This window comes from Filicampus tigris, chromosome 9 (assembly GCF_054856515.1).
Source record: "Filicampus tigris isolate MCC_2025a chromosome 9, RoL_Ftig_1.0, whole genome shotgun sequence".
NCBI lineage: Eukaryota > Metazoa > Chordata > Actinopteri > Syngnathiformes > Syngnathidae > Filicampus > Filicampus tigris.
The window spans coordinates 4,277,694-4,349,782 of NC_141225.1; the positions used below are offsets into that span (position 1 = coordinate 4,277,694).

General features: G+C 40.5%; 2 protein-coding genes across 4 annotated transcripts; both read left to right on the forward strand.

Moving 5' to 3' along the window:
* Positions 1–21,052: 21,052 nt before the first annotated feature.
* snrpe (small nuclear ribonucleoprotein polypeptide E) lies at positions 21,053–29,494 on the forward strand. The gene is made up of 5 exons (XM_086042034.1): positions 21,053–21,261; positions 21,606–21,632; positions 21,711–21,773; positions 23,717–23,795; positions 29,097–29,494. Exons 1-5 carry the CDS (start codon positions 21,208–21,210, stop codon positions 29,150–29,152), a joined length of 279 nt encoding a protein of 92 aa, XP_085898160.1. The 5' UTR covers positions 21,053–21,207; the 3' UTR covers positions 29,153–29,494.
* A 424-nt stretch (positions 29,495–29,918) lies between these two features.
* On the forward strand, positions 29,919–50,329 carry LOC147141688 (cell division control protein 42 homolog). 3 transcript variants are annotated; one of them, XM_086042031.1, is made up of 6 exons: positions 29,919–30,083; positions 35,948–36,073; positions 38,013–38,085; positions 40,060–40,169; positions 40,947–41,144; positions 48,567–50,329. In XM_086042031.1, exons 2-6 carry the CDS (start codon positions 35,969–35,971, stop codon positions 48,654–48,656), a joined length of 576 nt encoding a protein of 191 aa, XP_085898157.1. In that variant the 5' UTR covers positions 29,919–30,083; positions 35,948–35,968; the 3' UTR covers positions 48,657–50,329. The 3 variants fall into 3 exon arrangements, with proteins under 3 accessions (XP_085898157.1, XP_085898158.1, XP_085898159.1); XM_086042032.1 differs by lacking the exon at positions 48,567–50,329 and adding an exon at positions 45,672–47,976; XM_086042033.1 differs by lacking the exon at positions 29,919–30,083 and adding an exon at positions 30,458–30,603.
* The last annotated feature ends 21,760 nt before the right edge of the window (positions 50,330–72,089 follow it).

Here is a 72,089-nt window from a genome sequence, read left to right on the forward strand (position 1 = left end):
TCTATTTCTGCTCGTGCAAAATCATACCATTGCTGATATGACTAAACTGATCATCCCAAAGTCATCAATCATTACTGTTTCTTTTTCTGTTCTGTTTACCGACTTTGTTGCGCACTACCGGATCTCCGTGCCTTATTGTGCCAGAATAGATTTTCTGTAGAATAGGTGAGTCTATGCTACTGGTACATGGTTTGAAAGGGGACAGACACAAAGAGAAACACAAAGAGGTCAAATAGCTTTACAGAAATGATAACAACAAGAATCCCTGACAATACAGTAGGTAGTTTTGTAAGGGTCAGAAAGAAAGAAACTGAAGAAGAAATCATGGTGTGAGTTTGGTTTTTGATTTTAATTTCATGTTTTTCCTTGCGTTCCTTTGTCTGTCTGTCTCATTAAGTTATGTGCTTGTCATCCTAGTCCCTAGTGTTAGCCAATCAACCCTCCTACCCTGTGTGTCTTGTCCAGGTGTTCCTCATTGTCTCGTCAACTTGTCTGTATTACCTTCCCCGCTTTCTTTCAGTCCTTGTTGGTTCGTTGTCATTTCTCATTGTTAGTTGACAAGCCAAGTCCTAGTCATAGTGTTTGTTTAGTTTCATTTGATCCTTGTTGTTTTGGTGTTATCCCAGTGCCCTGTTTGCCTTTTTTGTTTTCTTTTAATGAAATACTTTATGTTGCACTTCATTTTTGCCTTCTGCCACCCTGCTTTTGGGTCCTCCTCCACGCCAAACCTGACAGAATGAAATGACCAAGAATGGACGCAGCAGTAGAGGCTTCTCACTGTGTTTAGTTTTTTTTCTGGGGAGAGGCTCAGCCGGAAAAGTGTGTCGGTAACGGACATGAGGGAAGCACTTCAGAACCTGAAAAAGAACTTCAACTTCCTGGCTACAAAAGTTTCCCACTTGTGTCTTCCAGCCGCTCTCTGGTCCTGTTCCTGTTCCGCGACCCGAGCCTGACCGAACGTGCCACCCGAACCTGTTTCTGATCCAGCGGTGCAAGCCCTGCGGCCGCCACCCGAGCCCGTTCCTGTTGCGCAAGCCCTGCAGCCGCCACCCGAGCCTGTTGCTGTTCCGCCGGCGCAATCCTGTGCCCGCCAGCCGGACCTATTCCTGTGGCTGCTGCCCAGTCATATTCCTGTTCCGCCGGCGTGAGCCCGAGCCTGTTCCCGTTCTGCCATCGTCAGGCCTGTGGCCGCCATTGTCCCTCCTACCTCTTGTCCAGGGGTTCCTCCTTGTCTCGCAACTTGTCTGTATTTAGTTACACTGTTGTGGACCTGGCCGTATTTTGCAATATTATGCATGTACTGTAGTTTGGTTAGTGTGTGGGAGTGAGGGCTCTTGTTAATAGGATCTGCGGGGACTCAGGTGGCCAGCGATTGGCTAAGGTGGTGGAAGGAGCTGCCCTTTCTGATTGGCCACAACCTAACGGCCGCTCGTTTAAAGATGCTCCGTGGAATGACACAAGTGGCAGTATTTCTGACAGCAGTAGCCCGGTCCTCTCAACCCCCGAGTGACAATTTGATAAAGACTTTGCGATCCCATAGATTTGGTGCTATAATAGGTAGTGGGGTTTTTTGGTATTAATTAGTTTTTGGTATTAATTACTGTAGTTTAGGGTATATCCTTAGTTTGCGTGTCAGATTTTGACCAAATTTTGTGACCTTTTTGTTGTAATACCTTGTAAATGAAGGTTTCTTGTAAATACCTTTTTTTTTTGCCTTTGGCTAATTTTTGTTATAAATATTGTACATTTATTGCCGATCGGAAATCTTTTTTTCTGTATACCACCTTGGGCGACAGAGGGTGATTCTCCATTTATGCACCCTAGACCAGTGGCGTAGCTGGACTGTATTCCACATGGGTTTTGAGGTCAAAGGGGCCCGAAATTGCACACGCGAATAGAGGACGGAAAAAGTAAGGAATATGTAAGCCAGGTAGACCATGACAGTGATTACAATTGCAATAGCGCAAGGCATGTGCTTCGAAAATCATTAGGCTACTTTAATAATATATAATAATAGGCCTAATAATAACTACTATAAATGGCACATCAAACTTGTTTTTAGGCTAAGCTGCACTGAAACAACTTAACATGCGTAAAAACTCCCCAAATTTTGCACGCAGATGAGGAATGGGTGAAATTGTGATAACATAAAAAAAAAATTGTGCTCTAATGCCCCCGAAGAAAAACACAACTGACTATAACTCCCAGTAGGAATGTCATAGACACATGAAACAAATACGTAAATATAGGTCTAGATAAGACCTACATTTCATACGTTGACAATTCCCAGCCAAATTCAACAGGAAGTTTGCAATTTCCCCTTCAAAGTAAAACTTTAGTCAATAAAGTTGCATGTTTTCAAACACAGAGAGTGAACCCTTCTGATTAAAAGTTGGTGAAAGAAAAATCTTAAAAGTACCGGTTTCGATTTTATGAAGCAGACAGTGCTTGTTTACCTGCTGTGGCCGTGCTGTTTCTTAAGGCCCTGATACACCAAACCGACGTCGGAGGTCGTGAAACGTCGTGGAGCCTTTAAGCGCCGTCTGATTGATGTGGTGACCACCGTCGTAGTGTCGTAACCCGTCTCTAAGCGTCTGGGGGGGCGTTTACGCATGTTGAATCGGCGTCGCCAGTCGTGACATTTGGTCACTCTGATTGGCTGCTAGCTAGCAAATCAGCGCTCAGAGCACCAACGGGATGAGACAAATGCGGATAAACAGTGAGCACGACTTCGCTGCCTTAATCTTCTTCCAGGTACAAGAGCGAGGGTTGACAATTAAAGTATTTCACAATACCGTGTCAAGAACCCGAGGGTTTGCTTCGCGTGGGAGTTCATTGCGGGCGAAGAATATAGCTGAATGCATTATTTACGTTTTTATAATCCCCAGCCTGGCCAATAGGTTTCCAGTTGGCTTCTCTAACCATGAGGAATAGTGACTACCGCCGCCGATGGTATGGAAGGGTATTACATCTTATGCATGCGCAGAATGTACTTTAATGGTCAGCGTCACTGTCTGTTGTTGCGGTGTGTTTTGCCAGCATGACATGCCGACAGCCGGCCGTACGCCACAGGGGGTAAGCGTCTGTCACTGTTGGTGAACGTCGTTTTGGTGTATCAGGGCCTTAGACCATTTCGTCCCTGGCCATGGCTGCTCCCACCACGACAGAAGAGATCTGTCAGTTTTGTTAATTTGTCCGCATCCTCAATGACCTTTTTTTTTTCTTTTTTACTCCTTATCACAGCACACACCTCCTTTTCTGGCGGTTTCTGTATTTTAAGGATATTTGCAATTGCAAATGTCCTCTACCTTGCTTTTTTCCCAGAAAAATAACAGTAGCAGTCTGAGCGGCTGAGCCAATCACATTCAATAGAATGTGCATATGGATCAGTTCAAATGGGGGAGGTGGGAGCGCTCATATCCCCCCAACACCATGTAACGACCCAAGACAATGACATTAAGGCTTCTTTATACTCCCGTGAACGACATCCGCGAGCATGTCACTGCAGCAGTGCTGCGCGCAACCCACACGTGCTGTTTTGAAAATGTGTTGCAGTTTCACTACATGTCAGGGGGTGTCCCTACAGCTGATACAGACGAGGACACCGCAGGGCGGAATTTCTTCTGCCTTTATGGCCAATTCCGGTCGGCTTTTGCAGAGAAACGATCAAAAAGACAGCGATAACAATGGATATCGTGCCTGCTACAACAAGGGACCAAGATGACTAGTCGTTGCATTTAATTGTATTGCGAAAACGATCTGGAAGGTGGTGGTGAAGGTGGTACATGAGCGTTTAGGCTTCTTTACACACACATAAGTGACATAAAACACGTCGCTTCCAAACTAGTTTGCTTCGCAGCTGCAACATGCTGCGTAGTGGATCCTCTCCTCCATGGCAACAAAAATTATAATCGCAACATGTGACACAACGAACCAATAACGAGAGGGAATGGGCGCGGCATCGTATACGCAGCCACAATTTCGCGGCATGTGTTGCAGACCTGTCGCCAACATGTCTCACAGGCTGCACAAAGCGATGCAATGCGGCCGACGCAGGAGTATAAAGAAGCCTTTACACTCCATGCTACCCGTCACTGCGAGACTCAACCGTGGCAACATTACATTTAAAGTAAATTTTAAAAAAACGTTTGACCACAAGAGGACCCATGGTTTATAAAACCCACCAACCCTACGTCAGCTACGCCAGTACCTTAGGCGGGTCGTAACATCCCCACTTTCTTTCAGTCCTTGTCAGTTTGGTGTCATTGTCAGTTATCAAGCAAAGTTATAGTCTTTTAGTTTCATTTGATCCTTGTTGTTTTGGTGTTATCCCAGTGCCTTGTTTGCCTTTTTTGTTTTCTTTTAATTAAATATTTCATGTTGCACTTCATTTTTGCCTCCTGCTTTTCGGTCCTACTCTACGCCAAACCTGACAGAGAAAGCAAAAACAGAAGACAATAACAGGAACATAAAATAGCAACAACAACCCCAGCTAATAGGTGGAAATAAAGAAGACATACCGAAAGAAAAAGGAGTAATAAAAACTAACATTTTATAGCACCATATTGGTTTCAATGTTGCCCACTCGGCTTCCATTGCAGCCTGTCATCCTCGATGGGGGATTCCCCCAGCTACGGATGGGGGCCTTTTGGGCTTAGGTTGGCGATAATGGCTTGAAGGTGTGCAGGGCTACAACAATAAACACAAATCCACTGTTTATTTATTTCACCAATATTGAATGACTTTTTGGCCTTAGCAATGTGGTTAGCCACCAACTATGACTGTGCTCAAGCCACATTTGTTGACAAATCAGTTTTGATGGCTTCATTGACTCAATGGAAAGGCCCTCGTCGCATATTATGCAGAGTGGGCTTCGTTTGTGCGTGGGAATCACCTGTCACCGTAAATCCATACGTCAAGTAGGTTTTTGGTATTGTGTGTGAAATTCACCTTTATTTTTCTTTTTGGGCATGCGTTCTTGTGTTGAATGCTCACTGGGCTTTTTCCCTATTGCAAAGGAACTTTCCAAATACGTCTGTTTATTTTACTCATTTTGCTAGCTTGTGAATTTAATATTAGCGTGACCGAGATAACTTGAAATGCGTCAATAGTTCAGTCATAGACAGATGTAAAGAGGAGAATCCGGTCACAGAATTTTTATTTTTCAGTTCCAGATAATAAATAAACTGTAAGTAAGTACTGTAAGTTTCTTTCATCTGTGCGGCCCGCCTTGACCCGGTCTAAAGTGGCCCGTGGCCATATGGCGACCACTGCTGTATGGGTTATATGTGGGCTAAGTGGGCATGGGTTGGAACTGGTCAATATGACTAGGTCTCATATAAGCTGTATATGGGCTAAGTGGGTATGGGTTAGTTACAACTTTTAGCTCACTTTGTAATAAATATACCAGTTTTAGCCTATACCAAAAATGTCCAGGTTCGATAGAATCCCAAATCTTAAAAAATGGCTTTTGTAACTCTTTCCAGTTTGACCGATGTTCTGTACTTTATTTCTTGACACTTCAGGATTTTTGGGGGATATCCTTGCAGCTTTTTTAGATCTTTTGTCCGAATTGATTTTGTTGGGACCGATTCTGTTTAAGTCATTTCTTGATTCAACAAGTTTGTGGCATGATCTGTCTTTCTTGATTTGGTTTGGATTAGAATTTAGTTTCATCATGTTTTCCTTGTGTCTGTTCGGCTGTCTGTCTCGTTAGGTGATTGGGTCCACCTGTGCTTGTTATCCCAGTCCCAAGTGGAGGGGCGGAACCAGAATGTGGCTAATGGGTGGGCCTGGAAAAATCAGGGTGCGTCTGAACATTTCTTTCACTGAGCACAATCCTCCTCTCCTGACACATCCTATATTCAAATAAAATGACAAACTGAATAATATGACCTATAGATCTTCCATAGACAGCCACAATTATGCCATTCTTAATATTCAATAAAATAAAAAACACAAGGAAACACAAACTGAAAAATACTTTAACATGAATGCCACTGGGTGTGCAGTCTGTCAATCTGGGTGGGCCTGTGCACACCCAGGCCCACCCATGGCTCTGCCCGTGCCCTTGTTTCTTCCAATCAGCTTCGTCAACCACTTGTGTCTTTCCCAGGTGTTCCTCGTTGTCTCATCAGTTTGATTTAGTTCCCTGTTTCCTTTCAGTGCTCGTCGATTCATTGGCCTAGTTGCGTCTTGTTTGTTTGTTGTGTGAGCCCTATTCAAACCTAGCCAACTGTTGTTGTCATAGTGTCTTCCATCTGGTTTTGCGCCTGGGTTTTGCTAGGGGTACAACTGTGTCCCCTACATGGGCTTAGGTAGGGTTTTGACTGTGTCTTACGTGGGTTCCAAACGTACAATTTTATGTGGGTACCAGGTGTGTACCACTTATGTTTGCTTATATGGGCTTGCATTGGGATCTGAATGGGCCTTTAGTGCCTTCTAGCTGGACAAACTATATGTAAGACATGGAGGCCACACGTGTCTTTACCCATTTAGGGTTACATCTGATTTTGCTCCTGGGTTCCACTAGGCATCACATGCGTTAGCCTATATGATCATATGTGGGTGTTTGACTGGGTCTCAGGTGCACTGATAAAAATTTTGAGGCTGATCTACTTAAAAAATGTAATGTAACTTTTTTGTATCAGATTTTTTTGTAGATGAAGCAAGGATAGAGTTTTTCCATCAACTTAATTTCTTGTGCATAAGAAATCTGTTTTGCAAGTTAAGTGTACTTAACTTTGCAAGTCAAGTTATTTTTAATTTTGCAACTTAAGTCAACTTAATTTTTTTAATTACTTCAGTAAATGTTACTTAGCTTTATAAGTTAGCTTACTTGCAAACTAACCTGATTTGCGAAGTTAAATGGACTTTACTTGCAAATCTAATTTCTTACACACAAAAAATTAAGTAGCCTATACAAAACAATCCTTGCACAAGCTAGTTTGATCTCGACTAATAATCTGATGCAAAAAGTTACCTTACATTTTTTAAGTAGATCAAGCACACCATTTTGTCATGCTGGGTCTACTTAAAATATTATGTGACACCTGTTGGGCAATCATCCACGTATCACGTCAAAATATGTTGCCACGGCCAAGTGCTGACATGACTATGAATAGACATGAACTGCAACAAATGATTCATCAATTGATAGCAATTAAATGATCAACTATTTTTTACAAATTATTTTTCAGATGGAAAAACACCATCTGAAATGTTTTCTGGTTTGAAATTGTGGACTATTGATCAGGACAAACAATCATTGGTTGCAGCCCCAATACTGTACATTATGAACAACACCTTGCACATGTGTCAAACGATGTATTATTATGTAACTTAATCCAACACAAAACTTGGAAGTTCTTCAGTTCAGATAAGCATATTTATTTGACAATAAAAGATTTTTAGTCATGAACCCTGGAGGTAAGACATGCTATCAGAACGCCAGAGTCTTTCTTGTAAAGTTTGAACGGGTGAACACTGGAAGGATATGCAATTCCTGCTGTCAAAATGGCAAAGATATATACATTTAAAGGACATGTTCAGTCACAATCAATGTTTGTCTCAAAAATTAACTCACCTAATATCCGTTCATCCAACACCATCCAAATATCCAACCTCAGCTTGTGGAAGTTTTTATTCAATTCTGTTAAAACATTTATCATTTTGTCAATGTTAACACACAGACACCTAACATATTTAAAATGCTCCTGTTGTTGACAGTTTCATATTGTAGTCCTTCGTTTTTATAAGAAAAATCATTTTGAAAAGATTATTTTAAACAAATTAAAATGTGCCACCTTCCGTATTTCTCAGATTCGACAAGAGAGAGACGTGACATCACGGTCACCGCAAATGCTTGTTGCTGTAATAAGACAAGGAACAGGCTGTAGATTACCATCTATCGTTGAAAGCAGATAAAAAAAAAAAGTAAACATTGGACGTGTGTTGTGAGGCTCCTGGGCTCCCCTTTTCGACGACGTACGACGGCCGCGATCCGGGAGCCAACTCCGGAGAAGTATCTCCCGTGTGTTTCAAAAACAGGGGTGTATAACTCTAATAAAATTGACATTTGCCGTACAGATTTGCGATGTACGGCGTACATGTTTGAAAAGGTCTTTCCACCTGTACAAATTACGCCAAAAGCGTACAACTTGACAGCTATGGAATAATTTAGCTTTGTAATAGGAGCAAAATGTCAGCAGCTACATAAAATCACATTTAAAACCAAACAAAATCTTCCCGTTTTAAACATGAACGTGAATGTGATGGTTGAATGTTACTTAATGAACGTTACTTTATGAAATCGGCTACAAAATACAGAAAAGAAAATGGGTCTCGAATACCTGTTGGTGCTGCAAATTGGTGGCACAACAGATGGGCTGCGTCTAATACTGTTGGAGCTTCGCACGAGACAAACCACATCTGTTTTGTTTCACTTACAAGTAGTTATCGTCACACAAGAGGCATCGGGTACAGCCACTTGCTTCGATGTGCACGAAAAGACTCGGGTTATTTTTTTTATTCCTACATTTATGAAAACCTAGAAACTAGCATGGTGGCGCCATCTAATTTCTGGCGGTCGTGTTGTTGCTCCGAGCCAATGTTGAAAAGCAGGTACATTTTGTATATTGTAAAGCCAGTATAGTATAAACAAAAACCTATAAAAAGTCTCTAACTAACAGCAAACTTTATTTGTGCCTTAAAGTGCAGCTCACCCAAAAATTGTGTTGGTAGGTGAAGTCCGCTGAAAACATTGGCTGTTGCCGCCTGTTACCCATAATGCATTACGCAGGTTAAGTTACTGGAAGACTGAGAAGCTTCCTTCAGCAACTCTCGTAACTCTTGAGGAATACACAAAGGACACAAAACCAGTCTATTCTTTTATCATCACTTTTGCATTTATTGTATATTGTCAATGAAAGACTGAACAGTGCTTCAATTTCTTGATCGTGCATCGATGACTCAAGTTGCAACAATACGTCACACAAAAAAAAAAAACTTGGGGGGGGTTTGGATTTACTTAATTCGGACGGTTGCACATGAATAAAAATAACTGATTGATAACTGACGTAATTGTCTACTCTTAAAAATATTTAAATATATAGAACGAATTGGGTTATCTGTGTTGTGATTTGTGTCTACACGTAGCCGGGGTTTTTGAAAACGCCGGATATAAGCCTGCGGTTAGCCCTATCATCCACACGTCCCCAGAGTTTTTTCAGTGAAAACGCAAAACTTCGGCCGCAGTGGAGATTTGCGGATATACACGGATATCTCCTGATCCGCGTTTTCGTCTGGACGGGTATAGCTTGAGATTTACGTCGTCACCGTGCGACAAGAATGCTTTGATGTCACTTGCGCGACTTGTGTTTTCATTAGAGTCAACATGGACTCTCGCGGTGCTGCGTTGGTTATACCCATTCTCGATGAACCCTCCGCACTCTTTGATAAGTGAGACCCCAAGTGTGTACCACCTGTGTTATCTTATATGGGATTGAACTTTGATCTAAATGGGCTTTAAGTGGGTTCTAGCTTGGCAAACTACTCTATATGAGACCCATGGGGGCCACACTTGTTTTGGAGGGTTCCATCGTTCCACGTTTTGTCTGACCTACTGTCTCCTTTAATAGGTCTGAAACAAAAGATGAAAGTGTTGAGGTCAGTGCATGCAAATGTAATAAAAAAAAAGTCACATTGAAATTGTAATAGCATGAATCGTAATGTAGTAAGCCTAATGAGACATAGAGCTTGGGGAAATGCAACTGAAGTTACGGAGTGCTCTGGTTGCAAATTAAATGACAATTTAGTATTCATCCATCCATCCTTCCATTCTCTATACCGCTTATCCTCACTACTATAGGGTCACGAGTGAGCTGGAGCCAATCCTTAGTGTTTTGGGGAGAGAGGGTTCACCCTGGACTGGTTGCCAGCCAATCACAGGGCACCAATTTGATTTGGCACCTATATAGAAATAGAAAAAGAACTGAAAACATTTTTAAGGTATACAATTCATCAGTCATGTAAGATATGATGTGGTGAGCGTAACAATACAACTATGTTTATAAATGGGTTGTTTCCTCCAGCAAAGGTTAGCAAAATAATGAGTCACACAATGGCTAGTCAGATTGCCTAGTTATATAAAGTGACTGAATATGTTTAATGCTTGGCAGTGCCCTTACTGCCTGCAGGTTTTCCCCCGCGAGTGATAACAAACAGGACACCACAAATCCTGAACCTAGTGTTACATCATAATGACAAAAAAAAAAAGCTGAAAAATTCAAAGGCTGAAACATTTCACATCACACAACTCTATCTGCTCATGAATTGTAAAAAAAAAAAACTGCGAGTCAATTTCATGCCCGGTACTCTACTCCACTGATATACACGGAACACATTTGATAGCTTTTACAAAATAGGCTATGCAACGTGCGTGCAGGATTACAATCAAAGGTTTAGACACTGTTGTTCATGTTGAATGTTCATGGGGGAGAGGGAACGAGTGGATAGTGCCTTGCTTAAGAGCACCATGACAGTTGTTGTGAAGAAAATGTGTTTTCATCAATTGCAGGCAGCAGGATTCAAACCTTGAGCTCCAGAGACAAAGACAAGTCGTTATGGAGGGAATGTTCCAAGCAACCTTGGTACCAAACCAAGTGGTTTCACCGCACCAAAGTTCCACCGCAGCCCACCCACACTCATGCTACATTAAAAGAGCATATTACAACTGTAACATAAACTCACTATTTATAAAGAAACTTAACACATTTGCCACAAACCATAACAGGTGTTTTTACAGGACTAGTGGAGGAATTTGTGCACTTTGTTTTTGTGCGCTTAAGCCCATTTTTTTTTTTAGAAGGTGGAACAATATTGCCATAGACAAGCCCTCTGACTAACTGTGTTTCAAGCACGCAATGAATATCCTGTCCGTCAATGGGACAGGAAACAGACAGCCACTGGGTTGTCTGGCTGGTTTCTGGCAGGGGCACGGGTCAGGTTTGTCAGGTGAAGGTCAAGCAGGTGAGACAGACAGGAGAACAAAGTCGCTAGCGCCCCCCACATCCCCCCCACCACCCGCCCTGCCCCCTTTCCCCATCCCGTCTGCCTTCCCCTTTTCACTGAACAATCACCAACAGGAACAGGAACAGGAAGTGATGCAGTAAGGAGGTTCAGCTAGCGCTGCCAATTCCTTTGGCCGGGTCGGATGAGGGAAGTAAAGGTGGCAAAGACAGGTGTGGATATTAGAAGAGATTGAAAACAAGATATCTTATAAGTGTGTCTATTTTTAGAATACTCCATTAATGTCCTATGTCATTTTTTAAAGGGAACGATTTTTACTGTATAACTGAATATAACCATCCATGTTTTAATAATGGTCCTTTGTATTGTCTTATAAACCAAAACCTGTATATACAATATATTTAAAATGATCTACAAATTGTTTTGCAAAACCATAACCACAATAATCTATAGAGTATATATTTGGATTGATGCACAAATTGTCTGTCAAAAAATGTTGAAAAACCGCAATGTTTATTGTGCTTTACAAAAGACAAAACATTAAGCATTCCTTGCTGTTTTACAACTCTATAATACTTTTCTTTTTTAAAATTTGTAAATTTTGCAGGTGGTCGCTGCGGAAATTGGTTGTATGTTAACCATACCTGTCAACAACTACGTTTTCCCCGTATTTTATACGTTTTTTGATCATTTCAAATTGTGTACGCCGTATAACAATTTTTGTACGGGAAAAAAAAGAAAATTAAAACCTGCTTTTTGTTAGACCGATCTCATCTTGCCCATTTCGGCTCCAATCCGGAGCGTCCGTTAGCGATTCCGTCCGTAAACTTCAGCCGACTGACACCCCCCACCACCCCCACCCCCGGTTGAGCAATAAACACTCAGATTCTATATAGAAATGTCCGTTCCGTTTCCCCCACCTCTCTCACTGAGCGCTGAATACTGTTTAAGATTATATACAGAAATGTGTGTCAAATTACAACTTTTGTAAGATTCAGCACAGCCCGGGGTTGACAGGTATGGTTAACTCAGTTTCATTAAATTTGCTTGGCTTTGAGGCATCTAATCCGTGGTAATTCACACTGTGTAAATGCATTGTGATCATGTAACTCCAAAAACCATAATTTTCATTTCAAAGGTGCACATGCAGACTATTGTACAGCCTCAAGTTGAGAAATCAGGCTCTGTCACGTCACGGCATGGCATTTGAGTTTGTGTTCTTAGAAAAGTGAACTTCAATTTTGTGACACATCATTTAAGCAAGACAGTGCAAGCCAGATCATAAAGGACCTGCCATGTCGGTAATGTTTTACTGTCATAACATTTTCCGAACGTTTGGAAAGAATCAACTCATGAAATTATGACGACTCCATTCAATTGTGGGTTTGTAAAAAAAAAAAAAAAAAAAAAAAAAACAAGGCAAAGGTTAGTCCATAAGTTTTTAATCTTCAAATTTAGTCATGTCTTTGGGTGGGGCAATTAGTAGCACATTTCTTTGATGAAATAATGGTCAATTATGGCCGTAATGACGATGATTAAAAGCACCACCCTGTACATGTTAAAACTTGCTTCCCCATTGTTGTTTTGGCTCCGGGCTACAGTGTTGCCTTCTCTGAGTCTTTCTTGAGAATGTGAGCTTGTTGTGTGGCATTGAGAGTCAGCCATCCATACCAGCCCTTGTAGCACAAAGCCAAGCATCTGGCGCTTGACAACGATGCCTGATGAGGGACGTGTGCTTCCATAAGCTGCAGCAGAGGGCTGTCTGCCCTGAAAGGAGACACCAAACCCTGTGCCACTAAGGCTCCTTGCTTATTTTCCTTCTTCGCACTTGCAGACTCTTGTCTGTCCTCGGTAGCTTAATTCCATCACACTGTTGCTTTTGATGGTGGGGGAGGGGGTGTAGGTCTGTGTTGTATGTTATTAATGCTTTTGTCAACTACATGCTATTTAGTGGTTGGATTGTGCACTGGAAAGGGTGGAAATGTGTTCACCGTAAGGAAGCGTGGACCTACCAATGCCATCGTCAAACATTTTTGACAAGCAAATTTGATCGAACGTACACTGCAAATCAGCTAGTGTACAGTGTGGGGACAGTGTTAAAAACAGAATGTCAGTGTTACATTAACACAAGATCCGGGCATTTTACTCAAATTTGATCGTTCTTTATTCGTCATCCGTCTGCGTGTGTTCCCTTCTCTCGTCCGTTTTTTCCGGGGGGAAAAAAATAGTACCCGTCTATAGACCAGTGCGCCTCTAATTTTAAACGGCCGTCCGTCAGCAATTTTTCCCCCCTTGCAAGACGGAATGAAATCAATCACATGATGGTATTTGATGAAAAATATGTTTCTTCCTCACAACTTGGTTTCCACTTGTGTTTCCTGTTTCATATTGTTTAAAGCGGGTAACATTAATTACCCAACAATTAAGATCCCATATTATTTTAACATCTTTACAGTACAGTACTTTAAAATATAGACATGTCGGTCACGTTGGCCACTTGACCCATGATGTATTTTCTGTGACGTTGCATGGTCACATGGTCTACACGCTCAATCCGGTTCATCAACACAGTATTTAAAATGTTTTGGTTCGAGAGTGACGAGCTGCACGTTCACTGAAACTTATTTCCATGACTTTCTTATTTTTACTCTGCTTGAATTATGGTTTATATTCAATCTTGTGTATGTGTGAACTTGTAGGACCCCTCTACCGCACACAAACCCGCCATCGAGCAGTATGTGACGTAGTGAGTCGCCCGGCTGACTACATTCAGTCTAATGAGCATCATTTGTCAGCTGCTTGACAAATGTCCTTCCTCCAATCTGGAAGACGAGACCTCGTCAATGAGTTATTGTATGACAGTACTGAGTTGCACAAACCTCTTGGGTTTTCTCATTTGGCCATGTAGACCTACAGAAAATTGACTTGAGGGTGTCATGTTAATTGTTTTGTGTCCATATTCTTTTGTCTGTTTTGCTGCCATGTGATTTTGAAGGTGGTCCAAGGTCTCTGCAAGACCACTCAACATCTGAACATCCATCAGCTGATGAATGCATGTCCATAATCAAACATTTAGCAAACCAGCCAGTAGTCAAAGTGTCAAAATGAAGGCAACGTTCACGCACAGAGGGATGCTGCACTGTCCAGACCAGGTGTTTTGTTCTTCTCAAATATATGTCTAGTGTTGCCACTAGAAAAAATATACAAAAAAATTATGTATACTACTGGCATGTTAGGCAGTTTCCACTGAAAATGATGAGACAACAAACATTGTCCACTACTGCTGATTTTCATGAGCTGTCTGAAATGGATTTTTGAAGGAAAATTGTTTTTAATTGAAATTGTGTAATGTGTTTTATTTAACATAGTGAGGCACGGAGTATTTTTACCCACACTGTACAGTGTTGCCATGAACACTCATTGATGTTAATCTAAACAGAAGTGTCATTATTACTGCACTGTCAACACTACATTTTGTTGCTGTAACACACTATTGGTTGTTAAACACTCAACACCTGTGTAAATGTTACTTTAACACCGTTTAGTGTGGATGCATATAGACACTTGCCGGTGTTAAAATGAACACCCTAGGTGGTGAATTAACAACAGTAGATTTGCAGTGTTTTTGTAAATACGTTCGAACGAGTTTGACAGTCAAAAATGTTTAATCTTTCTACTGAATTCCAATGTTTTTTCTCCAATCATCCATCCATCTATTATCGATACCGCTTATCCTCACAAGGGTCGCGGGGCGTGCTGGAGCCTATCCCAGCTGTCTTCGGGCAGTAGGCGGGGGACACCCTGAATTGGTTGCCAGCCAATCGCAGGGCACTCAGAGACAAACATCCGTACTCACAATCACACCTAGGGGCAATTTAGAGAGTCCAATCAACTTACCATGCGTGTTTTTGGAATGTGGGAGGAAACCGGAGTACCCGGAGAAAAGCCACGCAAGCACGGGGAGAACATGCAAACTCCACACAATAAATTAAAAAAAGTAATAAATAAAATACAGTCTCTGTCATCAAATCTCCCAAAAGTGTTTTTTTATTGATGATACACATTTAACTGAGTTGTAGTGAAGATTGTGTCTGTTGCAGATCCCGCGCGTTTCCCCCATTTCCTCGTTTACTTAGCACTGCAGTGCTGAGCACCCAACAACAGGCCAAACGGCAGCAGCCTGGAGGTCTCCTCCGACCCAGAGCAAAATTAGACACATCGTCCATCCATCCTGTGTTAAAGCAGTCCCACACAATGTTTGTTGCAAAGCGAACCACAACGCTTAACATTATAGCACTGAAACAACGTGAGGCAACTAGCCCGACATTTCCTAAATGCAAGCAAAACGTGGTTTTGGGCATCATACCTGCTGAAAATGCTTGCTTATAAAATAGACGAGGTCACTATCTAAAAAAAAAAAAAAAAAATTAAAATCTTAATGTCCTCGGCGTGATTATTGATAGCACAGTGTGCGAATCACCTGACTTCGGAGGAGGCAGAATGGGTTCGGTTCCTAATTATTGACGGTGTTAATGTGAGTGCGAACGGCTGTCCGTCTCTGTGTGTGTCATGTGACTAACTGGCGACCACTTCAAGGTGTAGTCTGCCGTTTGCCCAAAGTCAGCTGGGATAGGCTTCAGCACCCTGCAATCCTGTACAGGATAAATGGTGTCGAGAATGGACGGATGGATGGATGTCGATGTGAAAGCCTGAAGCAAAAAAGGCCATGCAAACATTTTGCAATAGAATGTTAAGTAGCTCTCACAATAAAGTGTTGAAAATAGAAACAAAATCCATCCATCCATCCACTTTTTCTACCGCTTATCCTCACTCGAGTCAAGGGTGAGCTGAGTCTTCCCCAGCTGACTTTGGACTAGAGGTGCGGTACACCTTGGATCGGTTACCAGCTAATCACAGGGCAGAAACAAACTTACAGTATTTTATAATTACAGCATCCTGTTCAAAACTCTGTTCCATGTGAAGTCAGTGAGATAATTTCACACATTTCTACTTCAACAGTTGAGGTTTAATAATGGTGAATAATATTTTTATTATTGAAAACTAATTGATGCAGAAGGCAAACTATAATGCACGATGATCTGAAGCAGCATACAAAAATTATTAATAGATGGTAAAATTTTATTTAGCTGTGTGTTTGAATTTATTGGCATAATGACATTATAACATGCCCATTGTTAATGTTGACTACCCAAAGTGGGTTTCTGATTTCTGAAAGATGCTCTGTCCTTTCTTGCTTGCCATTGAGCTAGACAAATGAATTTCATTTATTCATTCAATTTCATCATTTGAGTTAATGTACTGTGTTAAAAAAAACATATCATCGCTGTCTTGTGAAAAACACTTATCTCCAATTTTGGAAACGTTTTTATTTTTCACTTTAATGCGATGTCTGTAACGCGGAAACATGATTCATGTAAAAATAAGAAAACGAAAAAAATGGAGATAAGTGTTTTTCACATGACAGCGACGATATGTTAAATATATCCTACAGTGTGTGTGTTTGTGTCATTAACAATTTTGACAATGCGTACCCCTTATTTGGCTTGAGCCCCTAAAAATGTCTGTTCTCCACATTGACTGCCCAGCGGACATTAATTCAGAATTGGTTAAATTATTATCATGATGATGACGATGCACGATATACAGGAATGCATTTTTTTCTCGACTAACTGTAGCATCTGTAGAATTAATAGAGGTTGTGGAGGGAATGTATGAGCCCATCTACAAGGTAAAATTCTTCTGAGTTTGTACATGCTTGTGTCGGCAATGTAGAGAGGAAGCAGACCTTTGTTGTAGTAAATCAAATATTAGTTTCTATGGTTACTGTCGTCACGTGATGATGGTCTGAACTCCAAGACATTTGAGGTAGGCCTAAATCTGAAATAAAAATTGTAGTCTACAACTTTTGAATGGATTAAATTGAATGCTCCACTGAAAAAGAGATCTCCACTCCAACAATTCGCTGCACAAACTCATTGAGGCACTGAATGCGCACTACTACTTTCAAAGCTACAAAGTATATGCTTACAAGTGAAAGCACCATTCTCTTGAGACATATGTGCCATTGATTGTCAATGCAGTCAGTGTGGGTTCATGGGTGTGTAACTTAATACAAGTATACAGAGCTTCCTTTTTCGACAGCCACTTGTTTTGCTGTCTTCTTCTTTCACTCTCGACTTAACCCCATTCAGGGTTTGCCACAGTGAGTCATCCTCTTGCATCTCTCCCGCACATGTCCAGCAGTGTCTGTCGTGAAGTTTGTAGGGTGATGTATAACATCGCCATCTAGAGGTCAAATATTGTCTCCACTTCATCTACAGTATTGAAAGAAAGCTTCTATTTAAAAACATTTGAGTATTCAATGTTGAAATTAAAGATAAAAAAAACAACAATTAATCCAAACACCAGAATAAGTGAGAAAAACACTATCTACGCAAATCAGTGAATCTCATGAATGTCAGAACTGCCCGTTTTCATTTTTGACAGCCATAAGAATACCCTGTTATACTCTTCGTTTTTTTTCCAGATATTTGATCACTTTTTTTGAAATTATCCCAAATGCGTCAAATATAAATATGTACATTTAAAAAAAACGTTTTGTTTTTTTTCCAAATCGTTGTTTTGTGGGTGGTCGACTGGTTAGCACGTCTGCCTCACGGTTCAGAGGTCGTGGATTCGATCCCGGCTCCGGCCTCCCGGTGTGGAGTTTGCATGTTCTCCCCGTGCCTGCGTGGGTTTTCTCCGGGTTCTCCGGTTTCCTCCCACATTCCAAAAACATGCATGGTAAGTTGATTGGACTCTCTAAATTGCCCCTAGGTGTGATTGTTAGTGCGGATGTTTGTCTCTGTGTGCCCTGCGATTGGCTGGCAACCAATTAAGGGTGTCCCCCGCCTACTGCCCGAAGACAGCTGGGATAGGCTCCAGCACGCCCCGCAACCCTTGTGAGGATAAGCGGTATCGATAATGGATGGATGGATGTTTTGTAGTTTGCTCCAAAGTTTGTGTACACTAAGGGCTCTGTATTCAGAGATTGCACACGAACGCCCATGCACTTCATAGATCTGTGTTCTCCCGGAAGCCAATTTTTTAATCATCCGTCTGCTTGCAGTTTGTTATAAACGTACTTTGCACACCTTGACTTCCTGCCATGTACCAAGGACTATATGCGCACATTTAAGGGAATGAAATGAGCCGCTTCAATTGGCAGCGAAACAAGTCAGCTTCGTTTATGCTCAAAACAACACAAAACACCCATTTTAAAATGCGCCTTGCACTGCACCGCCTTATGTGGGTCTGCGTAAATAGCAGAACATATATAGTCTAGCTTCCCCCTGCACAGATTTACACTGCTCCTCGCGCCAGACTTGCACCGGGCATGAAAATAGAGCCGTAAGGCTGTTCTGGGTCGAACAAACTGGTAGACCTACCAGTTTCTTATATAGCAAGGGTGGTAATGATGACCGGGAATCTTGAAACTGAACATTCCCTAAATGTATGCAAATACACAATATTATTTTGTATGGGACCGTGTCAACAGTGTTCAATAGGGAGGTTGAAACGTTCCAGAGAGCCCTGAAAAGCAGCTGTGACCCCATTGCATTTGCACAGGCTCCCGGAGTATATGCTCCTGTTTGGTTTTGAAAGGTCATGGGGGAATCGCAAAGAGCAAAACAGCATATATACGTTCCATACTAATTCTTAACAAACAGCAGTCATATAGTGGTTGCCTTGACGCAGGCCTGAGATCTGCACGTGCAAAAACAAGTACAGCGGTACTTTGACTTATGATGCGGGCGTCGCAATACAGATTTTTTTTGTCTTGAGTTATGAGTTCTAGCTCACAGGGCTGGGCATCGCCTAACCGTCACCGAGTTCCCGTCCACACATTTAAACGACCCACGTGGTCCTATTCGGTTCGAATCAGCCAAACGCCGTCAAGAACCGACTTAACCGGTACCACGTCAAACGCAGGTGCCGCACTCCAGACACGCGGCCGAGAAAGGAAAATAAAAATAAAACAGAGAACAGTGTTGTGTACCTTGCAATAACATGAGCCTCATATTGTTTTCATTTAACCGATCACCACGCTGTGCGTGTGTGTGTGTGTGTGTGTGTGTAGCATACAACAAAATTCACAGGTATATATTCGTTATCCTCCATAAGAAACGATGTTATTGCAACTCACCATGTATTTTGAGACGGTTTACTTATCTGTTTTATCATCAAATCTATGTTGCATGTCTGTGCATACTTAGCCTCTTTATTAATATGACCTCCTATCTTACCCGCATGAAGGTCGGAGTGCTGCTTTGTTCCGGTTTCTCAGCGACTTAATATATGAGCGTGGACTCCGCTCGCATTATGAAAATAACGCCCAGAACGCTGCGGTCTGCGCCCGCCAGGAATAGCGAAGGGTTGAAAAAAAGCAGATCGTTCCTCGGGCAGTTAAGGTGATCTCCCATTTGCTCGTTAAAAAATACTCAGCACTGCGTTTGTTTTTAATATCACCTGTCTGTTATGTCTCCTCTCCAACTGTAAATCACTCAATCTTGTCTAGGAAATGTTCACTGTACACATGCGTGTTCCTGCCGGATTTTGTGCAGTTGTGCACATCACCATGTGCTTGACAAAACTTGAGTAAGTACACTTTTTCTAAAAATTGTGGAATAACATGCCAGTCTGCACCTCGTTTGCTGCTTCTGGTCGAGCCCTTGAAAAATTTGCTATGGAGTATGAGTTTGGCATTGTTTTTCGTTTTGTCCTCCTCGTTGTCCAATGTGTGTACTGTATATTGTCCAGCAGTAAATTACACCCACTTGATTATGTCTCGTTGGTTGGAACTATTAGGGACGTACCCGTGTGTTGAAAATGTTCCCTATAAAAGGGAAACACATCATTACAAATGTGTATTTTTCAGCTCTTATGCATTTTCCAAGCTAAACTAATTAATTACTACCAATCAACAGAGGTGGGCATTTTACTCAATTTTGCTGGTACGTCATCAGTGGCCTGGGTACCTGTCCCTCATTCTTTCGAATTGTAATCGTCATTTCGTCAACCCGTCAGTCAAACCGACGTCGGAGGTCGTGAAGCGTCGTGGCGTCTTTAAGCGCCGTCTGATTGGTATAGTGACCACCGTCGTAGTGTCGTAACCCGTCTGCAACCCGCCACGCCAAATGAATCCATTTTAAGAAGTGGATTGTAGCGATGGTGAAGCCTTGCACTTTCTAGCATGCTTTGGTTGAGCGTGAAGGGGGAAGACTTTTTGGTCCGCCGCCAGTATTGTGCTGAAAACAGCACCCCTGCCGTAAATTGCACCCAACTCCGCGGGAGCGCGCATACGTCATGCATCGTCCGGTTCGCAAAGTACAGTAAGAAGACTTAATTCGGCATAACAAAGTTTGCCAAAATGTAGCAATCATTACGTGTCGGGTATCCCAATTATTCTTTTTGTTCTCATTCTCATATATGAGAATATATATATATATATATATATATATATATATATATATATATATATATATATATATATATATATATATATATATATATATATATATATATATATATATATATAGAGAGAGAGAGAGAGAGAGAGAGAGAGAGAGAGCGAGAGAGGGGGGGGGGGAGAGGGAGAGAGAAGAGCTACAAAAAATATATCATAAAAGTAAAATCAAAAACACAAAAAAATATTTTAAAATAAAAAATAAATAGCAGGATAAATGTGGAAATAAATACATACAGACAGTTACATATCAATTTATTTATAGTTCATTTTATTTTTTTTCAATTATATCTTTTTATTTTTATTTTCACTTTTATTTAGTTTTGATTTTGGCAGTTTTGGTCCTCCATACATACTTCGTGTGCATGGAAAATAAACATTTGTTAGGGTTTTAAGTTAAAATCCAGGGCTCTTGCTAGTTAACGGTTTAACTAGCAAGAGCCCTGCAGTAATCCACTGACCTGTATTGAATTACATGTAGTAATGACCTCCTACAAGGGGTGGCGCTGTAAACTTAGATCCCCTTAGCGCCATTGCAAGCAAACGGAAGCCCGCCATTGACAACGCGTGTGAGTCGTGTTCTACTGTCTTACAAGAAGGAGCAAGTCCCCCAAAAATCCTCGTCTAGGTACTGTTGGAGGCGCTTTGGAAGGATGGCTTACCGAGGACAAGGACAGAAGGTTCAGAAGGTTATGGTTCAGCCCATTGTATCCTTTTTATCCCTTTATGGGATGAACGACACGGAACTCCCTCATTTAGCTGTAGCAGTTAAGCTAACGATTTCACGGGAGGTAGCTGATGTTAGCCAATCTATTTTTCTGAATATTAAAACGTGACTTTTCGGATCGGAGACTGCCACGATTGTATACTCAAATTCCTCCCTCTGTATGAATCCAAATTTAATACCGTGGAGTTGTGCAAAAATGTTACCTAGTGCATGTTAACTTCACTGAGAAGTAAACAGATAGGATTAAGTATATGTTCTGAATATATGCAATAGTTCTGTGTGATTGTGTGTCAATGCAATAATTTCTTTAACACCATAAATCAGAACCTAATCTTCAGGTATCTCCAAAATGTAAGTATTTATTTTTTTCCCTTTGCTTTCTCTTTTAATGTGGGATTACAATGTGAATTTGTATCATTCATTCAACAGCGCTCAAGGATCCAGGTGTGGTTGTATGAGCAGGTCAACATCAGAATAGAGGGCTGTATCATTGTAAGTCCCCCTCCAATTTCCGTATGCAACTGTAGACATTCTTTTATCGTGGCTCTTATCTGGAAGAGAGATTAACCTCAAATAATAATGAGTTAGAGAAAGTTAAAATGCCATGTATATTTAATGATGATCAGAATTGTAGTCACACGATCTGTACTATGGGTGTTATTTTTTATTCTAAGTTTTCTGTATGGAGCATTTGATACAGTATCGTTCTTACAATGATCATAAAGCCTCATACACATGGTGGTGCTAATGGTTCTATTGCTGTATCATTTTGTAGAAAGTAAAATTAATCAGTATCAAGCAAACTATAAATCGACTAGTGTGATTTTGTAATTTTTTCCGAATACTTCTGGCGTGCACCCCCCAATTACCTGTCCGGTACAACCAAAATCAGTTGTGTGACTGTGATCTATGGTAATAACTGGGCTCGCAATGCAGATGTTAAAGTTTATGAATTGATTAATGTATTTCAATAAGCGATTGTATTGAAAATTTTAAAAGTGGACGTCACTGTGTGATTAAGTGACAGGCTTTTGCCATAACAAATGGTCAAGCCACTACATGTTTGAGAACAGGGTAAAAGCATGTCAGCCTCTGCCGATGTTGGTTTCTGTATCTCTGGACTCCCGGTGGTGCACAAAGAGAAAAATACAACATATAAATAAATTGAGAATTTTGGATTCTTAATCTTTTCAATTTTGTGCTAATGAATAATGTATCCATTATGTGATGTCCCAATCACATTTGTGGCACCCTAGTCCAAGTCTTAGGCACTTGATTTTAAATATCAAGTGACAGAGTTCTCATCCGATACCTTTGCAATGCATTAAGAGGAATAACAAAGCATGCAAATGTTCTCAAATGTATTATTATTTTTTAATTTGTATAAAAGTATCCAAAGATGATACCTTTTAGTTGGCTATAAATGTAGTGCAGCAGTGATTCAACCAAATATTTCTATTGCATATCAGTAGTGAACCACAAAATAAGGGCGCAAGGAAATTATAGTACCCTGTCTTATCTGATACTATCCAGTCCGGTCTTAAATAAACAAATTAAATCTAAAAAATTAAATACTAGAAATTCCACTTGGAGCAGTAGGAAAATAGAGATATTAAATTGATTAATTCGACACAGTGCAACACTGTAGAATTAAAACTACAGGGATAATCTCCACTTCTAAGAGGTAGCTTCACATTCCGTCAGACATAAAAAACAAATAAAATCCTTTGTTAGGGTTGTGTTGAATATCGACCAAATAGTCTAATCTCAGTTCCATGCAAAAACACTTATTATATGTCATCGCTTGCCAAATTGAAATAATTCCAACTAGCTGAGGTAAACATTATCCCTGTCGTCAGACTCCAGCTTCACATTTACACTAGTATCCACCAGTTGCAAGCAGGCCAGTTGACACAGTCGTTTAGGTAATGGAGTTAATTTGCTGAGTTCATTAATAATAAATAATAATGATCAGTTTTACCCAAAGCTTTTATTACAGTGGCAGCTTTCTACTGTTGTGCTGTTGTACTGAATTAATTTTGACATGCTGTCATTGCCATGCTCTGTAAGTGGAAAAAGGCAATTGAAAATGGTGTGTTGGAAAGGAAATTGTGCGTACAATTACAACGTTATAAGAAAAAGCAAAATGTATTCCATTTTGGGCTGGGAGTCTCATCTCACGGTTTGCAATTAAGAGTGTTAGCTTCAGGAAACTCTACATTTTAAATATATGCACATTCATCTTATGACTGCATTTTGTGAATTAGTTCTATCAAAACAATATGTACAATGTCCAATATTCCCATTATTAAAAGAAATTACCAATGTAGTTAGTTTGTTTTATTTAAAAGATGGAAGAAATGCAACATTTGCCAACAAATGTTTCTCACTTATTGGGGGGCGTTTTTGCAATTAATGCTCTGTTTGATGTTTAGGGTTTTGATGAGTACATGAACTTGGTTCTTGAGGATTCTGAGGAAGTCCACATGAAGACAAGGAACAGGAAGCCGCTGGGTAAGAGGTTATTTGATTGTCTTTGTTTTTTTAGCTTTTCTCAGCATTGATTCTTTTAATGCAGGGAGTTCAAAAGTATGGAACATAAATTATACTGTCGCTGTCCGTCAGAAAATTTCTGTCCAAATGTAGTCATTCATTTTTACTAATGGTCCTTCCCCACTTTGTTAATTTTACACAATATTAACCAATTTAAAGCTCGTAAAATAGCTTGACAACAAATACATTGGCGCTGTTGAGCACAACTCGCGTCTGAGTAGAAGGGGTGTAACGATACATGTATTTAATCAAAGTATGGATGTTTGCCACATGATCCAGTTAGACTGATCACACATTTTTAGAAAAAAAAATAAAAGCGAACCATTTGGTTGACATTCTAAGAAATTACACCAGAATAAAAAATACACTAACAATAAAGATCTCTTAATTTAGTCAATTATTAAGACAATGAAGTCTTTAGACACTCAGCAGCAACAGCCTATGACACGTCTAAGTATTCAAGTTAAAGACAAGTTGTCCTTACAGTACATATATGCACTTTTTGTGACAATAACAGTTACAATTATTGCTAACTGTATTAAAACTCTTTTTATGATGAAATGCAGTAACATTAAAGTCTTTATGAAATTATTTACACTTTTTAGGCATTGAAATCTTTCAATGTTCAACGGCAAATTGTAACGAATTTAGTTATCTGTGTTGTGGTCAGATTTGTGTGTTGCTGAGTTGTGATGTTTCCGAGGTTCATGAATGCATCGTACAACTAGCGAGAGAAGCAGCGGAGAACCAAGAACAGAGCTGTTGTACTTTGTTTTTGGCTAAAAAGACTGCTTGCTTCCTCGTCTAAGAAACATTAAAAGTCGGATATTCGTTATGTTATACGTGTTACCCGCAACATAGCCGCCAATCTCGTGTAGCAATGTCGGCACACAACTTTGGGACTTATACACGTACCTTTCTCCATCAGCGTTTTTAACAGGGAAGCTAGAATGTTCCTAAACAGGAGACCGCAGTGTACGGGGGACCTTCGAGCTCTGGCTTGTTTGCGTATGCCATTATAATGCCATTTATCCATACATTTATGATTTATCACGGCTTCTGGCGTCCTGGCTCCTCTTTAGTGCCGCCGCTCCTGCGTGCAACAGTCAATAGCGCTTGTGCGTAAGTGGACCGAACCGAACATGCCGTACCGGAACGTATTAATACACCCACGTGTACCGTTACACCCCTAGAAATTATTGATCAATTTAATTGATATAATTAACGTAATAATTTTATGCTCAAAATTCCAAATACTCTTTTGTTTTTATTCAAGTTTGAATGTTATTTTTAATCAACTCTTAGTTTTTCGCTAGTATGCGCTCCGGTCAGCGCCGAGAATTTACATCAAGCACACAACATAGATCATGGCGACAAGAGTAGATTTTTAAGACTGCATGATGAAGTTCGCTTGTGTGGAAACACTTTGGATTTAGCAACAAAGGGGGTCGGTCGCCTTGATAAAATTATTGCCATGTATAGCCTTTGCAAATGCAGAGTGAAATGTCACGGGAACACGACAATTTGTCGACGCATCTCGATCACAAACAGCAACATATCAGAATGAATCAAATCAGCTGCCGTGCACGGTAGTGCGACAAACCAAAAAGCTGTTACTGCCTTATTTATTAAAAAACTTGATCATAAATCTCCTCATGCTCAAAAAATTACTTATTTAATTACTTATGCGTATGCATGTTTTGTTCACAAATTGGTGCGTATGCACGGTAGAGGTTGACAATTTTTCGGGAATTTTTACCCACAGGATAAAATTCACAGGAGCAGATGGGAGTGGGATTATCTAGTAGGGAAAAAAACTCAGACAGATGCACAGACATTTTGGATGTAGCTGACTTCCAAAATGGGAGTGGTACGGGAGTGGGAGTTGATTCCACCGGGAGTGGGATGGTACAGCAGTGAAATTCCACTTATTTTCATACTCCAGTCATATTTCACTTGCCTGATTTTGACTTCAGTGCGAAGCTGAGGGTCGGACATGGCTGACACTGGAGCAAGACAGGAATCTCCTTTACTTGTACACCATCAGGAGGTGTTTAATCGGGTTAATATGCATAATATCTTATTGTACTGAGTGGACTGGTCATTTACTTGAACAAAGTTACAGCACTCTCTGGTTCCGCGTGAGTATTCCACGTACACATTTTGTGGTTTACCTGCTTCTTTGTGTTTGGAGGTGGCGGTGCACTGCCTACAAACATGTACAGTGCCACAGTCTGGGTTTGCTTTTTGATTTGTTTTTTTCTATTGAACATTTTATCAAAGGCATTTTCTATTCATCAATCAAGTGTCTATCCCAATACAGATTGATATTGAATTGTTGCCCAGCCCTAACGTGGCTTAATGCACACTTAGTAAATGAGGCCCATTGAAAGCACGCAGAGAAGTGTCTTGCTGCCAGACCATGTAGACTAGCTAATATTTTTGAGAAAGAATATCTAAGCCTTTGGCAAAATTGTTTACTGTTATATAAAGTTGTTCTTTAAACAGAACATACACAGCAGCAGGTTCATTTAATGTAAAAATAGGTACATTTAATACTTGTATTACTTGTACTTCGTATAGATATATGAAGCATTGGTCCACTGTGATGTGTTTGGTAGTGTCATTGGTCTGATGTGACGAGACTGTTGGTGAATCTATTGCCGGCTTGAAGCTCGTCAGAACTCATAAACAAACCGCATCATATTAAAAGCTGAAGCGTTCAAAAAAGGGGGGAAAGTAGCATCTTACAGTCCAGAAAATACAGGATCTTAGGTTTTTGTTAACGAGTGATTTCAGGATTCAGCGGGAAATCTACAGGCGGATCAGTGCAGCGTCTGCTGTGATGTGGACTCAGTATCACTGCATCAGTCTTTCATTATAAAGAAAATGAGCCAAAAGGCAAAGCTCTTGATTTACCGGTCGTTCTACGTTCCTGCCCTCACCTATGATCACGAGCTGTGGGTTCTGACCCAAAGAACAAGATCCCGATACAATTGGCTGGAGTGAGTTTCCTCCGTAGGCTGTCCGGGCTCTCCCTTCGAAAGAGGGTGAGAAACTCGGTCATCTGGGAGGGACTCAGTTGAGCCGCTGCTCCTCCACGTCCTCAGATGAAGTGGTTCGGGCATCTGGTTAGGATGCCTCCTGAACGCCTCCCTGGTGAGGTGTCCCACCGGCATGATTCCCTTGGGCAGACTCAGTACACTCTGGGAAGATTATGGCTCCCGGCTGGCCTGGGAATGCTTTGGGATACCCTGGAGGATTTTGAAGAAGTGGCTGGGGAAAAGGAAGTCTGGGCTTCCCTGATAAAGCTGCTGCCCTTGCTACTCGACCCTGAAGAAACAGTAGAAAATGGATGATGGATGGATAGCAATTTGTGATAAAAACAAAAGTTCTCATATGCCAAACTTTCTGTAGCAGTCGTGAGGCATTTTGCATGAGATCGGCAGTCCTCGCTTACATCACGCGAAAGTGGGTCACGGCGCTTGTTCTGCAACTCATAACAAAAAAAATCTGCCACGAGAGTGAACGTTTTGTTAGATTAGGCATCTTTGGCATATATGATTAGATAGGTGACTTGAGCCAGGCTGTTATTTTGCTGGGACCTTTCTCTTGCTTTCACTTCACTTTTCAATGATAACCTTGGCACACTTATTAGTTGATTTCAGTTAAGGCCATAAAGTCATGCATAGTTACATGGGCCAGGCACTGCCTGGTAGGCAGTCGCCCACTTGTGGGTGGGCGTCCAAGAGTATTCAGTGTTTCCTACAGATTTGAAATCTACTTGGGTGGGTGGACGCTGTGGCGAGGGTGGGACAAATTTTTTTTTGTGGTTATTTTACGCTTCATATTGTGTATTCTAGTGAATTTTCAGAGTAAAAATTGTTACCACATTACTCAGTGACACCACATTTTTGCACTTATTTTGTATTCAAATAAAAAATATATTAATAGAATAAGGCTGTCATTGGATTGTAAGAGAAAAAACTGGATGGGGACAGCGAAAAACAAACATACTGAGCCTTGAAACATATAACACCATGCTGTTAGAGATGTTAATCCACAATCCCAAAACACAAAGTGCTTTGAAAGCATGAAGTGCACAGAGTCTGGGGACAGAATTTGAATGACCATGTAGCAGACGGCTACCACAACCTCTTCATCGAACATGACAAAAATAATCATGAAAGGTATGGTGTGATCGACTTATCCTAAATTTGTTTTAAGTTGGCCTATTGAGACCATTCAAACATAGTTGAGATTTTGCGCTTTTGACAGACGTTTGAATGGAAACTCTGCGAGGCCGGATCTTGCCTCTCTGTGTTTAAAAAAAAGAAAAAAAGTCATGTTCTGGCGATTCCTTGCAAAGACGACAAACCGCACACCGTACGCGGCAGCTTTGGATTTTGGAGAGGTGTGCCTGTGACCGGTTCTCTGCGTTGTGTTTGGTGTGATTGTCAAGTAGACTCAAACTGGGTCTCACACTGTGTTTTATTTGTCGACCTGTGTACATATAATGATACGTGAGACTGGTGTGCAGCCCTGCTGGCTCCCTTCGGCCACATCAAGTACGAGACTGCAGGAAACACAACAACAGCAAATTGTACAATAAAAAAAACATACCTGTGTACATATAATTACACGTGAGACTGGTGTGCAACACCTACAGTCCTGCTAGCTCCCCTGGACATCCCAACACAAATAAGGTGCGTGCTAATCGGTGTTAGCAACATTAGGTTAGTCCGTCGACGGACAACGGCTCAAAATGTCTCCCCGCGACTACAACACACTCCCGAAATCGTCCAGAGTATCATCTCCAGTAAAATCACTAATGACCACAGCACGCCCCATTTGTTGGAACACGGAGTTCTACCATGTCAATTAGTGCGGCTATTGGGAGAGAGCCGACGCATGTCTTACCTCTGCAACATCAAGTGCGAGAATGACGGGGCTCGCACACGTAGCGTGACGTCACCACGCGATTGCTCCCAGCAGCACGCAGACCAGCTCATGTCGTTAATGCAGAGCTACAGTTACAAAATAAAGAAATATACATTCAATCCGAACAGCAATACAAGTGTTTTGGGGAAATTTATAGTATACTGTAACCTGTTACACGCAGCAAAGCGGCTGCGTTATTGTATTGTATTGTATGAGATATGCTAATTGTTTTCTTCGTGTGTCCACATAAGAATTGACCTTTTACACAAACATAATTGTACTCTCCTGACCCACATCCATATTTCTTCCTCTCTCTTCCAGGAAGGATCATGTTGAAAGGAGATAACATTACCTTGCTGCAGAGTGTATCCAAGTGACATCAGCAAATCCCAACCATTCATGACCAATGACAAATGTGTTTCCTTTGTTTTAGACCAGGGGTGCTCAAGTCCGGTCCTCAAGAGCCCCTATCCAGCCTGTTTTCTGTCTCTCCCTACCTGAACACCCTTGATACAAATGATCACAATCGTTATCAGGCTTGTCCAAAGCTGAATCAGGTGTGTTTCAGGCAGGGAGAGATGCAAAACAGGCTGGATAGGGGCTCTTGAGGACCAGACTTGAGCACTCCTGTTTTAGACCTTCAATGTGACATGCTATTGAAAGTTGTCCATTTCTACAACTTATGTTCATTTTGAAAATAAAATGTTTCTTTGTCATAATTATCTTTGGATTTTTTTTTTTTAAAGGCGAAAGCTTTACTCCGTTTGCATGAGAATTTAGGTCACTGTGTTGCATTGCCATCTAGGGGCAGACGTTTGTAATGCATGTAATATGTAGGTCAATCCTCTATCTTGAAATACAACGTCATCAGAAGATATTCAGGCCCAAAACAGCCTTTATGAATTGCAATGTGATTTTTTTCATTTTATTTTTAGGCGGGCGGTGGGGGTAGTAAAAATCGGTGATTTTAAAATGTAAGGAGTGATGAGTGTGGTTTTAAAGGTGATATTTGGGCTTGAATTGTATTTACACAGCCTTTTTTGTTTGTACTACCTCGGGGATTTCTGTGTTTAACGTTGGTTTTCTGGGAGTAATAATTTGCAATTATCTGATTTTTTAAAAATGTTTTAGTTCAACTTAAGTATTAAGTGAAACCATAGAATGTCCAACGGGGGGTGGGGGGTACCGTTCACTTTTCGCTCCAGTGTGGTGTAGTGCAGTGTGTGTCCCTGTTCGGATGCCTGGGAAGCCCCTAGTACGGAGTGGAGCTGCCAACGCCCGACGTAAAGACACCAAGTGGGAGATACGGTAAGGAAAATGCCACAAATGCATTAATGTTTGATTCTTAGTTTAGATAAAGTAGTTAACATCGGTGGAATAGTTGTGGTTTACGTAAAATCACGAAATTGTGTGATACGTCGGTTGCATCGCCTTGAGATTAGCTCGGTGGCTTTGCTAGCAAGCTAATTAGTGTGTTGCTAGCCAAGTAAGACGATTGAAGACATCCGTTTATCCATTAAACAATTATAACAGCAATATGAAGACTTCATCCGGTTTTTATCTTATGCTTTTGACTCAAAGTATAGTGCTGATCGAATACGTACTGTCAATGGGGCATTTTTCAAAATATGTATACTTGACTGGTAACCGGCCATCGGGTAGCAGCCTGTGAAGCCGCTTATCAGCCTGCGTTAGAACGTCGGAACATTCGGAAGGTTCCATAGTAAAGATAGAAGAAACGGCAAGTCTGAAAGGACGGCAATCAACCCGATGCTTCATCGATTGTCAGCCGACATGAAAGTGGGGCGCGGTGTGGGGGCAGGTTAAGGCCAGTAATAACCGAAAACACACAAACTGCTTGTGTAGCTATGCTAACGGTAGCCGTTTGTACAATGTTCCTCTGTGATCTTATGGTTCTTCAGTTATAGTGATGATTTTGCAGACAACAGCGACCTAGAGTACGCCGCCAATTCCGTTCTTTTTTATTTTCGGTTAAGATGAATTCTGCGCAGTTAAGTACCCATGACAGTATAATGATGTCGGAGCCAATGACTTAGACACGAATTTATTGAAGCTCTTTGATACCTCAAGCTAGGAAAGCTTTTAGTTAATTAGAAGTGTATTTTCTTCCCATAATAGTGTATTTTTTTTTTTTAATCATCGAGTCTCATGAAAATCTTGTTTTCAGACCAAAAACCGATGTTATGATGTTGAAAGAAGACTACTTTATTATTAACCCACTCTTTAAACTCTTGCATGTTGGTGTAGTGCGTGGTATTGTTAAAAACACAGTATTACTCATTTCAAATCCTATTTACTCTGTGTATTGGTAGTTTAATTAGCCAAATTCTGTCTTTTGTGCACATGTATATACATTGCATATGGAGTATACAATTGAGTCCTCGAATCCTTAGTATGGCCTACAAATGCTTGGATTAAAACTTGTACATTATGTGTTGATTGTGGTTATGGCATACAAACTGATGCATCTCTATAAATGTAACCCATTCGTTCATTATCCATACCGCTTATCCTCACAAGGGTCGCGGGCATGCTGGAGCCTGTCCCAGCTGTCTTTGGGCAGTAGGCGGGGGACACCCTGAATTGGTTGCCAGCCAATCGCAGGGCACACAGAGACAAACATCCGCACTCACAATCACACCTAGGGGCAATTTAGACAGTCCAATCAAATTACCATGCGTGTTTTTGGAATGTGGGAGGAAACCGGAGTACCCGGAGGAAACCCACGCAGGCACGGGGAGAACATGCAAACTCCACACAGGGAGGCCGGAGCCAGGATCGAACCCATGACCTCTGAATTGTGAGGCGGACGAGCTAACCAGTCGACCACCGTGCCGCCAAATGTAACCCAACAAAGCAAAATGAAACAAAGTGACCCATAGTTCACAAATTAGGTTTTGTTAGAATCAAGAAGAGTGATCTGATATCTCAGCTTTCTAATGATACATCAACCATTGAGATTTGCTACTTGTTACACCCAGGACTGTGTCGGCCAACAGGAATTTCGGTAAAATATGTGATTTTTCCCGAACAGCTGGCATATTTCCGGGCCAGTCCATGCTATCGGGATGCAAGATTGTATCGGGGTCCTTTGGTGAACTGCGCACCTTCTGATGACGTCACACTTTATAATACATTTCTGTAATATACTTCTTTGCCTCTGTTTGTCACCCCCTGGCTATTGTGTTTGTATGTTCTCGTCGACCAAAATTTATGGGGAGCGATTTATCTTAATTCTCACCAGTGTTTCTTGAATGCACAGTTTAAATTTAAGTATAATGTGTTGATTATCTAAAAGTAAAAAACAGTTGGTCGTTTATTATGTGGAAATTTGTTCTTTTGTCATCGTATCTTGAACCAAGCAGTTAAGGTTCGTGATGGTTCGGCCAAGGCCACAAACGTTCTCCAGAGTGTTAGAGAATTTTGAGCATGTTTTTAGGGCTGCACGTTATTGGAAAAAACATGCGATATGCAATATGGATGTTGGCTATAGAGATATCGATATAATTGTAATTTTCAACATGTACCCAAAGAAATACCAATGTGTTCGTAGCTAATTAATTGTAATTCTCCTAGATAATGTCCAGCTATTGGGTGGCGATGCACATTTAAGTTTGCATCTGACTGGTCAAATTCAGATAAAAGCATACAGTTCCATAAGAAAATTATTGCAAGTCTTTGCGATATGCATATTGCATAGGCCATTATTACGATATTGACATTTTTTCCGACATATTGTCACTTCTGTGAGCCTTCAAAGAGGTTGCTGGCGTTGAGTTAACGGCCAGGCTCCAAAGATAGAAACGCTTTGGGCTAGAGGTGGGCGATATATATCGTTATCGATATCATCATCAATCTTGCTTTCACGATGTGTAATTTTACATTATCCAGTATTAATACTGCCTCTGACTCGAGTCAGTCGACGGCCGCAAAGTATGAGGAAATGTTGAAAAATCAGTGCGCATTGACGGCAGAGGAGGAGGAGGAGGAAGTGATAATCAGTCGCCGAATGAGCGGGCAGGACCCGGTCACGTGACTCTGTCCGCACTGCAGCCGAGCTTCAAGTATGGAGGAGTGTCCAGCGGGGAATAATAGCAAGGCGCAAGTCCACGTCGTCCGTACAGTCTGTAAATGGTTTGGGGTTGACGAGACTGACATCGATGGGAATAACATTGTTAGATGTGCCAAAACGGTCACCGTGAAGAGCAATTCTGTCGCACTACGAGCCATATGGATTACGAGGAAAACCTGGCGACCGCACAAGCGCGCTAAACAAAAGCTTAAACACACACACTCAGAAAACAGTCGCCGAGTTGAACCAACAAATATAAACGTGCTCATTCACACACATACTCAGTACTTTAGCGAGCAAGTCAAACGTGACAGCCTGGATGATCGGTTAACATTCAGTTTACACGCTTTTAGTCCGCATCATTCATAACTAGCCTGTATTCCCGAGGCATGTTGCACAAACTACGACGGTTTATTATTAGTGTGACGCTCGCATACACCCAAACATGAATAAAGTCACAAGTCTACATATCACAGCGACGAATGAATGGGAAAATGCACTTTTCGGGAAATTGCAGTTTTGTTATTCAACTTTATTCTGAACACGTTGGGCAATGTATGAGAATGGATGTCATGACGGCGTCTTTTTTTTTCTCCCTCACTGGGTGACACTTTGTCACACGTCACATACCAAATACATTTTTTCCCATTCTGATTGCTGTAATTAACACCCTTTTCTCATTCTGATTCCTCTAGTAGTTGGCAGTGGTACACCAGTACGTACTGCAGCTCAAAATGTTACATCCTTATGGAATAACAGCAGAGACAGTTAAATGACATAAATATTCCCAAAAATCAATGTAAGTCTATACATAATTTTTTTGTTCTTTTCTGTTAAATATTGTCATACAATATCATTATGTTTTGCAGAAGCTATATTTAGTCATTTATAAGAGATGTTCCTAAACACTGTTTATCCACAATTGGTCTGTGAAGCAAATGCAGCTTTAAAATATTTTTTGGTAGAATATCGTCAAATTATCGTTATCGAGTTTTTTGAAAAAATATATAGATATTTTTTTTTTGCCCATATCGCCCACCTCTACTTTGGGCGCATGGCTTCGAAGCCCGAGTAGGTGTGGCTGGGATGGCACAGGACTCGCCATTGTTGCACCAACACCAAACCCACTCATCAAAAATAATATAGAAGTTGTAGGGTTACATGGCAAGATGGCCATTTTTATGCAATGCTACGAATCATATCGTAATATAATTGCACAGCACTGCATGGGAAGGAGGCAGTCATGCCTCACGCGCATGGCGCTGAAGTGGACTCGCATCCGATTGTGAAAATGCTTCTTAGACGAATATTTTAATTTTATTACAAGTTAGAAACGAGATCGGAGTGGTAAAACTAGGGGTGGGCGATGTGGCAAAAATATAGCACGATTTTTAAAAAATGAAATCACGATTCTATGATGATTCTTTTTTTACATCGTTTTTTTTAAGACTAGTTTGCACATTTCTGACCATTTTCCTCATGTTAAACATATAAAACATATTTAAAATGTATATAAAACTCTAAAAGAAAAAAAGACATTTTAAGGCAGCTAAGCTTTCTGAACAGGTTTTAATTTGAATAGTGACATTACGCGTCAGTGGCTTTGCGCCGCCATAGAGCTAAACTGTTTAGAATGTGCCATGTAGACGATCAAACGATCTTTCGGCTTTATGAGATCGTGAACACGTGCGATCAAACGATCTTTCAGCTTTATGAGATCGTGAACACGTTAAACCGCCCACCCCTAGGTAGAGTGACCAGATCCAAGCTCACCAGATGTGGGACAGCGAGTGTGCTCTTGTGGGGCAATGCGGGACGCAGCTGACGCTCGCGACGGACACCAAAAAATGCATATGGCACAGCTTGCCAACTGCTCAGTAACATATAACAAACTGTAACAAAATAACAATTATAGATCTACAAATAAAAACACAGAACACAGAATTGCAGTTGAGATTATCTGCATTTACAAAAATACATCACAAACTGAGAGTAAAAAGGTAAATCTCTGAGACAATATCAATAGGAGCTCACAATAAAAGCTGAAATTAGTGTCATCATATCTTGAGGTAGATGCACATTAACAATAGTCACACTCACACAATAGAACCTTGTCAAATCTCAGGTCAACACGTAGAGCATGAAGTGCAGTAATAATTTACTACAGTAACAAAGACAATCCAAACAAAGCCAGGCTACTACAACTACTGCAATTCAAATTTAACAGCCACAGCACAAAACGAAAATAAAACAAGAAGTACATCAAAACTAGTCAGGAGATAACAATACTGTAACTACAATCAATTCAGTTGTAAACAAATGTGTCCACCATAGCAGCACCATGCACTTCCAGAAGCAAGGAAAGCACTGATGAAACACTTTAGGTTCTGTCCATCACAACTCAAGACTTTCAGTTTTCTCCATAACAGAGAAAGCTTTTTATCTGACTTGTCTTTCACTGGCTTCACCCGCAGACAATGAGTTCCCAGACCTTGTTGTAACTGTATTTCATTTTCTTTGCAGTCTTCTTACTTTCCTTAGAGTCCATTTTCATTAATTCAGCACAAATTTCTGGAACGCGTCGCTAAAATGCTTGTTTTTGGTAGGCGTATCTTTAACAACAACTATTGCCTGCATGTGCGCCCGGCTGTTTGATTGACAGCATACCCCTGCCTCTCACAGTCCCGCACACAGTCACACCCGCCCGAGACCCGCCCCCATAATAGTCTCCAGTGTGTTTCGTCTGCTCTCCTCACACAGGCGTTTAATAAAAAAAACAAGATTTTAGTATCACGTTTGAAAATTGCTGCCTGACGATCAGACCTGCGGGACATCGAGTCAATTTGCGGGACGCATTAAAAATGATTAAATTGGGGGACCGTCCCTCGCAAATCGGGACATATGGTCACCCTACCCCTAGGTAAAACGTACAAAATTGCTTTCATATAGCTATATAAATAAATCTAAAATAAAGTGAAATAATTTTCGCCTTGACCATTAACAGAAGCATTAAGGGTGGAGCTTTATCAATACTCGGCTGCCTCCAAGTAACTATTCATCTTTGTCTTTGCTCTTCTAGGTATTGAATGATTTGTGAAGAATGCAGACCATCAAGTGTGTTGTAGTTGGGGACGGTGCTGTGGGTAAAACCTGCCTGCTCATCTCATACACCACAAACAAATTTCCCTCTGAATATGTACCTACAGTAAGTATTTTGAAACTGATTGAATATGAAAAGCACATGATTGTCTTTATGTGTGTATATTATGGGTGTATGGGGGCAGCATGGCTCAGGAGAGTGGTCATCAACCCACAGATGGTGGGGGGGGTCGATCCGACTGGGGTTGTTGAAGTGTCCTTGAGCAACCCCAGTTGCTCCTGAGGCTGTCAGTAGGTAAATGAGGTAACAGTGACAGCCCATTTACTATCTACACCTAAAACACCGGAACGACACCTCTCAAAAGAAAAAATCTGTATATTTTTATCTGGTCAGTCATGATGATTTGCTTGATCTTAACAGCTTATTTTTCAGGGAATTGCTTCATAACTGCTGTCAATTATAAACCCTAGTCTTGATGCATTGAAATGGAAATCCACGTGGAAGTTGGTATTGTTACAATTGGGGATGCACCGAAAATGTTCGGCCGAAAATAGCTCAAAAGTGCATCTGAAAGTCTTTTAATCACCAAAACGTCACAACCAGTGAAACACGGGGATGGGCAACTGGGAATTCTGCCAGACTGACGGACCGGTCCGTCTGTCCGTCACTGACAGACACCCGTTTTGCTGCCGATTGAGGAATCAGCTCTAGCTGTTATGAAACGCGCTATTGAAATAAAATTGTATTGTATTGTTTTAAAACTGTTTTTGTGTACATTATACACGGTATGCAGCATAATGTTTCTCCTCCACCAGTGCATTGTAAATACTTATTTGCATTAGGTGCCCTCTTAAAGCAGTATTGTTGATACACATTCATTCAATGTTCATACTCTCTTGCAGTGCATACATTATCGTAGGTCTGAACGATTTAGGGAAAAAATTGTATTGCGATTTTTCTGACAGATTTCGATTTGATTGGCGATTTTCTTGAAATACAGTTTCGGTACAATATTCACAATGTACAGTAACATTTCCAAACATGACAGAAAATGCCATTATAGAATTAAAAACATCAAAAGAACACATTGCGCATTCATACACTGTTAAAACAAATTGCTGAGGGCGCGAGAAATGCTACTCACAGCGCTTACTGGAAGGACCGCCGCAGGCTTCAGGGGCATATAGCCCGCCTCCTTCGCCATTGGACTGCGAGGAGGGAATGCTGACAGGAGCGTGGTTAAAATAACAGAGTGACGGACTAACGATTGACAGACTGGTGAACCGGTGAAATGTACTGCTGATTCTGAAATAGTGGTGACGAACTGTAATTTAGCAATGACGTATACCCAGTTAAAATAACGATGACGGAGTGACCGACGATTACAATTTGATTCGGCTTGAAATAATGACGGATTGATGATGACGGACGGGTGCCATAGCCGCTGGTGAGTGACGAATTATGGACCAGCAAAATTTACTGACGTGCCCACTTCTGGAAAATAGAATAACATGACCGAAAACCTAATAATTATTTTTTTAATATGTTTTTGGCTCCATCGGCTAAGAAGATGTGCGTCTAAGATTAAAAGTACAGTATATTAATATATATATAGTATAGTAAGATTTTAATGTCAGCACTGATGTTTGCTTGCTTGCACAATAGTGTTTTGATTTTGACTTTTGAGATCTGCACAATACTGTTCTCAAAATTAGATCATATCCTATTGCGCTGTTTTTTCAATTACGTTAATACAGCTATGCCATACAACTTAATATTTCTTGTAATGTCATTCTCTGAATAAAACGTACTACATCATTGTATATTTAGCAATTAAGTGCGAAGAGTGCTCGCACTCTTGACGAGGTACAGAAAAATCTGACGAGGTACAGAAAAAGATCCAACAAAGAATTGTCCCTATTTTCGATTTTCAGTTTCAGCCAAAAATGTTAATGCTGGTGACTCTCTAGTTACAATGTATGCATATGTGTGATTTATCATGTGGGAAATAAATGTTTGACTTTTGTTCATGTTTGTTTTGCAGGTGTTTGATAATTATGCTGTAACTGTAATGATTGGAGGAGAGCCCTACACACTGGGCTTATTTGATACCGCAGGTATGTATTTGATCTATTTTTTAGATACTTTCTCATCCGGGCCATTTATGTATATCCATTCCTTAATTTGTACTTGGGAACTGTAGTACAATCGGTCTGTTCCTCAATATTGGAGTTACTGTGTTTCTGTGTCACCTAAAAGTTGGCCAGATGTACGATATTCGTTTAACATTGAGTTTTCGGAAACATTTTGGAAACTGTAAAAAGATCTCGGCTGCATTTGTCGCTTCGAATGTACAGTAAGTATTCCCACCTATGGACCTCTGTCTAACGGAAATTCCCTCCTTGGTTTGTTTAATACGCGACGACGTCCCTCCGTCCAAAAGCATCACTCGTGCCGCCCCGCGTGACATATATATCACTAGAAGGGTGCACTAGACCCTCGAGTCATTTAAAGAAAAAATAGAAGAACATAAAAAAACTCTAAAGCAGTAGCAGAGTTATAAACATCTTTAAACTAAACTAGAAAATGTAAAAAAAAATTAAAAAGCAGGTGTACTTGCGCCTGAGTTGTTTACAACTATATCATAAAAAAAAAACCTTTGTGAAACTGCAGCAAAGTTACATAATAGCAGTCACCATAAATAAATGGAAAAATATACAGATATTCCATGTGATCGAAATCGGTATCAGCCGATCTCACTCATGCATGGTCGGTATCGGTGTCATAAAACCTGATCGGAGCATCCCTAAAAAAACATTTGCAATTCTAAAAACAGATATGCTTCTTATTTTTGTTCTAATAGCAATGTCATATTTAATTAGGACAAATCTTTGAGTATTTCTTTTCTCTGGGTGTGGACTAACTACAGTTAGTTACATCAAAATTTAAAAAATGTAAAGTTATCATTATCGGTCTTGACAAACAGGAATTTATCTGTATCGGCTTGGAAAAAAGAGATCATGCATCACTACTAGTATCCAGAGATGGGCATTCCATCCATTTTTTGGGACGGACGCACAGAGGATGAGAAGTCGTTTAAAAAGGATGGACTAAGCAAGGATGGAAGTAGGTTTTCGTCCGTCCTTCTATTCGTCCCTAACCGGGTCGAGTACCGTGTGAGGTGTTGTGTTGGGTTCTTTTAAAAACAAAGACCACTGTTCACTTCTGCAATACAATGTAACAGCCATGACTACAGCCTTCACAACGTACGGTGCTCTTTTTTATGTGTTCCCTCCCTGCAGTATTGTTCTCATAGAATAGTCATAGTCCGCCCTCTAGTGGACGCCCATTTCACTGACGAGGAAAAAGGTACAGAGTAATTTTGTTTTGTTAACTGTTAACATTGTCCTTGTCTGGGACATCTCTAGACTGTAAAAATGTAACCAAACCTGACGGGTCATGTGAAAATCTATCCAAACCTGATGGGTCATGCCAGCTCTGCCGCACACTGAAAGCCATGACCCGGAAGTGGAGGCGTTCGTTCTCCTCCTAATAAAAGCAATGCGTGATTTTACTATCATTATTTTTATTGCGAAATCACGCAATAAAATCTGAAAGCGTCTTGTATTAAAATACAAATGTTTTGCAAATAAACACAATGATATTACACAATCTTAAATATTCTCGTGATGTCCCCTGGCCTGCTCCAGCCCGCATCATCATCACACGTCTTGGTTAAACACTTGCGTTAAACACACGTACAGAATTTTTGGGGGCTGTGGGGCGGACCGACGGGATGCAAGGACGGAAGCGCTTTAAAAGGACGAGGACAGATGATTATTTTTAGCAGCTGGGAAAGCAGGGACTCTGGAGAATGGTTATGGGTGACTGTATGACACGGACGCTCTGTTTTTTCTTAACCAGCTTGGCGCTGTGGTTTGCATGACATGTCAACAGGTGGCACGCCGCATCTGATTGTCGAGTTTGGCGGGATAACAGTGCTGGTGCTCCTATAATGCCATTATTACCAAGGCTGCACATTTGATGGCTGGTCCCTCCGGTATAAACTTTATTTTTTGTGCTTTTACCAGGTCAGGAAGACTATGACAGGTTACGACCTCTGAGTTATCCCCAGACAGATGTCTTCCTTGTGTGTTTCTCCGTCGTGTCTCCCTCATCATTTGAAAACGTAAAAGAAAAGGCAAGTCCCTCGCACGCCTGCACACCTGGCAGTTGACCCTCACACACATACCACTCACTCTAACAGCAAAAGTGGGACTCAGCATATTAAGGCTCCACACCTAGTGTACTGTAGTATTTTTTTTTTTAATTGAAACACAAACAACATGGTGTGGGTGTCAAGGAAGAAGATGATTGCTCTGGCTGTAGCTATGTCACAATAATACAATGAGAGGAAACGGGTGAGAGTACAAACCCAATTCCACTGAGGTTGGGACTTTGTGTTAAACAAATAACAATACTAGTGAATTGAAAATCATGTTCAAACCGTATTTAATTGAATACACTACAAAGACATAGTTAATGTTCAAACTGATAAACTTTGTTTTTAGCAAATAATCATCAACTTAGAATTTTATGGCTGCAACACGTTCCAAATAAGCTGCGACAGGTGACAAGAAAAACTGAGAAAGTTGAGGAATGCTCATCAAACATATTGTTTGAAACATCCCGCAGGTGAACAGGCTAATTGGGAGCTGGTGGGTGCCATGATTAGGTATAAATGGAGCTTCTCTGAATTCACAAGCAAAGATGCAGCGAGGTTCACCTCTTTGTGAACAACTATAAGGAGGAGCACCATATTCAATAATCGATTATTCCAATGCATTAATTGAGTCAGTTATTTATTTTTGCTTTGTGCAGCATATCAAAAGCTGTATCTTTTCACCTGCCAATAATGTGTAGAAAATGCAAACTTCAAGTCTTATTACTGTGTTGACAATTATCTTTGTGTATCCAGTGGGTTCCAGAGATCACACACCATTGTCCAAAGACCCCCTTCCTTCTAGTTGGCACTCAGATTGACTTACGAGATGACCCCTCAACTATAGAGAAGCTGGCAAAGAACAAGCAAAAACCTATTACTCCAGAGACAGCAGAGAAGCTTGCAAGAGACCTCAAGGCTGTGAAATATGTGGAGTGCTCAGCCCTCACCCAGGTAATGTATACATTATACAGACACTTTTACATACATACATGTGTAATACATACTGTTAATAACATGGGCAAAGAAAATGGAGGAAAAGAAAAAGTGCATTTCTAAATTCCAGCCCAGCCTTTGCACACAATGCTTGATAAGCTTCATCTTGCATTCAGTTTTTTTCCCCCCACTGTTTTTGAGTACCGTATTTTCTGGACTATAAGCCGCACCTTTTATATGGGCCACATCCACTCTGTTTAAAAAAAAAAATTAAAAATTAAAAAACGATATAGAAGCTGCAGCCATCTATGTTGAAAAATTCGATATTTACTGCATTTCCAGAATGATTTAGAACTGATTCTTTCCTAACCATGCCTTTTAACACTGCAGCAAGTATGCTGATTTAAAACGGAACAGAACCAAGAGAAAATAACCAGTACTTATCATCATTTCACTTCCTGCTGCCCCCTCCAACGTCTCACCATAGATTCATTGACGCTAAGCTTGCCTTTAGCAGCGCAGTTTCCTTCCTGGATAGCAAGATCGATGGCCTTCAACTTAAAACTTGCATCGGACGAACTTCTTCGTGTGGGTTCTGTTGGATTTTGACCCACATTTAATAACTAAACACTAGAGGTGGGCGATATATATCGTTACCGATATCATCGTCAATCTTGCTTTCACGATGTGTAATTTTACATTGAGTATTAATACTGCCTCTAAAAGCATAACGACTCGAGTCAGTCGACGGCCGCAAAGTATGAGGAAATGATGAAAATCAGTGCGCATTGATGGCAAATTTTTGTTTTGCTTCTCAACTTTATTCTGAATACGGTGGCCATAGTATGAGAATGGGTGTTGTCATGACGACGTGTTTTTTTTCTCTCGCCGGGTGACCCTTCTTCACACGTCACATATCAAATACATTTTTTCTCATTCTGATTGCTGTAGTTAACACCTTTTTCTCGTTCTGATTCATCTAGTAGTTGGCAGTGGTACACCAGTACTTACTGCAGCTCAAAATCTCACATCATTATGGAATAACAGCAGAGACATTTAAATGACATAAATATTCCCAAAAATCTATGTGAGTCTATCCATAATTTTTTGTTCTTTATTGTTAAATATTGTCATAGAATATGGTTGTCGTTGTCTGTGAAGCAAGTGCAGATTTAAAATATTTTTTGTAGAGTATCGTCAAATTATCATGAGTTTTTTGAAAAAATATATCCGTTTGTCAGTTAATGTCTACCTTTTATTGCTCTACTTCCGCATACCACCTAATGCATAACCTAGTGCATAGCGCCCTCACCTGTTGAACTACTCCACCCGCAGTCACAAACTGTTAAGGGTGTCATCAATACATAAAAGGTTATTGTAAAATAAATGAATATTTATTACCACAAATAATAGAAAAAAGTACACTAAGTTTTGAGGTAATTGAGGAGCTTTTGAGCATGGAGAGGAGAGGACTTCTATGAACAGGTGTGTGAACGCCGCATCTTGCATAGTCATTGACACCAACGTACTACCTGCATGAGAGCTCTTTTGCCCTCAGTGCACACTGGTAGTCAATCGGCTTGTTCGTTTATTTGCGTGTGTTATCTGGCCCAAACACTCGATGCAAATGTTCCTGGTTGGCCCCTCTGTCAAATTTTACATCCCAATGTGGCCCGCAAGTCCAAAGGTTTGCCCACCCCTGGTCTAGACTCTAGTTTATGAGGGCCCATATGTATAATGGGGCTTTTACACTTAAAAAACAATGGCTCTAGTGTTAATAAATGAATGCTTTAACGTGTTGCCGCATTTCCCGGACTATAAGTCGCTCCGGAGTACAAGTCGCACCAGCCATAAAATGCATAATAAAGTAGAAAAAAAACATAAGTCGCACTGGAGTATAAGTTGCATTTTGGGAGGGAATTTATTTGATAAAATCCAACACCAAGAACAGACATGTCATTTACAATTTAAATGACGAACAATTTAAAATAAAAATACAATAGAGACAACAACAGGCTGAACGGTATGCTTACTTTACATTACACAATGACATTGTTGTGACTGCAAACACAATTGACGAATTGTCCATATGCAGGGGTGGCACTATTTATGCATCACATTTAATTTGTTCATTGGCTGTTTTTGAACTCCTGACACGGGAAACATTATTTTATTGGATCAAGTAAGCAATCAAACAAACATAAGGTCCAGCCTATGCTTTGAAATCACGTGTTTAAAGCCATCGAAGGATGTGCATCTCAGGCTTGTTGTGGACTAACTATATTACTGGAATACTTTTACTGGACCCTTGTCGACATAATATGAACATTGATGGTGGATTATGAAATTGAGTCGGACATTTATGAAACTGAAATGGTGAGTTCCTTATTTTTTTTGTGTTAGCGATTGTTTGACTTAAATGCTCGCAGAGCCTGCAGTTATGATTGTATATTACAATGTTTGGTATCATTCGAATCTGCGGAAACTCAGTTTTCTAACCATATATAACATGCCCGGAAATGCTTTGAAGTTGTCTTGTATATAGCGAATTTCCTGCTGGCACGACGCAAAAACCCACCCGTGGGCCGATGGACCTGCAATAATGAAATGCAGGTAATAATGTGTTAATAATTTCACACTTAAGTCGCTCCGGCGTTTAAGTTGCACCCCCGACCAAACTATGAAAAAACGGGACTTATAGTCCGGAAAATACGGTAATAGTCATTCTTATTTGAACTCTTAACTTAAACTTAGTTCAAAGAAAGCGAGTACGTTGAATTTACTGAGTACATGCATTTCATGGCGCATGGTACCACCTTTGCCTCAATCTGAGCCAGGAAAAACCCTGTATATGTATATTTAGCTTGTTCTGAAGTCACCGGTCATAAAGATGATGATTATTATTTTATATGTATGTATGTATTCATGTAATATATGTAGTGTGTACGTGTGTATGTGTAGAAAATATATGTATATGTGTATATACAGTGGGTACGGAAAGTATTCAGACCCATTGAAATGTTTCACTTTTTGTGTCATTGCAGCCATTTGCATTTTAATTCTCATTAATGTACACTCAGCACCCCATCTTGACAGAAAAAAAACAGAAAGTTAGAAATTTTTGCAAATTTAGGAAAAAAAAAAAAAACAAACTGTCATATGGTCATATGTCATATGTCATATCATATGGTCATAAGTATTCAGACCCTTTGCAAAAAACCTTCATATTTAACTCACATGCTGTCCATTTCTTCTGGTCTTCCTTGAGATGGTGCTTTATTGGAGTGCATCTGTGTTTAATTAAACTGATTAGATTTGATTAGGAAAGGCACACACCTATTTAAATAAGACCTTACAGCTCACATACATATATACACATACGCATATACATACATATACATATATACACATTTACATACAGTATGTAAATATGTGTATATACGTTTTTGTATATGTGTGTGTGTATACATATATATGTATACATATATATGTATATATGTACACATATATATATGTATACATATATATATATATATATGTACACATATATATATATACACACACACACACACACACACACACACACACACACACAGTGATGTGATCCCTCGCTCCTTTCGTGCCCTCAGTGCATAACAGATTTTTCAGAAGCGTTCATAAAAACATTAAAAATGAAACAATACAGCCATATTGGCAGCCATATTGCGGAAAGACGTGTTGTTTCAAAGAGATAGTTCACTCGGAGACTTTGTACATACCCACGGGCAGTACAAGGTGCGTAATTAGTTCCCGGCGTGGGATCGGTGAGAGCACGGGTGGATTTATCCTGTGAGCTGGTTGCATGCGCATCATCGTAGCTTCGCGGGATTTCCCTTGTTGTGTCTCGCCAGCGTCGTCCACGCTAAGAAACGAACAACATTTTTCAACAACCTTCTCGTCGAAAACTCATAACGTTGTTCAAATGTGCCGTTTATTTCGTCAGAGTAAAGCCGGATACGCGGATAGTAAACAGCTGTTTCCAGAAGTGAAGAAGTTCAGTTGTGAGCGGAGTGTGTGTAAATAAATAAAATAAAATAATTGTAGCTGGGTTACAATCTCAGCTAATAATAATTCTACTAATCTCAAGGTTTATGAGCTAATCTATTTGGTGGTGTCGTTTAAGAAGGGTGGTATTGTGATTCAGAACAAATTCACAATAGTGTGAATTTGAGCTGCATTTTGACCCCTGCCACACTCTTAAACGCTTTCCTTAGCCCTTCCTCCCATCTTCCTTCCTTCCTTCCTCCCTTCCTTCCTCCCTCCCTCCCAGCAAAGTTGCGGATGTATTTACCTTTTTCCTGTACAGTCTTAATCCTTACTTTTGAATGACTATTAATAGGTGAGTTCAACTTTGCCGGTTTCTTTGTTTGTGCATGTATTTTAGTCAAGACATATATTGTCCCTCAAATTCCTTCTTTTTCCATGGTCTGCCATGTCCATGTCCTCTCCTTTCATATCTTTCTGTGCTAACTGAGATATTGTTGTCTTCCCTTCTTGTCACTGTAGCGAGGGCTGAAGAATGTATTTGATGAAGCTATCCTAGCTGCCCTAGAACCTCCTGAGACGCAGAGACAGAGAAACTGCTGCATATTTTAAACAATGTGCAACTGCTACAATGTCCACTACCTAATTGTGGCGGTTTTACTTTCGACACTTCTTCAAAATCTTTCAAAACATACATATCCTGCTTTAAAAATCTAAACCGATTGCAAATTCTTATTTACTACCCACTTTAAAGCCTGTATTAACAATGCCTCACTGCTAATCTTCATTCTTTCTGTCTTTCAACGGTTTATGTTGTCGTACTTGGACTTTCGTCTGACATTTGTAAACGGTTGGTACGTTCATGGTAGCAATTGGACGAGTCAAACCCTGTTAGCAGTATGGCCTCCTTCATTGGACTTTTGTGCTATATCGAACCAAAAATTATGTTTGTCATGTGATGAGCAAGGCAGCTGAGTTAACTACGACTACCACACTTGTCAATTAATATTGTATGAGGTCAATATTCAAGCAAAATCATACCAAGAATTTGGAACACCGGTACATATTTTCCTTTAGTAGTTGAGACAATGACATTGCGAACTGAACTTGGCACCACTTTGTACTTGATTTAAACACTTGAAAAGATGTAAGAAAGCATTAAAAAAATGCACTCAGAGAGTGTCCTGCCATCTTGACCACAGCAGTACAATTTTTCAATATTCTTGAAACAGAAATGTAGAGAACAATTATATGCACTGTATTGTATTGATCTGGTCTATTATGATCAGTTAAAAACAAATCTTTTGTTTTTGTTGAGCATATTCTTTTGCGCACATTTTGTCCAACTTCTGTCCAGTGTGGTGATAAGTTTGCACTCAAGGACATGAATGTCAAGGAAATGTTCGGCCAACAATTTCAGCTAGAGCAACTATACCTTTTCTGGGGCAGACTGATTGCGTAATATTCAAACGTATGCCAAAAAATAATTTGGGCTCCAACCCACCTTCGTTGTTTCAATTGTGATCTGTGTTTTCAAGTCACGGTCTTTTCATTTGGTTTATTAAACACATAAGTGTCAATTCTAGAATTATTTGGAAGTTACCCAAATTCTCCTTCTGCTACTGCTGACAGACAAGTAGATTTGGCTGTCTTGAGCAACAGAACCACCAAAGCAGAGGCATCTAAACACTGAACAGGAACTTGTCACAATCTATCATCATGTGAGGATTTCAGCGATGTGCTCATGAGCTGTTTTGCAACCTCAAGGAATGGATAACTCAGAATTGTTCAGTAAAACAGGTCGCGTAGATGAGCGGTTCCAAAATGTAGGTCTGCAAGTTGTTTTTAAATATCATCAGCGTTTGCTTGACAAAGTGTCAACAGTACATTTTCTCTCATTTCTGCAGTCCGTCATGATATCAGACTGACTATCTTTTGTGTTTGATCAAAAATAAGACATTTATATATAACATTTTATATATAACATCCGTTTATTTTGGAGACCAGTGATCAACATTTTTGCCTATTTTCGAACATGTTATGGACCAAACCAGTAACTGAACCTTAATTGATTTATGAAAAGAAATCTTTTAGTCAAGCTTAATCTATTACAAAATAATGGTTATTTTCATAGTATGATTAACTTGCAATTGACATGTACTTACATCTTAAGTAGCCTGAGAAGTGTATAGTATATCAAACTAAGTAGCTCTTCACATTAATCAGTACCCAAGAAGTTAGCTGTTTCGAAAACCTTGGTACATTGCTCCCTCTCGTGTTATTGCTTAATTTATTTGGTATTGTTTAATGATTAAACAATCATCTGTTATTAAATAGTAAGGGGGGTGGGGGGTATTTTGCAATACATTTTAATGGCAAAGTGAATTTGTATCCGATCATTTGTTTAATCGATAGAAGAATGAACTAAAAATATTTGTTAATGACAGCTCTAATTGTGTTTATAATGTAAAATTGAAATCACATTATTTAACACCAAAAAAATGTATATGACAGTGTTCTGGAAACAGAAAAATATTCCTAAGCAAACGCAGACTGTATTGATAGAAAGACCTACCTAAATAGCTTCCATTACATATATTTTTTTTGCTAATAACTGTTATGCCCCAGAAAAAAGGACAGTGCAAAGAAAGCAATGGCGGTCCAAAACAACGACCATATAGCCATGGTGAATGTATGTAAACTTGTGAACAGAACCATATGAAGCTATTCTGCAAACCTTTGCATTGCTTGCTATTGTGATGTAAAGACGACATTATTATAAGAATTATGTGGAAGAAAAAAAACATAATAAAGCACAAGTGAGGTACTCTTTCTCTGCTCCCTTCTTTTTCTATTTGTAGAACATTTCAAATAAAATCTACACATGGTGTATCTTCTGGTGTTAAGTATGTTTTTGGTGCAAATGACTAAAATTGAACGCGAACTCCGCCCACTGCATTGTGATGTGTTCAATTCCATACATGGGCAGCAATATACGAGGTTCTGAAATATGCAAGATGGTGGAACGTTTGTGGTCACGTTTCTCGTTTAGCTATGGCCGAAATAGAACATGTGCTGTTTTTCCTCCACTTTCTTGTTTTCAATTTGAGTTGCCCTCTCTGTTGTTGACCCGACACACTACTTAGTCAAATACATTAAAAGAAAATCACTTTTTATTACGATATTTATTAAGCTGGATCAACAAATCTGAGTTGATCCAACTTCTCTCACTGTTCATTTTTCACCGTTATTGTAATGTTTTTAACAGGGCATTTCTTCAATTTTCACCGAGCCGTTTTATTCTGTTCTCAGTTTTGAAAAAATGCGATGCTTCACCCCAATTAATTTACCTTTGTTTGTCCTCTGCATGTTTGCACTTCCCCCATATTTAGCCTGTCTATTTGTTTTTGTTCACAGAAAGGCCTAAAGAATGTGTTTGATGAGGCGATATTGGCTGCATTGGAGCCCCCAGAGCCCAAGAAGAAGCGCAAATGTGTGCTGCTATGAAAAGCGTGTCTTTTTCAAAGCATCCACATCCAACACGCATACATACTGCCCCCACCCAACCACATTTCCATTACTCTGCTAAGGCTGATAGACAGCACTGACCTCCAAAGGCATGACTAGAACGATTACAGTCAACCAAGTTTAACTGTCTCCGCAATAAGAAGCTTCACCCCTAAGTCTCATTTGAGGGTAGAAGATCAGCCTAACCAGCAGGTTATGCAGGCTTTGCACAGACTGCCATTGCCTCTGACGGGATTCAGATACCAAGCTTATGTACATGTAGAATTAAAGTTGTTGAGCTTTTAAGTAGATTGCTCTAAATGCAATCCGCGTGGCGGCCAGATCTACCTTTCAAATGCCCAATCATCTATAGTTGTCCTCAGCCATTGTGGAGGCCCGCCGCGCCCCTTCCTAGTTGTCTTGGCACCACCAGAGGAAAAGAAATTCCATTAGCATTTCCTCTGCAGTTCCTGGTGCTCTTGTTTTTTTGTTTGCCAACACCCCAAACACATGATAGTTTGACAATGATATTTATTACTTGCTCCACACATTTAACCACTAAGGGAACTGTGTCGGTCTGAAAGGACACTTTAATATGAGGCAATAGTCCACTCTGAAGTTGAATTCATTTATCTCACATTCACTCTATTTATCTTGAGTCGTTCACCATGAGGAGACCACCAGTTGAAATATGAAATATTGCCACATCAATCTGCTCTTAAATGCAGGGAACTTGAACAGTGTTACAAAAAGTGTGCTCTTTATGCATTGTATGGGACCAAGGGAGAGCGCAGCAAGATCTTCAGTCCATGAAACTGTCACCTCACACTTAAAATGGGTAGAGCAAAGCAAATTGCCCCACACGTAGTGGCATCAACCGAGGCATCTAACAAACACGAGGTTCACTCCCACCTCTTTACAGGAGGCACGCAACTTCCGTTGCAGCCTTTTAGACTGGGGGGTGCCCCGCTCCTGGCTTTAAATGCCAGCTCATGCCTTCCTGTGTCGTTTGCAACATTTTCCAACATTCCAAAATCCATGCATGGTCATTTAATTGAAGACTCTAAATTGCCCGGAAGAATGAATGCACATGTGGATAGCCCCAAGAGTGACTGGCAATCAGTCCAGGGTGTTGCCCACCTCTGCCCAAAGTCAGCCGGGATCGTCTCCAGCTCAACCACACCCCGAGTGAGGATAAACCCTAAAGAAATTGGATGGTGAGATGTACCGTAGCTGAGCCTTTTGGTCTCTCAGGTGCAGCAGAGTCAACTGGCTGTGAGATGGCACACGTTTATGTTGGCTCCAGTTTTTACCCAAATATTTCCTTCCATTTTGTTGGTTAATGGCACACAATTAATGTCTGTCTTGCTCTCCCTTCCTATTGCTTCATCATATTAGAAAACATTAGAATTTATACCTGCCATTCCATACCAAGAAAACCACTGCTTGGTTTTGCCTAATAGAACACTTTTAATGGCAGAGAGACTGTTTGGTTGATGAAGATTTGGTTGGTTCTTTTATTGTTGGCTTAGAGTTGGGTTAACATACAGCCCATGTCAGTATCATTGTTATTATAACCTGTTGTTGTTTTAACCAATTGCTTTTGTCAAAGGTCTTTGTTCTTTGTATAATGCATTCTTAAAAATATTAAACTTATACCTTAATTGCCTTCACCACTTTAACTGTCAGTTATTTTATTATTGTTACACCTCAACAACTGAAGAACTATCATTCGGGGACCAGAAAGATTTTGCTCAGTTGGTCACCACATTGGTGTGGGCCTCAAGTGGTAACATGCCACTAGGTGGCACTGTTAAGCCAAAAATCGCCATTGATGCTGAGGCAGCAGTTTGCAGTTGGCAAAAGCCTTTGCTAATTTTTTCGACAGAAATCTACACAAACTATCAATCTACTGTGGTTGAAGGAACGAAGTACGGATAAGTCATGGCTGTACATAAATAGAATTTTCAGGTATCTGCTTTGCTTGAGTAACAGTGGCGGCTCGTCAATGGAGGGCGCTATGGTGTCACCCCACCGCTCAGGTGAGTCACTATGAAAGGAACAAAAATAATGAAAATGAAAAATGTGAATTACTTCAAAATATTATTGTTCCATATACTGTATTACATTTATTGATTACTACACTGATGCATTTATCTCAAATGGTGGCGTACTTTTGTTTTAGGCGCACAAAACAGACGATAGTTCAAAAGTGTGACAGTCAATGTACAAGTAGTGGGCACCGTAACCCGGTGAATTCCACCGCCCCAGCCGTTCGTTCAACTGGAGTTTTTAAAGCCGACGTTATTTCATGTTAGGTCTTATGCTTTTGGCTCTTCACGGACTTAGAGTGGGGCCAATACGTTTTGGGTAGTTAAGAAATTAAAAGTTCACCCGTTAAAAATATGAGAGATTTGTTATTTACATCATAGATGCACATCAAGCGTGAGAGACACTGTAAAAATAAAATAAAATCCAGAAAATCACATGATTCTTAAACTATTTGTGGAAAATGGGTGACCAATATTGGGCAGCCAGAAAACAACCAGACACCAGAGATAATGCACAAAGCTGGGATGAGTCAAACAACTTTGTGAAAAAAAATCAACAGTTGGGAACATTATTAGAAAATGGAGGAAGCATAACACCACTGACAATTTCCCTTGGAGTGGGGCTCCATGCAAGATCTCACCTCGTGGGGTTCAAATGATCCAGAGAACTGTGAGGAATCAGCCCAGTGCGGGAACTGGTCCATGATTTGAAGAAAGCTGGGACCACCGTCACAAAGATAGACAATAGGTAACACACTCTGTCGTCATGGGTGAAATCCTGCATTGCCTGTAAGGTTCCCTATATGCAAAAATAATGTAAGGTAAAAATAATGGACGATCCAGAGGAGGTATGGGAGAATGAGATGTGGTCAGATGAGACCAAAATTGAAAAAGGGAAAATTAATGCTGAGTTGCATCCCAAGAACACCATATTTACTGTGAAGCATGGGTGGGTGGGGGTTTGGGGCAGAGATCATGCTTTGGGGATGCTTTTCTGCAAAAGGGACAGGAAGACAGGTCCGTATCAATGGCAAGATGAATGGGACCATGTATTGTGACATTTTGGGTAAATACTTCCTTCCCTCGGTCAGAGAATTGAAGATGAAATGTGGCTGAATTTATAGGCGATAGACGAGAAACAAAAAAAAAAAATTGACGGACTAAGCATAAGTGAAAGTGCATTTTTTCCGTCTATGCAATCATCTATGGCCGCGGTGAGGCTTCCGTTTCCCGTTGGCCGCAGTGAGGCTTTTTGACAGCTTCTGGGTCCTAAAAGGAGATGTATTTAGTCCGGCCAGACTGAGGCTTCCATGCCACAGTGAGTCTTTCGTTTTGAATTTCGCTCAGCGGGGGATGGCGGATGAAGTTTGTCAACGGAAACGCTAACAGAAGCCCGTCATTTTCACGCGATAGGAAGTGACAAAATGGCCACCCTCTGAGATGAATAAAAACCAGTGGATTTTGCTGCTTAATTAACTCATTCCACAAACACGATATTAATCCGAATGTCGTGTTTGGACTATGGTGGAGGCACATAGAACATATTGTCAAGAAAATTTAGGGGTTGATATGCCTCTTTAAACGAAGAAGTAACCATATGCCATACAAAACATAACATACGTTTAGAAAAATGTAGTAAAATGGTGTTTTATTGTGCTATGTATCTGACAATAACAAAATAGCCAAAATGATATTGAAAAGACAGGCGAGGTGCAGTCAAACAGTTGCAGTTGTGCATGCATGCGTGTTGAAACAACATCCTACTGGTGACCTCACTCACTCTTTCACGGCTCATTCGTCTATTAGACATCTTGTAGTGGACCATTAAATCTCAAGCAAGTAAGCGACATTAGGCCGGCTTTCAGGGCCGCCGTCTCAAGATGAAAGTTTCCTTAGAAGACAGTCCAATGAGCGCTAATGAGATCTGCTTCCTGTGCCTCGCAGCCTGCAGATTGGTTTACTATCGATGTCCAACAGAAACCATTAGTTTGGGGGATACCTCGGTGGAGATGTCTGTTGACGGCATGATGACTGATAATCTGTGCGGGCGGGAAAAGAAAAACACAGCGTTGTAGCCTACTTTGCTTTGGCCCGCGGATGACGTTTTCTGCCAATATGCATGCTCAGCAGTTGAGCAAAATGAATACACACAAAATCCTGTCCTTTTTTCTGGGCATCTGGGTTCGATTGGCTCTTCCTGTCATTTATAAATCGCGTTAAGCATCTTATTGAATTTCCCCCCTTTCTCACACGCTGCTAAATGTTTTGTATGGATTTTCATTAGAGGCAATGGAGTGAGAGCTCTGATAGCAAACTGTCTGAGAGAAGAGCAAAGCACCAAAGGCTGAAAGTGAGCCTCCACCTGAGAAACAAACAATGCACAATGGCCACTGTCCAAGAGGACAATGGGCCTTTATCCAGGCCTTCAATTCTCTTTTTTACTCGGTCTTTAAAGGGGAAGTCAATTTTTTTCAAGAATATGTTCTATGCAGGCCCTCAAGTTGAAACAAGGCATTCTGATACATATTGCGTTTGTGGAATAAGAGTTAATCCACCCGTTTTTAGCCATTTCTGGGGGTGGCCATTTTGTCACTTCTGTCAACTAAAAATGACAGCACAGTTGATCAGGGCTCAGGTAACAGCCAATCACAGCTCACGTGTTTTCTGAAGCTGAGCACTATAGATTTGTCTATTCATTCCGCCACATCCCTGATGCACTAACAGGCTAGCTTCAGTGAAGTTTAGGGACTATGATAATACCCTCGCCACGGTTGCTTTTCTTTTCAATAGGGGTGTAACGGTACGCAAAATCACGTTTCGGTCCCTTTAGTTTTTTTGGAAACTTCGGTTCGGTATATTTTCGGTACAAAAAAACTGATTTTTTTTTTTTTTTTTAAATATGTTTCTTTAGAAAAGATGACAAGTGAACTGTCCTTTTTTTCTTCCTTTTTTAAATAAAAGCGAACCATTCGGGTGATATTCTAAGAAATTACGCCAGAATAAAAAATACACTAACAATAAAGATCTCTTAATTTGGAAAATTATCAAGACACTGACATTTGTAAACACTCAGCATTAACAGCCTATGACACATCTAAGTATTCAAGTTAAAGATGTCATTACAGTCCATATATACTTTTTGTGACAAAAAAATACATACAATAACAGTTACAATTACTGCTAACTATATTAAAACTATTTTTGTAATGAAAAAAATACAGTAACTTTAAAAAGTCTTCATGAAATTATGTTAATTTTTTAGGAATTGAAATCTTTGAATGTTCAACAGCATATTGTAACGGATTGGGTTATCTGTGTTGTGGTCGGATTTGTGTGTTGCTGAGTTGTGATGTTTCCGAGGTTCATGAATGCATCGTACGGGAATCGAGTGGAGCAGCGGAGAGAGAAGAGCGCGAGCAGTTGCACTTGGATTAATAAAAACGTGATAATTAAACTACGTCTGACGGCGTGTTCCCGGAAGACGCTAAATTATGATAAATCTCGCTATTTAAGTTTGACGTTTTTGCTCCCTCATCTAAGAAACATTCACAGTCGGATGATGCCGTGCATGTTAGACGTGCTACCTGCCGCCCATCTCATGTAGCAATGTCGGCACACAACTTTCGGACTTAACCACGTACCTTTCCCCATCGGCGATTTTAACAGGACAACCAGAATGTTCCCAAACAGGAGACCTCAGTGTACCTTCAAGCTCTGCCTCTTTTCTCACTGTTGTGCCGCCACTCTCCTCTCTCACATGCAACAGCCAATAGCGCCCGTGCGTAAGCTCGCGCTAATAAGTGGACCGAACCGAACACGCCATACCGAAACGTATTAATACACCAACGTGTACTATTACACCCCTACTTTTCAATAATATGTTCTATGCGCCCCCACTAATCTAAATACTACAATCTGATTAATATTGCGTTTGTGGAATATGAATTAAGCTGCAAAATCCACCCATTTTTATCCATCTCAGAATGCAGCCATTTTGGTACTTGGTGTCAGCTGAAAATGACATCACAGTGCCTTAGGGCTCATGTAACAACCAGTCGCGACTTACCTCTTTACTGGTTCACGTACGCAAGCGGAGCATGGATTTATATACATACATTGGACCATCAAAAGCCGTAGAGAAAAGTGAAGTCACTGGCGCCCATCTTATGTTCCACTCGCTCAGCGCACCTAACTTGAATACAATGATTTTCACACTGTGTTTTCACATTATTTTCTTTCTCAATGGCGAAACTGCAACAGATTGTGGCATACCGTTGGACCATTAAGTCTGGGAGAAGTACTACTTACACATTTCATCTGTAAGAATTAAACTATGAATTTTCTCTTATAAGGTAAATCATTGAGCGCTATGCAAAGATTGGTCTGCATCATGTTGTCAGAACCATCAGCAATGAAATGGAAGCTAAGGCTATCATCAGGAAAACAAAAATGCTGCGAAATGTAAATGGTAGATGCAAACAGTGAAGTTCGTTCTTTGAGAAAGTCTCATTACTCCGTGCAGGGATCCTAGCGCAAAACAAGCACCGCTAACTGTTTTCAGTGAAAACTGAACAGAAGTTGTCAGTGACAATGTTTCCCACTGGATAAATGAAACTAATTTATAGGTTGGATTTTCCTTTTTAAAAAAATATTGGTCCTATGTTATTTAGGGAAAATTGTATTGATTAGAAGCTAAAAAAACATCTCAACCGGGGTGCCAATAATTCTGGATAAGTCAGTGAAACTGACCGTGCTCCGCTTCTTGTTTGCCTCTATATTGGTTTAGGTTCCGGCCGCTCTCTCACTCTCAGTCGCCCTCTCTGCCAGGGAGGGGCAAAAAGTGTGCCTGAGTCACTCACTCAGGCCGAGACTCAGAGAGTAGCAAGAGGCGGTGGGCGAGAGAGGGTGGGGGTGCACTATTTGCGCCGAGAAGCGGCGATTTGAGGAAATTGGTGGAGGAGCGATCACAGGACAATAGTATCGATCCGATCCAAGTACTTGCTTAGTATCGATAATATCGATATTTGGATCGATCCGCCCACCCCTAACGTGAAACAGGTAAGCCGCGACTGGTTGTTACATGAGCCCTAAGGCACAGTGATGTCATTTTCAGTCGGCAGAAAGTGGCAAAATGGCCGCCCCCCTGAGATGGATGAAAACGGCTGCTTAATTTATATTCCACAAACACAAAATCAATCAGAATGCCGTGCTTGGATTAGTGGAGAAATAGAAGACATTATTGTTAAGAAAAATTGACTTGAATTCAGCTTTAAACCTGTTTTTCTTCCATTTCTAGCCCCCTTGTTCGTACCATGGCAGTTTAGTGTGAGCAAAGAAAACCATTTTTTTGACGATCAACACTACTTTGAATTCAAATAGATGTTTTGTTTTAAATGTCATTCAATCTGCCCCTGCTTCCACACAAGTTCACCCCATTAGCATTTTGTTCTTTTGTTCCAAATATGAGCCAAACTGTGATTTTTGGTGTCCTGGTAAATCCCCTGGCGATCATCCATTTATGTGGTTTCACCGTTATTATCAACCACCTGAGGGTAACCATAACTACAAAGAGGCTTGCAATGAAAACAAGTTTGACTCCCCCCGCCCTCAACCGTGTTTTTACTTTTCAGACGGCATGTCCGCCTTCTTTTCCGTCGTGTGTTGTCGACTGTGAAGAGTCTATTGCTTGTTGTTCCTCACCTCACATATCTCTCCTCCGGCTCCAACTCCCCAGGACTGGCCGAAAGAAAACCTCAACCTCCAAAGCACCAAGTTCACCCCCCAACCCTCACCCTTTTGTTTATATTTCCATGATGAGACCAACCTGCCCAATCAGACTTCCACTGACTGGCCTTGAACTGAAACCGTATACATTTTAACCATCCCAGCCATCCGAGGAAGCCAGTGGGAGCCCAGGCTCCGTTAATTGCACACGCCGGCCCTCGTAGTGTACCGAGTCCAATGCATTTAGCGTTTCTAATTGGGGCGGAATTTCTGTGTTTATGTTGGCGCTGGTTGCCAGAGATGGTAAGGCCTCAAGCCCTCCAGACAGCCAAGCTAAAGCTCCATGCAGGAGGAAACCCAAACTGCCCATTCCTAGAATCCTATGAGCCAGAGCAGGGAGGAAACAATCGGTAGCAGAGGAAAAGGCAGTTTACGTTGTTGCTTGGGAGATGGAAAACACTGACGAACTGAAGTCTTACTGGCCCTGTGCAGTCGTCGCCTAAATGCAAACACTTAAAGCGGTGTATATACACACACACACACACACACTTACCAATTTTAACATCTTAACCATTCTTTTTAAAATGCGAGAGAATCCACACATAATAAGATAAAATTAGGTAGCTGTGTGCTTAATGTTCTTATAGCGTGTGGTATACTCCAGATGAGCAACTCCACCTCCAAACCAGCTGTTTGTTGCAGTACCAAGACTGACCTGCAATGGGCAGCATTGTTCCACCGAGGCACACACACTGCTGTAGGTTCAAGAAGAAGAAACAGTACTTGTCAAAAAATAAAAACAAACAAACACTCGAGGCACTGATAGTGATGGGTTGATGATGTCTCAAAGAGTGTATTGACACATTTAAAAAACTGTTGACACTGTATTGACTCAATAGTGACCTCTGCTGTAGATCTAAAATCAATGCAGGTAAACAAAATGAAAATATGATGAAACAACTTGCCTGCTGACCCAAGATTAGCCTGTGAAATAGTATTCATTCTTTATTCAATTGCTAGTGTTTTACTTAAAATATGATCTTTGTATAATTGTATTTGCTCCATTTGTTAGCTTAGTGAAGTTGTTGATGAGAAGAGCTCAAAATCTGCCTGTTTGTGTAAATGCTCGGATGAGTTTGCATGTAATAGTATATTGTCGCCATCCTGTGAAAAACACTCATTTTTTAATTTTCATTTTAATGCGATGTCTGTAACGCGGAAACACCATTCATGTAAGAATAACAAAATTGAAAAAAAAAATGGACATAAGTGTTTTTCACAGGGCAGCGACGATATAGCAAATGTGTCCAACAAACTTCAGAGATAAGGTGTCACTTATGTATGGGATTTTGCTAACCAAAGTATTCAATCATATGATATAAAATACAAAATACGCATTCCTTCACACAATTTTTAATGAGGAACAAAACTCTTTGAAGCGTCTTTGCTCTAAGACGCTTTCATCTCTTGGACACCAGTTCCCCTGACTTAGAAAACACTCTTTGACAAGGAACAAAACTCCAACTCTGGCACATCTCCATCCAATAAACCCACAACATGTCAATACAGTTTGTTTCCTTATAGACACCATTTGGCGCAGCACATCCAAACGACACACTTCCTGTATCGGTCACATGATTTTTTTTTCTTAACTCATTCACTGCCATTGACGAATGTGTTTATCTTTTCATAGTCCAGCTATTCAATACAAGCAACTTATTTATATTTTTTCATTTTTTCCAGATGTTAGGGCAAAAGAGGGTCTGAAAATGTCTGGCATCTACAGTCAGAGTTTCATCATTCTAAGTAAAGAGCAACGTTTTGAAATCAGGTGTGTTGCAGCAGGGAGAGATGGAAAAACAGACATGACAGCAGCCGTATTGAAGACCCCGATGTAAAGTACGTGTCCAATATTCATATTGGACACATGTGGGGCTCATGCATCTAACTGGTCTCCATTCTGTTTTTCAACTTACTATCACCTTCTTAAGCGTAAACCCTTTCAAGTGAAGAAATATTTCCAGTGCACACAGATTTTTGTATTGTAGCCACATGTCTGATGTTTTCAAGAAAATAAAAAAATGAGAATTGCTTAAGAATTAAGCGAGTTATGTTTTTTTTTTTTTTTTTTTTTTATTTTCATGTCTGATGTTTTCAAGAAAATAAAAAAATGAGAATTGCTTAAGAATTAAGCGAGTTATGTTTTTTTTTTTTTTTTTTTAATGTGCTCATGCCCAAAGTCTCAACGTAAATGAATGAAAAAGAAGGGGCTTGACCATTGCGGGACTCCTGTTTCAAGATGGTGGCCATTCTGCACGTCGCTCCAATTTTCTCTTGTCAAGGCTCCAACTAGTGTTGTACAGTGTATAAGATATCAATGCTTGTAGTCGTTAATAGTAGTAGAAGAGAAATTAGAAGTGGGAGCTAAGCAGGTAACTACATTGTGGTTGCAAACTCTTCCCCATGTCATTTTTCTTGTGGGTAATGACCAGGGGCGGAACCACGGGTGGGCCTGGGTGTGCACAGGCCCACCCAGATTGACAGACTGCCCACCCAGTGGGATTCATAAAAAAAAAATTTAAAAAACTTTTACATGGTTAGTAAATTATTATTAAATTATTTTTGAATTTTGTTGTTGTTGTGTTCTTTAATTTATTGAATATTAAGTATGGCATAATTTTGGTTGTCTAAGGAAGATCTCAACTTCATATTATTCAGTTTGTCATTTTATTTGAATATACGATGTCACGACAGGAGGATTGTGCTCAGTGAGAGAAATATTCAGGCCCACCCTGATTTTTCCAGGCCCACCCATAAGCCACGTTCTGGCTCCGCCCCTGGTAATGACCGAAAGAAACGCATTACAAATATCATTCAACACAACCAGTTGTTCCTTATTTTGTGTACGGCAACAGCAATGGGTTCAGGTCATTTCCTGATTGGCTTTTGCTCTATTTCAGGTCACAATCATAGTGTTGACCAGACCACGTAATGATTCTTGATTATAAATACTGAACAGCTTTAACAATTGCGATTGTCGGCCGCAATCGTTTTCAGAGCAGATCGAGAAGGAAAAATCACTCTCCACGCATCTCACACCAGAGGATACTCTTTCAGAGGCATTCGAAATCCAGGCCTTAGTTGACTTTGATCGGAAGGGAAAACTCTAATTCCCCCGATTTGTATGTGTGCACCCTGTTTTGACAAGATTCAAATCTAGATTTATCTTCTAACGATTATTTAATATAAAGCTTTTGATTTGGATGTCATTAAAATTGAGCAGGTGTACATTGTCACTGTCTGAATAGCCCATCACTGTTAATCAAAAACAGTATCATATGTTGCATATTAAATGTCCAAATACAGTGAAAATAACATGAACATGATCACATGCATTGATTTAAAAACTAGAGTATTTTCTAGGTTAAACCTAAATCTCCACATTGCTTCTGTTCAAATGACAGCTGCACTAAAATGGTTTCCCTCCTATTGTAAATTACATTTGTTTGCAAAATTTAGTAATATTTTCAATTCGGGGGTGTTGGTTGAATTATTCTGAACGCACCTTTCAGCATCAATTAAATGTGATGTGTCAAAAGCCCCAAAGTGTTTTGAGGGTAAACATGCTTAGTTGTTGCTAGCATACCTCTCGCTCAGCACTGGAGTTCCGTGTTCCTTTCGCATGACGTGAAATCTAAAACCCTGGAAAAATTACAGCGCATCCAACACACACACACGCATACCCACGCTCGCACACATGCACGCGCACACACGCACATGCACACGCCCACACACACACACAGATATGCTGAGAGACTGCAATTATTTTTCTCATTCTTTCACATGCTGTATGTTTACATCCGTGTAGCTAGCAATTGTGTCAGTGGGAACCGTTGGCTGCAGTCAATTGTTCTGCCCTGAGGATCTTTTTCGTAACATTCTGTAAATGTTCACACAAATTGTTGGCGTCATTAGTGCCTTTGCCATCAGAGAACAAAAACCAGGACAATTCATTTTTTTTTTTTCCCATTGGTACCCGTCCGTCTGTGATGGTGTAACAAAATCCATAGATGAAATTCTCATTCAAGCGGCGACACACGTAGGAAAACTTGGGATGGCTTTGAGCGTTTTTCTAACTCTTCTCATTCACAACCATTTTCATATTTTCCGACTTGCACGGATGTACGAAGACTTTGTGGCCTTGTTGGTTCGACATTTTGCTGCTCCACTGAGCATTATAATACGGCGATGGCAGCAGATGGGCGAGTCGAAAGACCTCTGTAAATTGGCCAATCAGAAGACAAGATTCGACAACCAACTGATTAGGAGACTTTGAGCTTTAAACATTCATGAAGTGTAGTAAAGTTGATGCGTTAAGTAGTCGACTAATCGGTTCAACCCCTATTACAAGACCTAAAAGATGCAGAAGATTAGGTTTAAAAAAAAATATATATATATATATATATATATATATATATATATATATATATATATATATATATATATCCCACAAGATTGTCAGCAGTTTTTCTTCTAAATGTATGCAGGAAAATTTTTTCATTTACTGCAGACTCGAACAGGAGTTTAAAACTTTTTTACATGCCCGGCAAAGAACGCAAAGACCAGACTGGTGAAATTTGTCCAGGTGGACATTTTTTTTTTTTCCCCAGCCATCAGCCAGTTTGCGATGCTCTTTTCCAATGTGGCGAACCAGACTGCACAGCCGCAGCCTCAAAGCCACTGACAGATAAATGGAGGTACACAAGGAAAGTCTCCATACATGAGTGGATGGTATATGTACGGAACAAATGTTTGTTCGCTGGCAGCGGCAGACTCGGTCACATCTTGTTAGCGTGATTGGACATTCGAGAGGTTCTGACAGCATGTTGGCATTGACTGGTGTGGCCCCGGGTGACGGGGACATACCTGTGGCTGCCTTGTGTGCTCGGCGGGGCACGTGGTGACGATTAAGCACACGCAGCAGGAGCAGAAACAGCAGCCGAGGCCTGGAAGAGGCAAGGACTAACGTTGTGGTTGTCGATGCCAGCCGCTGACTCACCCAACACGTCCTCAGCAATAATAAAACACTCAATATACTTCATTACTCCCATTTTGCCATCCCATAACATCTGAACCTCGAAACATGGGGGCATTTTGTGACGTTTTAAAGGGGGATTCTTTTTTTTCCCATCAAGAAACAGCTGCAAGGTGTACTAGTAGCATATCTGAGACATGCTTTTGTCAAAATACCCCCAGGATAAAGAATTGTAGCACAAACCGATGCAAATGAACCACTGTTCACACCGCCCTATCTTCTACAGGGCCAACGCTACTTGCCCGCAAGTCTGAAGGAAAATATCGAGCCCCCATAAAGACAATACAGTGAAGGCATGGATTGCGTTTTTACTCGCAGCGGTAGCGTTTGATTACTTTGGAGCCCACGTGGGTTTAAGATATGGCCAAGATCACATCGCTTCTAGAGCGGCAAATTTGTCCACTTCAGTCTATCTCAAGTAGGGCTGCAGCTATCAAATATTTGGGGATTCTGATATCCTACTGACAATTCTATCGATTCATCAAGTATTTGGATAAAATAAAAAAATATGTATAGATTTTTGCTTGGTTAGAGAACAATTGTGAATACAGCAGAGAATATAACACATTTCACTTAATAATGAAGGGCCAATTGGTTTTCATTTTGGGAAAATCAACATTTTTTTTTTCTTAAATTTAAACTGTGCACAGTAGCAAACTATATTTTGTTCTCTAGAAACATTAGGGGAGTAGGACTTTGGGTTACGGGACAAAGTGATGTCAGAACCAGGCTAAAATTTGAGAAAACCTGGCTCGTCAAAATTTAATCAGTAGGAACTGCAACTTTTTCACACGGCCACCATTAAATGTGCAGAGTCATTTTCACCACCAGTTGCTTACGCTGGCAACGGGCGCCGACTTATACAATGTCAGCGTAATTAATTCTTTTTTGTAGCATTCATAATAAGATTGAACATGGTTTCAGGAAGATGTTATGGTGATGTTGGTGGCAACAGTATGTGACGGCAATATAAACTCAAACCGGGCCCCGACTCCACTCCAATCGGGATGACGGGTTAACTCATCCCCAACGCCAACGCGCGCTGCCATGAACAACTTCGAAATAATAGTGTAACAAGGCATTGATATCCATGTATTATTTGGAAGGATTTTATTTTGAAGATGTCCTTCTCACCATATTGGCGGCGTTTTACTGTCATGCACAGCATGAGCAATTGTTTCTGCAGCTGGCTTGACTTGTCTTTCCCACAGTGCACATCAAATAAACTGGTACTCGAGGAAGAAAACATTTGTCAAGCATTTGTTTTTTTTTTAATCGAGGTACTCGAATTACTCGAGGACTCGTTCCATCCCTAGTCCCAAGCCTGGATAATTCAATCAATGAATCAATCAATCAATCAAACAATCAATCAATCAAACCTCTATTTATATAACAACTTTCATACTTTAAAACCAACACATATGTGTTTTCAAGCTGGAAGTACAGTCACTATTTTGAATTTCTATATATTATATATTAAGGTTTGTCGCACACTCTGTGCTATCTAAAGAGGTTTTGTAAGCATGATAGTTTTTCTGAATGCTAAACTGGAACAGTGATTCTTGGAGCATAATTTTTTAAAACTATTCACATCTATCTTAAAACCACTCACAGTTTGCAAAACCAAAATCAAAAACACTGCTTTATACTGAGTTTGTAATTTTGTAACGCATACTTTGCAAAATATAAGTACAGCGCCCAGCTCTCTTTGTGCAGAACAGTTAACGCAATTCACTGCTTTCCACTCAAGTTCCAAACGATCAACACACTCCTTGCAAAACTATACACGTTTATGGCTGTTATTTACACTAGTCTGCCGACTGTCTGGCCACACTGTCACAGAAGAAAATTAGATAATTAGTTCACTTTGCAATCAGCCCAAGCACTACACGCTACTCTTCCGTGTGGCAGGAAGAGTGAGGGAGAATTAGAGGAGACCGAGGAAGAAGGCGTGAAGGTGCGGAGGCAAGAGGTCGAGCAGGACAAGAAGGTGAAAGTGGAAGGCGAGTAAAAAATAGAATTACTGATGAGTCAGAGCTACATTAGTGGACCATGGAATCAACCACAGATTGACCCAGAGGGAAGGCATGATGTGTAGGCATTTTTTTCTCTCTATTTTTCAGTGAGAAATTGACTCTTTTTTGAGTGCGTGTGTGTGTGTATGTTTTGACATGGATAAAAACACCGGTTTGTGTTTGTTTGGATATTTACAGTAAATACAGCAAACACTTCAATAAAAATACTTGAAATTTAGATGACAAAAGTATGACCTCAAACTGACATGAATTACCTTGTGCACAAGCAAAATCCAGATGTGTTTTTCATGTCTTCCCGTCAGAATGTAGTAGCTGCGTTGCGTGCTTACTAATATGCTGGCTTGTGATTATTGCTTGACACAAAAATACATTTTTATGAAGATATGAAGAGTTAAGCAACTCTTAGTTGCTTTACAAGACAAGTACAACTATTGCCAATTTGGTAAAAGGTTTTCTTATTTGTGTGAAGCGTTTTGCAGAAATAGCCATCAGGAAAAAACAGTAATAACACTACATTAAAAAAGGAAAATAAGTGGATCACAGTGCAGTCACACCAGATTCTGTGAGTGTAGGAGGTCCCCCAATTTCATCCTTTTATTTATAAACAATGCACATTATAAATATTCAGTTTTGTTATAGCAACATGAATATAGGAAGTCCTCATTTTACGAACGAGTTCCGTTCCTACACTGGCGATGTAACACGAATTTCCGCACGTCGGATTACACCGTTAAAGTCGAAATTTACGTCAAAATACCTAGTATAAAAAAACGAAAATACATTAAAATAAAAAGCATGAGATGCTGTGCCTAGCATTACTGCTGAGAAGTGGATGGAGATAAAGGAGAGGAGGGCGAAAAAGGCAAAGATACTGCCAGCGCGCAAACAGACACGATCTAGACACTCTGCGTATGCTCATTGCTCAACCGCAAGGAATGCTGGTCTTTGTAGTACAAGAAGTGCTTGTATGCGGAAGTGTGTTGTTTGACGCGAAACCCTCCGCAAAATACACAAGCAGAGGTAAACAAGCTCAGTGACGCAGCACAAAAGCAGCCTTTTGGAGCAATTCATTCATGTTGTGAGTGAAATGAATATCAAGTGTTTTATTGACAATTGAAAGTAACAAGTGGAAATGACGTTCAGTCATGTGTTGCCGTACATGGTGGGTTATTCCATGGTGGGTTATTCAAATGCCGGAGCAACTCTGTCCGTTCAGTCATGTAAACGGGTTATTCAGAATGTTTCATAAATTGGAATTTTGACCTTAACCCGAATATTGATGGCATGTGAACGTAGTCTATGGTGCTGGGGACAAAATGCTGACAGAGGAGGCACGAGTGCCGTAAAGTGGCAACGTCATCAGAGTTATGACGTGAGTACGTCATAATTCGAGGACTTCCCGCAAAGTATGTCAAGTAAATAAGACTACCTTCATTTCAGATTTTAAAGATAGATACATTTATATACATTTTAAAAATGTATTTATGTTCAGCGAGGTCGAGAGAGACTGTTTCTTAATTTAAAAAAAATTAAAAACAAGAGCCTATTTACCTTAAATGAAATCCATAAAATACTCATTATTTTTTTAAATTGAAATAATTATGGTAAGTTCAAAAGGTTTCTTTAATTAAAAAAAAAACAACAACTTTATTCTTCAATCTCACTGTGAAAAATGCATTTCCAATTTAGTGTTAAAACCGGGTGTCATTTTTATGTTAAGCGAGGTTGTCAGTATCTACTGAATGTAACTATTAAAGTAACTTGTAATCCAACGTAGTGACTTCTAAAATCAAGTAATCGGTAATTTAAGTAAGTTACCTTTTAAAGCAAGTAATCAGTAAAGCAACTAAAGTTACATTTTTAAGGTCACTGTGGTAACAGGAGCTTTGAGAAGCTCGAAGCCGCAGAGACAGAGCTGTACATGGCCCGCCATGCCCCAGGCCGATGGAGGAGTCCGGTTGTTACTCATGACCCGAAATTTTTGGGGTGAGCGGGATGTGGGGTGAGGACCGATCATTCTCGAAGTTTATGGCCCCCCTTTCACTGCAGGATGGCTCTTCAACATGCGTTATAATCGATTATTGATCGGCGACATATGTGTACCTAATCACATTTATGTCGGGGGGAGTGGATGCCCCCGTTGGCCCCACTCTCTGCACACCCCTGCATGAGGGTCTGTGAAGGTTGATATGGTAAAAGCCGAAACACTAACCCCATCACTCAAAAGCAGGGATGTAATGTTCGCTCTAATTTTGTGTCTGAGCACTTACACAAACTCCCTGAGCATTCCGTGGACCACAATGAGCAACATCCATGGATTTATGTATGAATGAACTAACAATCCCGTTTCTCGTCAGAGCCAGAAGTGAAGCCACTGGCAGCCATCTTACATTGCCACACGTAAGCGCGCCTAACTTGAATACGTTCACATTATTTGCTGTCTCTACGGAGACAATGCCAATGTTGTGTGGCATACGGTTGTACCAATAAGCCTGGAAGAAGCGCTACATGCACATTTCATTGGAAAGAATGCAATTGTGAATTTTCTCTTACAATGTATATCTGCGAGTGCTATTCAAAGATTCATCTGTATCATGCTGTCAGAACCATCAACAAAGAAATGAAAGGAAAACCCATTGGGACAACATTTTACGGATACTACTTAATGTTTTTGTGAAGGATCGCCGATGATGTTTTTCATTGATGTTGGAATTGACCATTAACAAAACCACACCCCAAACGGTCAAGGTCTCCTCCCCAAGGTCGTAGACTTCCATTGTAACATTGATCCAGAATAATTTCTGTCAGCTGCCATAAAACCTTCGCAAAAAAAAAGTTCAGATGGCCACCATGCCCCTGCTCAAAAGAGTTGCCTCTTATTTTTTTCAATTGAACTCTGTTTAAAGCATTTTAAGAACAGCCACAGCTGTACACAGATACAACAATTCAATCTTAAAACAAATATAAAACCTTAGTGGTGCAGAGTCTCTTGCTGAGTTGAAAGCCAAAGAATAAAAACAAATTTTAAAATTGGACAGTCAGTGGACCAGCAATAGAAAAAGCTCAACCCCTTCTGAGCATCTGTCATAGACCTCGGTACGTCCAGAAGCAGCTGGTCAGCTGACATGATGCACCGGGCATATGGATGGAGCTGCTCACAGATCTAAGGCGTGGAAATCATTTAGAGATTTAAAAACATGAATCATAAAATGACTTCTAAAATGCACGGGCAGCCAGTGGAGGGAGGCCAGAATGTCATTTACAGTATGTGTTCCCTCTTACGTGCTCCAGTTAAGAGGCATTTTGAGCCTGCTGCAGACTTTTAAGAGAGGGCTGGCTGACTCCAAAATAAATCGTATTACAGTAATCCAGCCGAGTAAAGGCATGGATTTTCCTGCATTCCACAATCAAATCCCCTCACCCTGCTATAGAGGCACTAATCAATACATAGCCACAAACATCACCAGCAGGACGGTTATCAGGCCACTTTCATGCTTTATACTCCTTAATTGGGGAGCTACCATCAACTTTAATTATCGCTTCATAGGGGTAAGCGTTAATTGTCATCCTGGAGCAATTACAGCAATTTTTTCTCACAATTTTTTGGAGCTGTCACCATTTCAGCACTGCGTATGCCGCAGTCTTCGTTTGGTTTATCTTAAGGCCTACATAGACCACAACGACGTTGCCCAACAGTGACAGACGCTTACCCCCTGTGGCGTCTGGCCAGCTGTCGGCACGTCACGCTGGAAAAATACACCGCAACGACAGATAGCGACGCTGACCATTAAAGTTCCTTTTGCGCATGTGTGAGATGTAATACCCTTCCATACCATCGGTGGCGGTAGTCACTATTTCTCATTGTTAGAAAAATCCAACCGGAAAGGTGTTGGCCGGGGGCGGATTATAAAAACGTAAACAATGCATTCAGCTATATACTTTGCTCACGATGAACTCCCACGCAAAGTAAACCCTTGGGTTCTTGACACGGTATTGTGAAATAGTTAAATTGTCAACCCTCGCTGTTGTACTTGTAAGAACATTAAGGCAGTGAAGGCATGCTCACTGTTTTTCCGCATTTGTCACTTCCCGTTGGTGCTCCGAGCGCTGATTTGCTAATCAGAGTGACCAAATGTCACCACATGGCGACGCCCAAGACGCTTACTGACGAGTTACGACACTACGACGGTGGCCACTACACCAATCAGACGGCGCATTCAGATGCCACGACGCTTCACGAGCTCCGACGTCGGTTTGGTGTATGGCCACGGGTGTCGAACTCCGATCCTCGATGGCCGCTGTCCTGCCTGTTTTCCATCTCTCCTTGCTGCAACACACCTGTTTCAAATGATCAGCTCATCAGCAAGTTCTGCAGGAGCCTGATCCCGATCGTTTGAATCAGGTGTGTTGGACGAGGAAACCTCTAAGACATGCAGGAGGGCGGCCCCCGAGGGCTGGAGTTTGACACCCCTGAGGCCTTTAGAGAACATCTCTTAAAAATGACACCGAAAATTAGCCATCAGTCGGCAGCACATTTATTCAGTCGCCCATAGATGTCTCTCTGAAGGCCCTTCTCTGAAGGGACAGATGTTTGTAATCAGGGTCTTTGCGTCTGGCCTTGCATAAAATGTTTAGCAGCGTTCCTTCTGGGAACTGGGGCCTGACTTTACGGCGGTAGCGGCTCGCTTCAGCTGTAAATTGTCTTTTAAAAAGGAAGAGGAAGGGACAGAAGTAGTTAATCTTGTTTTCTCTCACTCATACAATTACAGTGCACCTCCTCCTTGGAAAGTGAAAGAATGGGATTCTGATGAGTAAAAAGAAAACAAAAACTTCTTGGCTTTGATAAACGATGTAATAAATGAGTGGGAGGAATACAGGCAAGGTGAGCGCTGAGAGGAAAAGCGAGGTAATAAATACTCTTCATCAAAAGCCTTGAAAAAATACACAGTGTAATGGTGCTAATTAGAATTAATTTGATGTGCTGAGAAATATTTATTTGATACGTCACTTGCGTCGGGTCAAAACCTCGTACCTCCATATTAGTCACTTTTCAGGAGACCCCAAAAATGGCAAGTTTGTTCAACCATTAGCATTACATTGTGAATGAGAGCAAGCCATTTTCAACACTTTAGATGGGTCAATAATGTGTAAAAAATAATAGCAACGTGTGTGGACTGACCAATAATATACATTTTTGAATAAATATGAAATTCACCAAAATGTGACTTCAGAGGTTTTGACCCCTAAGACAGCAATATTTTATATGTAACCAACCCACACTGAATTGTCTGTTGAGTAAGCTTAATTCTTAAAATTGCTTTAATTGTTGTTTAAGTGTGAACAATATGATTAAAAATGTGGGTGTATCTCTCTAATTTAAATCTTTGAAAACAGTTACATTTAATAGTTCAGTTCAAATCGTGTAATGTATTTCTGACTTTGTACTATTAATATTGATTAAAAATATAAAATGTAATATAATACATTACAATATGCAGGGTCTTACCAATTCATTATAATAGTACATAAACATCAATGATGATAAAAGTAGAAAGTGTTCATTACACTTAATGTTTGCATATTATTCAGTTAAATCCTGCAGTGAAAACACACCATGATTGTAAACTTAATACCAGTGTTGGGAACTTTACTTTATAAAAGTAATTAGTTATATAGTATATATAGTATAGTATAGTTTGTGTCTTATATTATACTGCAATGTTGTGGAAGATGCCAACTGTGGTCTGGAGTTGAGAATTAGCATTAGATATAACCTCTATATGCATCACATCAGCTGCAAGCTTGTATCTATCTTGTATCTCTTTGACTGCATTTATACAATACAATACAGTACAATTGTATTTATATAGCGCATTTCATAACAGAGCTGTAACAAAGCATTTTACAAACAATACAATAAATAAAAAACAATAAAAGGCTGTGATCAAACGTCCCTCGACTTAAACTAGCCCGTGGAAGCTCCTTGATGCTCGGCCCTCGCACCTCGATGTACGTTTGAGACAATTGAGACACTCCTTAATATGGCAGCATGAAAACAACTTTATTGATTAAAAGACATGAGATGAGCCCTTTTTTTGTGTAGGATTACGATAACAGAGTTTCAACTACGGGAAAAATAATTACTTAGATTACTCCGTTAATGGAAAAAAAAAAAAACGGGGATTACCTGGCGCCCTTAGTTTAAACGGTGTTATTATAACACTGTCTAATACTGCACTGATTACATTTAACACCTTCCAATACAAATACTGGCTGGAAAAGAACATCAATAAATATTTGCTTTTGATCATGTTTACCATTTCAGTAAAATTTTTGTTAAGAAGCCATAATTACGGGAGCAATGCCTCTGCGATGTGTGTGTTGAGTCTTTTCGCGGCCTTGTGAACGCACCTCGACACTGGCCTGCTTTTCCCACACCTTTCTTGTTACTCAGCAGCCCAATTAAAGCTGATTTAAGGGTTCACCTGTGTGCCCATTGGCAAGGCCTCCCCTCGGGGCACCGCTTGTGTGTGAGTGATGCTTTGATGAGATAATGACACGCACACACACAAACACACAGCCACAGGTCTTACCTGCAGTCGGCACCTCTGATTGGATCATTATCTAAGATGGGACCCCTTGTGAAAAGGAAAGGTCACCCTGACAGTCAAATCACTTTGAAGAATGAAAGGCAGTAATGAAAATTTAACATGGCTCCACTAACTCAAGTTACAAATCTCCCGCTTTGTACGTCCATGTGCAGGATGATGCCAGTACGTTTTTTTTTGTATCTCTGAATTTTGTCAGAATGGTAAAAAGCAGAGTTGTTTTAAACATTTTTTTTTTCTGCATAGGAATACATAGAAAAAGTCCCATCCTAAAAACATAGTAATGAAATCGTCATTCAAAAAAATAAGTGAACCACTGTTACTAGTAAGACAATACGATCGAAAAATGAAATAGTCTTTGTCTTTAATGACAAAAGCGAAATGCACGTTTGCGTCAACTGTAAACACAACAAAACACTCAGGCTGCTATTTCAATCAGAAATGATTTATGTGTCCCTGAACGAATTTTTGACTCTGATTTAAAAAACGTCTTTACATTTTTCTTTAAAATTATGGTATTCCCTATATTTTTCCTTTTAACTTTGACCTATAAAAGCTTGCCCAAAGCAGATTTTACCATGTGTTGTAATTTATAGCTATGAGGTTTAGAAAAAAAAAAAAAACACCTGTTGCTAAACCTAATCCTTAATGCATAAATATTACTAAATATATTATTATTATACCTTACTGTGGTTTGTGTGTCCCAATAATCCTAGGAGCTAAGTTGTCTGGGGTTTTGTCACCCATTGCAAACAGGTCCTAGGTGAGGAACCAGCCCAAGCATGGCTCAAAAGATCCCTTATGATGACAAAAATCAATGGATTCCATTTTCCCTTGCCTGGTTGTGGGTCACCGGGGCACCCCACTGGAGCCAGGCCTGGAAGTTGGGCTCGATGTCAAGCGCCTGGTGGCCGGGCCTGCACCCATAGAACTCGACCGGGCTCGGCCCGAAAAGGCAAGGTGGGTCCCCTTTCTCATGGGCTCACCACCTGTAGGAGGGGCCAAAGGGGTCGGGTGCTCTGTGAGCTGGGTGGCGGCAAAAAGCAGGGACCTTGCCGGTCTGATCCCGGGTTACAGAAAGTAGCTCTTGGGACATGGAATGTCACCTCTCTGACAGGCAAGGAGCCCGAGCTGGTGTGCGAGGCTGAGATGTTCCAACTGGGTATAGTCGGACTCACCTCCACACCAAGCTTGGGCTCTGGTACCAGATCTCTTGTGAGGGTTTGGATTTTTTTCCACTCTGGAGTTGCCCAAGGTGAGAGGCGTCGAGCAGGTGTGGGCATACTTATTGACCCCGGCTTGGTACCTGTACATTTTGTATGTATGTAGCACAGTCATATATTCTTCATTTTCTGCGAAGAACAACATATCGTCACGGTCCTGTAAAAAACACGTATGTCCGATTTTGGATTTGAAAAAAAAAATAAAATAATGTTAATGCAATGTCTGTAATGCAGAAACACCATTCACGTAAAAATAAGTGAAGTGTTTTTCACAGGACGGCTACGATACATTAGTTCAGCTCATTGAGAAGCTGTGACTGTCCATGTATCGCTGCACGTCTAGATTAAACTGCCCCAGGAGTAGCCATGATACATGCAAAGGTCTTACTGAAAATTTTCAGAAACCTTTTATCAATTACCTTTCAGTAAATTTGAATGTATGATTACTTTTATCAGTTTCAAATGATTTCAAATTATTTTTCTTTCCTTAACAGCAGCGTACGAACAATTTGTCCACCTTTGTTTTTCACACATACAAATCTAAATTGCCAATTTATATCTACTACATGATTTATGTGAGCTGAAGAAGAAAAATAACGTTTTTTAATTTGTCTGAATTCCGGTCTCCCAGCATTCACACCATCATCAATTTTACAAATCCAAATGGAATACATGTGGTCTCTCTATTGCTCACAT

Coding starts and splice junctions, on each gene's coding strand:
- snrpe (XM_086042034.1), top strand. CDS start 21,208: ATGGCTTACCGAGGACAAGGACAGAAGGTTCAGAAGGTTATGGTTCAG. Junction 21,774..23,716: donor GAATAGAGGGCTGTATCATT/GTAAGTCCCCCT, acceptor TTTGATGTTTAG/GGTTTTGATGAGTACATGAA. Junction 23,796..29,096: donor AAGGAACAGGAAGCCGCTGG/GTAAGAGGTTAT, acceptor TCTCTCTTCCAG/GAAGGATCATGTTGAAAGGA.
- LOC147141688 (XM_086042031.1), top strand. CDS start 35,969: ATGCAGACCATCAAGTGTGTTGTAGTTGGGGACGGTGCTGTGGGTAAA. Junction 36,074..38,012: donor CCTCTGAATATGTACCTACA/GTAAGTATTTTG, acceptor TTTGTTTTGCAG/GTGTTTGATAATTATGCTGT. Junction 40,170..40,946: donor TTGAAAACGTAAAAGAAAAG/GCAAGTCCCTCG, acceptor TTGTGTATCCAG/TGGGTTCCAGAGATCACACA.